Source organism: Cricetulus griseus, chromosome 7 (genome assembly GCF_003668045.3).
Source record: "Cricetulus griseus strain 17A/GY chromosome 7, alternate assembly CriGri-PICRH-1.0, whole genome shotgun sequence".
Lineage (NCBI taxonomy): Eukaryota > Metazoa > Chordata > Mammalia > Rodentia > Cricetidae > Cricetulus > Cricetulus griseus.
Genome location: NC_048600.1, coordinates 45,008,688 through 45,075,550, shown reverse-complemented (window position 1 = coordinate 45,075,550; position 66,863 = coordinate 45,008,688). Strand labels below are relative to the sequence as shown.

The 66,863-nt window shown below is 52.2% G+C and overlaps 2 protein-coding genes across 2 annotated transcripts in view; one reads left to right on the top strand and one right to left on the bottom strand.

The window, feature by feature from the left end:
- Positions 1–9,576: 9,576 nt before the first annotated feature.
- On the bottom strand, positions 9,577–14,305 carry Tekt4 (tektin 4). The gene is made up of 6 exons (XM_027424833.2): positions 13,772–14,305; positions 12,451–12,521; positions 12,010–12,153; positions 11,366–11,588; positions 10,505–10,659; positions 9,577–9,790 (listed from the first exon to the last, which is right to left on the bottom strand). The coding sequence occupies exons 1-6, from the start codon at positions 14,303–14,305 to the stop codon at positions 9,577–9,579; spliced, it is 1,341 nt and encodes a 446-aa protein (XP_027280634.1).
- Positions 14,306–56,124: 41,819 nt separating this feature from the next.
- Cacna1h (calcium voltage-gated channel subunit alpha1 H) overlaps positions 56,125–66,863 on the top strand; it is a 57,421-nt gene continuing 46,682 nt past the window's right edge. Inside the window, exon 1 of the mRNA XM_035447668.1 lies at positions 56,125–56,423. Coding sequence (XP_035303559.1) covers positions 56,125–56,423 — 299 coding nt within the window. The remainder of the gene's footprint in view (positions 56,424–66,863) is intronic.

The window sequence follows — 66,863 nt, the reverse complement described above, 5'->3', positions numbered from 1 at the left end:
TAGCAGTCTCGAAGTACCAGCTGTGTTCACACTGTAAGGCTGTCAAGAGGCAATGGAGATGTCTGGGTCTGCCTAGTTGTGGAGGCCCCAACTGGGGCTCCTTGTACCCTATTGTACATGTGAGATGAACAGAGTGCAGGCTTTCTACGGAGGCAGCCAGGCTAGACCTCTCACCTCAGAACAAGGCAGAGCAACCACTGTGTCTAGCACTGCAGTTCAGCAGTCCAGCCTGTGAACATCCACCGTTCACCCTACAGGCCTAAGAATGCTCAGGCAGGACCAGGCCTGGGGCTTCTCTGCTATCCACGCTGGACCTCAACATCTGGGGAGGAAGGGAGAGGACACTAGGACCTGAGAGGATTCCCCCTTGAGGCTTCCTTCCTGTTTGGACACGGTGTATGTGTGGGGTCCTCTACAGGGGACCCTTTCTGTTCTACATTTCCTACTAGCACTTGAAGGCGGTTCCTGTTTGTCCAGTATCCTGGATGTGTCCAGCTATTCTAGCTATAAGTAGATACAAACCAAGGGTCAAAGTTCAACCTGAGCTCCACTGACCTCAGCATCCTGAGTGGGGCTGGATCCCTGAGATGGGAACAGGCCTGGGTACCTGCCCCATCCACTGAGCCTGAGACCTTTCTGAACCATTATGCTTAGGTTTCTGCAGGCTGGCTGGGCCTCAATAGCCTCCTGAGGCAGGGTACCCTTTCTTTTCAGAAGCTGGCCAGGGCACCCCATGTCCACTTGGAGTGGGGTCTCTCAATAAGGAAGTGGAAGATTCCTAGGAGTTAGGCTGGGGCATTCCTGTCTAGGGAGACAGTCAAGAGAGACTGGTATTGTGTGGGGCCATGGGATGGAGCCATGTCCACTGGTGCCTGGCCCTTCCCTTTCTCTGATCCCTCAGCTGGCCAGCCCTGAGTTCTGTAGAGTCCAGAGACTAATCTACGATAGTCATACTTTCCATTTTGAATCAGTGAGTTTATTAAGTACATAGCAGGCTAACTAAGAAATAACTAGCAAAAGGCAGATAGAGACGACAGCAAAACATCATTGGCTTGGGCGCTCAAAACAGCCAGCATTGATTGACCTGGGAAACCACTTTTAGGCAGCCAGATGGAGTTCCCAACAGAGAATGTCCTGGGCAGAACAGAGTGTCTGTCCCCCTTAGATGAGACTTCTAAAGAAAATAACAAATAGCAAAAAATAGAGACAACACCACCAAATCAGAGTCATGCAAACATGTAGGAGAAACCAAGTGGGGAAGTTGAAGCAGTCAATTGAAGGTCTTGAGTTGAGCTTTGTCCCCTGGACGATCCTCCCCTGGCTGAACTTCTGACTTCCTGTTGTCATCACCCCACCATTGTGTCATAGGACAAACAATAACAAGACCACAAGGCCAGTGTTTTCACTCTTGGCCTGTGTTGTTCTGCTTTCCTCCCTGTCACAGTTCATCCCCCAACAAGGGGCCTTCAAGGACACTTTGAGATAAACATGGGTGGGTCTGAAATGAGAGGCAGGACTACCCTGTTCCCGCAGCCAGCTTCTTGGTGAACACAAGCAACAGGTGACAATTTACTATATATTGTCCACGATATCTTGCCTGTTGCCCATCATGGCACTGTCATTTAAGGTGGACAGATGAAAATATTTCTTGGCATGGCTTTCAACCTTGGCTCATGGTGGTAGTCCTAAGGTATCACCAGGGAGTCCATGCCTATTGGTCACCACAGTGACCCAGAGGATCACCATGTTCTCAAGGAAGAATATAAGAGATGTCTGCAGGTGCCACCTGTCCATACTGCCCACCAGCTGACCTCAGTCTTGAGAAATCCCTAGACCCAGCTCACCTTTCCAGTTGTGAACACTACTTTTCCTTTGGGATGTGGGAAGGAATAGGGCCAGGGCAGGCCCTGACCCTAGAAAATACAGGGCCCACGGGCCAAGGGCCTCCCAGGACAAAACCTGAAGGGCCTGTAGGCATCTGGATCCCCATGACTGTCCAACACAGGGAGAGAGGAACCCTTGGACCACCAGCTGACACCTTCTGCCATGCTCCCATGTTCCTGCCTACAGCTGTGTGGGCTTCCCTGGATCCTAGTCAACTTGGCAAGCCTTGAGGTGCCAAATGAAACTCTTGGGGATGCCCTGAGGAGGAGACTAGAGTGTGAGAAGAGCCAGGAAAAGGAGGGGAGCTCATCGGGGCCAGTTGGGGTTGGCTAGGGACAGGTGTAAGGGGTGGACAACCCCAGTCACTCCAACCTGAGGGCAGATGGAAGTTGGGACGCGTCTTGCCACAGCCACACACCTTTTACATAGAATAGAAAGAGGGATACAGCCAGGAAAGGTGACCCTAATCTTTCCCATGTCTAAGAACAAAATGACCCTTTGGGTCTAATCCTAGGTTCTGGGGCCTGCATCCAAACCTTCCTCCACACCCAGCCCTTTCCAGATGGAAGACCTCATGAGCCCCCAACTCCTTGGTACTCAGCTGTGTGTTCACCCCAAGAATGTGAGGTTCCAGCCACATCATGCCAAATCCCCCCACTGCTCTTGCCACCTTCTGTCTCCTCAATCTTCCAAGTCAGCCTCCTTTGACCCCTCTGACCTCCTCCTTACCCAGCTCAGTAGGTGCTTTGAAAAGGGATGTGGAATGCACAGAAGGCCTGGCACAGCCCTTTTTGGGCAGAGCCAAAGGCCCTCTCCTAGGTGGCACACTGCCTCTCCTCATCCCTATTATATGAAATTTTGCTGGGAGAGATGAAAAAAAGTTTGTTTGTGCCCCAAATAGGGCATCAACCACAGACTAAATAAACAATTCTATTCAAGTCTAGCTTGGTAAACCCAATGGGTTTAACTGGGGTTACTCAATGAAGCATGGGCAACTACATCAGCCAAGAAAATGCCTCTCTCTCTCAGCAATTGTCAACTGCCTATTTAACCCCAGGGAGAGGCGGGTCCTGTGAATACCACCACTAACAACTGTTAACTGTCTATGCAATCTAGGAGGAAGGGTGGAGCTTGGTAAGTCCTGACCCCCAGTACCTATCTGCAATCCTGAGGGAGGAGTAGGACCTTATTAGCCCCTCCTCCCAGAAGCAGTTAACTCTATACATCCACAGGGAGGGATAGAGCCTTGTGAGCCCCTCTCCCTTCCATGAAGAACCATGAATGGGCCAATTTGGGGCAGGAATTGTGTAGCTTCTGAGTGCTTAAGAGAGCAATAGCAGTGTCAGTCCCAAAGAATGGCCATCCACAATAGTGCTGAGAGGCATTTCAGTCACCAGCCCACATGCCCGGCACCACAGCTCTTTCTACTGCATACCTTCATCTGTGACTGCCCTTATAAGAACAGGCCAGACTTAACTACTACTGAGCATTGGCACTCAAACACTGACTGAGTTCTGGTATAGAATGGAAGCTATGGAGAGCCACAACTCAGGGGACTGCTGCAGGTGCTGGGGATGCCTCTGTCCAGTGTAGATGGTGACAAGTGCACTCTTGGAGCTCTGAATCCCTGATGTCCCTGTACCTGGTCCCACACAGCAGACATTCCAGGCAGAGGGAAGCCTGAACAGCCTTCCTAGGGTGGCATGAAGACATACCCCTCCCCACATCACCTACCACTTCCTGTTAGCAACTCATAGTGCTGCCTGCCTGGTCAGCTGTGGGCATGGCTCTTTCCCCAACACTCAGTCAAAGAAACCTTTCATGCTGCGTGGCGCCTGTGGCTTCCCCTGGTCCATCCAAGAACAATAGGCTAAGGCTGGCTCCATAGAGCTGGGCAGGATTCTGGAAGAGATGCTCCATCTACCACCCAGCCTGCCCTAGGCCATCTGCCTCTGGCTCTTCACAACCTGACTAGGGCTTCAGGGTCCTCCTGTGCACCCCGTAGAGTCCAGTGCTTCAGGCTAGTATCTCTCTGCTACAGGAAACTGAGCTTTCTTCTTCTTCTTCTTCTTCTTCTTCTTCTTCTTCTTCTTCTTCTTCTTCTTTCTTTCTTTCTTTCTTTCTTTCTTTCTTTCTTTTTTCCAAGACAGGGTTTCTCTGTGTAGCTTTGGAGCCTATCCTGGCACTCGCTCTGGAGACCAGGCTGGCCTCGAATTCACAGAGAACTGCATTCCTCTGCCTCCCAAGTTCTGGGATTAAAGGCATGCACCAACGCCCGGCTGAGCTTGCTTCTTGTCTGGGACCATGAGTCCCTCAATGAAGGGTTTGGTGAGGAATCTGGTATAGGGGACCCAATCTAGAGCCACCATGCTGCACCCAACAAGCTAAGCCACTGACTCACCAGGTCCCAGTGTCTAGCAATGGACAGATGGAGCTCTGCAGAGTAGCATTTGGTCATGCTCTGCTATGCCCCCTTCCCCACATGCTGATATCCCAATCCGCCTCAGGGCAGAAAGGTTTGAGCCCCTGAGCTACCCTAGTAAGAAAGGCTTATGGTGGTTTCCCAACAATCCCTGGTGATCCAAGACCAAACCCACATAGGACTCCCTCATCCCCACTAATCCCTGAACACACACTGCACCCAGGGACTGAGTGCCCCTGAGCCAAGCTGCTTGTTCGGGGAGGCATATAGCTAGTGTTCTGGGGTAAACTAGCCTTATCCTGTAGCTTGATATAGCTGGAGTCTAGCCCCATTCCCAGCTCTCCTTTAGACCATCCACTCTGATGGCCAGGAAAGGGGGCAGGGAGGTAAGGAGAAGGCCCAGAATGTGTATCTGTGAGGACTCTTGAGGGCTAGGCTGCAGGTGAGCATGGGCTGGTGAAAACTAAGGGCAGAAATGACCGCTAGCCATAGATGACAGTTCACACTAGCTCAGCACCTGCAGACACAGAGGCCCTTCTGGGGACAGTGGTTGTCACCCATTGTTGGCTGTGATGACTCAAATGGGGAAGTGTGAAGACAGAGACCTAGCGACTGAATCACCTCAGGCCATGCAGCCCGCCCTCCCCCCATCTCTGTTTGGTCTGGTTGATGGGGACAATAGGGATATCTCCCCGAAAGAACTAGGTGGCTAGAGCCAGGGCTGGGGTTTCTCTGTGGTCTCCTTGAGAAAGATGGCGCCCTAGGTCTGAGCATTAGTCTCTGAAATAAATGGGTTCTCGCAGCAGGATTGGGTGGGTCCTCTGTAGCAGAAAAGACAACGAAGTCATTGAGAAATACTATTGGCCACAGCAAGCTCTAACCCCAGAGTCCCTCTCCCTGTGACACCCTCAGTGTTCCCTAAAGAAGGTGTACCTTCTGATGGGGTGGCCAGGGACTCCCTCAGAGAGTAAGGTGTGCAGGGGAAGGGCCTTTTCATGAGTGAAGGCTAGGGAGAAGCCTGGGGTTTCCAAGTCTAGAACTACTGGGGGCTGGGGTGTCTTTCTGGCCAGGGGACTGTATGTGTCTATGGACTCTGAGCAGAGTGGTCAACATTCAGGGTGACTCAGTGGACAGGACAGCAAGTCTCAGGCCAGAAATAGCTCTGGCTGAGAGCAGCCACCAGCATCACCGTGACGACAGGGTGTCATGTAGATGTCCAGCAGTAGATGTCCTGCTGTGCCGTGGAGAAGCTATATACACCCTTTGCTGTCCCAGACTTAGAAGCCTGAAAAGTCATGTTCTATATGATGTGGAGGTGGGAAGCTAGCAGCTTGTGCCAGTGGAGGCAGTTGGGGTACGAGGTATGGGGGACTCCCTAACACCCTAGGATTAATCACCCTCCTAGCAGAGGTGGGTCAGTAGCCCATGAAGGTGTGTGTGTAACTTGGACAGCAGAGAGAATTTGGTGAATATTTGGAGTTTGGGGCTCTATTATCCAGGCCCCCAGTCCAGGGCATGGACTAAGTGTAGGGTGAATGACAAGGGAAGGGGTCTGAGGCCAAATATATGAAGATAGATCCCACAGCAGCCAGTCAAGGCCAGCCAGTCCAAGGAAGAATGGATGACAGTCAATTCTTGGTCTCCAAGAAAGTAACCACTTGGTCCAGGCAGGAGGCTCAATTTGCAGGGAAGCTGAGGGGCAACCCAGGTGAGCCAAGGCAGTCTGTATCCAGGCTCAGCTGGCTAGTGCTAAATAGATGGAGTGCAGGGCTGACTCTGAGATACTTGGGTCCCTTGTTGGTGACATGGGGCCAGGGATGGTTCTCCCTTTCTACTTCTGCTCCAATGAGGCCATTGCCCACCTGTGGTGGAATTCTCTCCTCCAAGCATAACAGTCCTTGCCATCTTCACCAGAGAAGCTGTGACCACATGCAGGTGACCTTTAAGATTGGATCTGTTGAATATTGACCTTCCCTCATTGAAGGAGAGGGTAAGAGGGCTCCACACTCCTCACCAGAGATCTCAGCCCTTCCGTCCTATCCCTCCAAGCCACCTGTCCCAGTTGCATGCAGTCTTTCTTGGTGGCTCGGGAGATGCTAGAGTATATCGAATGTCAGGGGTTACTTTGTGGGTGGGGTAGGCTGAGGGAGTTGTCGTCCACACTGGGCAAGATGGTTCAATGATGCAGCTGCTGGGATGGGGGTAAGTAACCCCTCACCCATGCTCTTTAAGTAAGCCAATAGACCCTTTGGTTCTCTAAGCTAGAACTAGGTAAAACCATTCTTTGGTCTGTTTGTTGTGGTGCCCTGTCTGGGGAAAAGGAAGTGTTTGTCCCCATATCCCCAGGAAAAGTTTAAGGAACACCACCACTGGAGTCCCATAGGTGCTCCTGGACAGCACAGCACCAGAGAGGGCATCTGTGTCCTCTTTCAACTTTAATCCATGGGCACAGAGTGGGCAGAGGGTATTAAGTGTCTGTCTCTGTAAGTTGACATGACCACCGCCATCTTGAATCTGAGCAGCTGTGATGACTCAGCCTGAGACTCTTGAGATCCAGTCTATGGACTCAACCTCTTGAAGGGGGTAGTATCAGGGAGCCTCACAAGGCACTTTCCTCCTTGTGAGGAGGTAGAGGTTGGCCAGAGTGGGAGTGGGGGGGGATCACCAGTTTTTCTGTGAGTCATCCATTCTGCCGGTGGGGCCCTTCAGTGGTAGTCATAAGCTTCCCAGGGCATCTCCAAGGTGGTATACCTGCCTTAGGGTCCCCACAAACATCTTTGTGTAAGTAACCTCATTGGCTCACCAACCAAGTGCACTTGGACAGATCCCTTTCTTTGGTCTGTCGGTGCCTGCACCTATCTGGAGTGACTGGAGAGTTCTTTACATCTCCCCATGAAAGGTCATGCATCAGAAGGTCCAGAGGACATCCCAGGGTGGATAGCACCCCTCTTGTGTGCTGTGGTAGAGGACATCCCAGGGTGGGCACCACCCAGCCTGTGTGTTGTGGTAGTTTGAATCCTTGCTATCTCATCTCACTCTGCCTGGGACATGGAGTCAGAGGGGTCCTCCTAGAGCAAGCTGTAGGGACCTCCAGGGACAAAACAGTTTTTGTGTCTGGATGATCTCAAGATGATGGCTGTACCATCCTCATTACCTTGTGGTCACTACCTTCACCTGAAGAAATTAGACCCTGGGGATAAGATTCACTGCCTCTATGTGGTCTGAGAACAGAGAGGGAGAGATTATCTCCTGTTTGGGGTGTGGGCATAAGGGGCCTGCTGTCTCCCTGGCTTTGCTTTCTCTGTTTGTAAAAAGATAGGACCCACTACGATGGGGCAACATTTAAACATGTGGCATGCTTAAAATAGTACCCAAAAGCCCCCACCCCAGTGCACCAGCCCACCTTAAAATACCACCCTTGGGAAGTCAGAGGAGCCCCACCCTTCTGGAGTGTATGGAATGACCTCAGTGAGAGGTGATGGTGGAGTCTGAGAAGCAGGGAGCTGCTAGCTTGATCCTCTCCCTGGATGATTCCCACCTCCCTGGGAGAAGCCTGGGGGTGAGTGGCTGTGGAGGATGGGGGAAGGGAAAGTTGTTATTGAGAGTGGGTGTGAGTGGGCACAGCAAGGAGGCCTTGCCAGCACCCACTGCACAGGGAATTGTCTAGCTAGTGTTCCCCAGGCTGTTAGGAGTAGCACTTCTACCCAGATCATGGAAACAGGACCTGGACAGAATCCACCATCCCACCCCAAAGCAAGGGGTGGGGGTTCCTGCGGCCTCCACCCACCACACCCCAGCTCAGGAGCCCCTGGGAGGGTGAGTACCCTGCAGCTTCTCCTCATATCCTCCCACCTATCATGTATCTGGGTGCAGGTCCCACAGGTGTCATGTGCCCGGAACCCATCGACTATCCTGCTGCTGGGCCCCATGGTGGCAGCAGGACACGTTCTTAATGGCACCCCAAAGAGCATGAGCTGCTTTCTGGCTGTCGCTGTGGTGACCAACAACTGTGACAAGTGGACTGGTTTCCGTGGGGACGGGAGGTGACGTGTCTTCTGAACAGTGCACGGGAGGGAGGACCCAATGCTGCTCCCACCCCCACCTGCAGGGACTGAAGAGAAAGGATAAAAGCTATGGTAACAAAGGCAGCCATGCAGAGCCTTAGGACTGCGGTGGTCTGGCAGGTAGGTGCCTGTGGCAGGGTTACAGGCTGAGCTTTCTGTCTGAACTGGGAAACAAGTGCCCCTCTCTCAGGGGTCATGGACCTTCTCAGAAAGCCCTTCCTGATAAGACCCCAATGCACACACACTTTCTCCTCCCAGAGGGCACCAAGGACAATGTGTTCAGGAAGTTGAGGAGCCTGCTCCAGTATAAACTCCAAAGATGAGAAACCATCAACTCAGTGTGGCTACACCCTGCCCTGGTCCAGGACTAGTGCCATGGTCTGTACTATAAAATCCAGGTCACCACCTCTAGGAAGCCCTGCCTGTCCTCAACTGCCCCCACATAGCTTTCCCATGTCCCCTTCCAGGCTTTGATTTCCAGGAATGCTCTTATGTCTCCAAAACTTCGTCTCCAGGTGTTTATGTGCAGCAGGCATGGGGACATGTGGCAATTTCTCCTAGAATAGTTATCACCAGATGTGGGGAGTGGACGCCAGAATGGGGTCCACGTGTGGGCAGCTCATGGTGGAGGCATGTACTCCACCACCCCCTTACAGTCCAGGACAAGAAACAAATACTCCCTACCCCCACCGTCACAGAGTATGAACATACCTCCCCTCCTGACTCCATTCTGGGAGCCTTGGGCAGTGAGAGATGCTGAGTTGTGGGGGATCAATTGGGTGTGGCTGGCGTGGTGTTCCCCCTGCGTAGTGCTAACGTCAGGAGGGACATCATGTGGAGCAAAGGGCCTAATCAAAGGGACACCCGCCAAAGCCTCAGGCCTGGGGGTTAGAAGGAAAGGATGCCATGCAATGTCCCCAACAGATACCCAAGTCCCTCAAACTGCTGGCGAAGACAGGAGAAACCAGGCTTGGAGGGGCCCTAAGCAGGGGTGTGAGGGAGTACCCGGCCTCATCTGGACAGATGATTTTCCCTGCGTTATGGAGGACGATGGGCTCACGGACAAAGCCTGGCTGTACAGAAGTTCTGAAAAGCCTGTCCAAATGGACAGCCACCTGCCTCTCCACGCAGCACTACACCCCAGGTGGAAAACTATGGCGCTCTTTATTTGGATGAGGCCATGTGGCCAGGTGCCAGCCCCAGTCACTAGTAGCCAGCCAGCTGGAGGGCACTGGGGTAGCGGTTGCGGTTGACCATACACTTCTGGCGGTCGATGAAGAGGCTGTTGGTCTTGACTGCGATGTCCTTCTCCAGGCTCATGCGTGAGTCCTCCAGGTTCCGTAGCGCCTGCTCTGAATCAAGAAGCTTCTCTTTCAGTGCACTCAGGGACATCATCAGCTCCTCCACCTCACTCATCAACCTGCAGGGGACAGAATGGTGAGTTAGGGGAGAGACCAGGGAAGGGGCAGTGATACTACAGAGGACCCCAAAAGGCTTACAGAAACCCCTCCAAAATGGCTACAGTGTTGCAAAATTACTGAGAACTTGGCATGAATGAATCAAGAAGAAGGGCCCTCATTTCCAGCCCCAGGGGCCTCCGGCTGCTGCACTAGAGCAGGGCGAGGCAGTCTTTAAACACTGCTCCCTTGTGGCGAAAATAAGCAATGGCAGCCTGAACAGGCGCTAACCCTTATGTTTCCAGGCAGTAACCACCCTTTGAGTCCTTGATTTCTAGAACAAAATTATAGTCAACGAAGTAGGAAGAAGACAGATACTTATGCTTGGAATGGCATCGTGGCACTGGCTAGATGAAGAAAATAAAGGCATAACCCACCATGCCTGTAGGAGGTACGTGGAACACAGGATGACATCAGAGGTACACCTCTCTGACCTATGGACCTCAGGAATCTGGGTTGTCAGACTCTAAGCTCCTTCCAGGAGGGGTGAGGCATCTCAGAGTGACACGGGACCCTGTGGTGTTCCTGACACTCAACCCTCTCCAAGGGTCCCCCACCCCCTCACAAGCCTCATGTCTGCTCATAGGGGGGAGTGATCTCATGGTAGTGCTAAGGCCTGAGGAAGATTCAAGGGGATGACCCTAGCCACCCAGAACTGCTCCAACAACCAATGATACCTGAATTGTGCAGCATCCCGGCACAACTCCACATTGGGCTTGTGTGACCGCTGGTACAGGCGAGTCTGGGCCACACGCAGAGGGGCCTCCTTGTCTTTGATGGCCTGCTTCAGGGCTGCCACCTGGTGCTCCTGGTCTGCGATCTCCCTCAGGGTCTGTACAGGGCAATGTGTGAGCCTGAGGCAGGCTCAAGCCTGGAGCAATCAGGGCACCTGTCTACCCCAACCCAGCATGTGGGGAGGGCCTGCCAGCTTGCTCCCTCATCTCCTGGCCCTGACTGGAGACAGTGAGTCCTGAGTAGCTGCCCTGTAGAAGACCCTCAGGGGCTCCTATGAGTCAGTTTGTTTGTCCTCCAGCCCTGATCAAGAAAGTCGGGGCTTGGAGGCAGGACAGGTCACAATAAAAGCCTAGAGCACGGCCCCACAAGGCACACTATGCCCTCATACCACTTCCCTCCTGCACCCCACAGCTGCCAGCTCCTGCAGGTCAACCTCCTGGAGTGGCTGTGCCAGCAGACCACTCCCAAATATAAACGTGCTTTTACAGCAGCTCGGGGAGCCTACTGAAGTGTATTGATGTCTGCTTCTGGGTCCCAGAGGGACCTGAAGCCAGGTCGTGACTGAGCATAGAGTATATATATAGCAACCCTGATCTCAGCCACCACCCTGGCCCCTGTGGTTAAGGGGATGAGCGAGGGAAGGACGTGGTTCGAGGGGGATAGGTGGGTGTTTCAGGAGGGGAGGTGGGGTGAGCCCAGAAGTGAGTGGATGCGCCCTAAGCATGGGATGGGCTTGCCAAGGCAGGCGTTTCCAGGTCAGACAGATGGGTGAGTCCAACGATGGGCGTGCCCTGCGGTCCCACCTTATGCAGATGGTAGTGCAGCTTGTGGAGTGCGTCGTCCAGATCTTTGCAGCGGGTTGAGAAAGCCAAGTTCACTGTATCACACTGCAGCCGCAGGTCCTCGGACGTGTCCCGCAGGATAGAGTCAATTAACTTCCGCAGGTTAACCGAGGCTAGCCGCTCACGTTCGGCTCGAATCAGGTTGTCCTGAGTGAACTTGGCCCACGTCTCAGGAGTGGAGGCACTGAGGGTGGAGGTGCGGCCTGGTCGGGGTGTAGCCATGCAGAGCCGAGCCTCCGGCTCTGCTGGCGATCCCTATTGTACCCCCGCAGCACACAGACATCCCGAGGTTCTCCCGGGCCTCTAGTGGCTGTTGCTTGCCCTCTGCTGGCCGTGAACAGAAAACACCAGGGATCCAGCCACCCACAGGGATCCAGGGGTTGGAGCAGGCACCAGCCCTGTGTGAATTATGGGTGCCAGGCACTTGGGCAAGGGGCTTCTCGTTTTCCCACCCCAACTGCAGACAGAGATTCCCCCAGAGAACGGGTTCAGGTCTGTGGAGGCAGGAGTCCTTCCTCAGATTTTGGAAGTAGAGCCAAGAGTCCTTCCTCAGATTTTAGAGTTAGAGCCAAGACAGGGGAAAACGGGAATGCCCAGGAACCTACCTCTCCTCGAACTTGCTGGAATGCGGGTAGAACTGCACCTGGGTGCACTGATTGTTGTAGCGGGTGCAGGTGTCGTCGATGTTGTAGGCCTCTACTTTGTCTGACCAGTCTATCTCACAGGTCTCCTTATGCTCCCTGTTCAGCCTAGTGAGGAGGGGAGGCACAGGGCTTACTATGTGCCAGGGAGCACCAGGAAGCATGCCTCATTCCAACTTGGGGGATTGCAGTTCCTGATATGGCATCCTTCAGTGGCCAGCAGTGCCCAGGTCCCAGAACAAAAATGGAGATTGTTGCATGTGCCCAGCCGAGCGGATCCAGCAGCCTGCTGAGCTCTCTGAGCCATAGAATCACTGTGCCTAGCTGTCCTGCCTCCCACCTCCCACCAGCCTTGGGGCAGGGCTCAGGGTTGTGCATCCCTCAGGACCCTCTGCTGTGACTCACCGTATCTGGCCCACAGCTTGCGAGATAGTCCTCTTCAGGAGTTCCTGGATGTTCCTGATGAGCTCAGTTTCCTGAAGAGGAGAGAGTCCTGAGTATTAGAGCCTGCCCCTCCTCCTGGGGAGGGACCAAGGGACCCAGCAGGAGCCAAGGCATGGGCCTTACCTCCATTGGCTTTTGTCTCAGTTCCCCCTCTCCCCGCCTCAGAAAAAGGTGTGTGAGCCCAGCCCTTTCATGCTAGGTTTATTCTGGGTGATTTTGACATGCTGTACATAAGTGCTTCCTCTAGGGGTTATCATTTGGCTGTTGGATCATCTGTAACAGTTGTCCAAGCTCTGGAGTCATCTCCAACACTCGCACAGTATACTGAGGGGCATCAGCCTTATCTCAGGCCCCAGGCCACCTCTGAGAACCCCAAGCCTATAGGAAATCAGATGCCCTCCGTCTGCTGCCCACTGCCCACCAAGAATAAGAAGGAAACTCTGGGATTCCTTTTGCCCCAACATTTTCTGGGTATCAGGAATTCTTTCATGTGTGAGTCCACTGTCCTGGGTCCTCAGTATGCCAGCCATCTCCACCACCGACAACGCTTCAGTTACACAGCAGTGGTCAAGGCCTGGGGCATGACAGGGCTTCCCTGAGGTTTATTTCCCCATCATTGCCCGCAGGACTAAGCCCACCACAGGCAGCTCCAGCTCTGGGGGATTCAAGGTCGTGCATCGTCCAGGCTGAGTGACCCCCTAATCTTAGTACATGGCTCCCCAAAGCAAGCTGTGCTGGGTTTGGAGGGAAAGGTGTCTAATGAGGGGAGGAAGTGGTTTGCTTTGTTTTGTTTTGTTTTTGAAGCATCTTGCCTGACCTGGAACTTGTGATCCTCCTTCCTTGGTCTCCCCGAACTGGGGTTCTAAGTGTATACTAGGAGGAGATCTTTGAACCTGAGGTTCTGGGACTCTGGGACTTTGGGCAGAAAAAGCAGATACCATGGTCCTCTACACCTCCTGTGGCCTGGCTCTCTACCTTGAGAGCAAATACCTCAGCAAGGGACATGCTGGTACTGGGGAGCCTATGACTTAGCAAAAAGCAAACAAATAAGAACCACTCAGGGTCAGAGTTAATGTCTTTGAAACCTTGGGGGCTGGAAGGGATCCCAAAAGAGAGAAAGTTACTTGGAAGCCATCCATGTAAAAAATCCTCCTGTGTCTGAAGGACCAGAGGTCCTCCATGGGCAGAGGGGCACAGCACTGTGTGAACCACAAGGCCCTGTGATGTCTGTCTGAGTGCCAGAGCCTGTTTTCCCACTCTGGGCCTGACCCACTGGCTGTACCTTTAGCAGTTCCACCTCCACATAGTCCCGCACAAGGTCTGGGTGCTGGCGGCGTTCTCGGCACTGTAGGTTGTCGGTGGCAATGGAGAAGAGCACAGCAGTGGCATCTAAGGCCCGCGCTAGCCGTAGTTTCTGGGCCATCATCAGGTCTGTCTCGGCAGTCAGCTCCTCTGCCTCTCGCTGCAGCTCTGACTTCCAGCAATGCATGTCCTCCAGGCGCTCTCCAACCTTTCGTGTGGAGTCCTGCTGTGTGCGCTGGGCCAGCGCCTCAGTCTCTGCTGCCAGCTGTTTGGCCTCATGTCGCTGCCGCTCAGAGTTGTCCCGGTCTGCAAAGGCCCGGTGGTATTGGGCATAAGAGTTCTGAAACCACTCATCCATCAGGTATCTGGCTGTGCGGAAGCCAGTGGTGGCCAGACCCGATGATGTGTAGGCACCAGTATTGCAGGCCACATCATACTTTTTGTGCGGCAGGTCACAGGCCTCTATTGTCTGTGGAGCTGGCTCCTTGGTCAGGAGCACCTCCGTTTGTGCCATGGTGCCCACTGCCTGGCTGAGCAGGAAGGGGGCAGAATGAAGAGAGGGTCACTGGGCAGTCGTCCAGGCACGATCAATGAGGCAGTACTGGTCACTCTGTCTCGAGTAAGGCTCCTGGTTGCCTCAGGAACATTGTATACTCCAACTGCCTCCTGTTGCTGGGCAACAGGTTCACTCAAGAGGAGGGGCAGAACTGCCCTCTTAAAGGGCCAAGGGCTAGGGAGATAGCTTAAATAGATAAAAGTATATTCGCCTGACAAGAACCTGAGTTTGTTTCCCAGAACACAGATGAGGAAAGGTGGGTGTTGTGACACCTGCTTGTAATTCCAGCACTGGGAAGGCAGAGACAGGTTAATCTGTGGAGTTCACTGCACAGCCAGCCCAACTAAATTGGATGAGTTCCAGGCCAGTGAAAGACCCTGTCTCAAAAATATAAGATTGACCAGTCATCATGGCAAACACATTTTTTTGAGGATTTATTTATTTATTATGCACAGTGCTCTGCCTGCATATATGCCTGCAGGCCAGAAGAGGGTACTAAATCTCATTGTAGATGGTTGTGAGCCACCTCATGGTTGCTGGGCATTGAACCCAGGACCTCTGAGCCATTTCTCCAGCCCATGACAAACACTTATAATTCCAGCACTCTGGAGGCAGAGGCAGGTGGATCTCTGGGAGTTTGAGGCTAGCCTGGCCTACATAGTGAGTTCCAGCCTGGCCAGGGCTACTAGTGAGACTCTGTCTCAAACAAAGCAAACCCCTCCAAAACAGCAACAATAACAAAACAAAAACCAGACAAACAACAAACCAAGGTGAATGGTGCTGGAGAAACATCACCTAAGGTTGTCCTCTGGACTCCACGTGCACAAGGGTACCCATACACATGCACTTACATGCACACACATACACACCACACACACCATACGCACACATCACACACACACACACACACACACACACACACACACACACACACACACACATACACACCACACACATACCACACACACCATACGCACACATCACACATACACACACACACACATGCACACACATACACACCACACACACCATACGCACACATCACACATACACACACACACACAGCACACACACCACACTTGTACACAGCCACACAGACTCCAATTCACCTCTCTTCACCCCACTGTGACCCAAACAGTAGAGGCTCAGGATTCATATTCACTGGAGGCTCCTGGGGCCAGCCTTTGACCAATGCTGGAGTAGTGAAGGGCCCTGAAACCCCTGGCATCCTGTTATCCCTGGCTCCTCAGTCCCTCCTTTCTGGGATTGCCCTCTGTGACCTGGTCCAGAGCTTGGCTTGGCTCTGCTGGATCAGGGTGGAGGAGGCTCTGCCTACTTAAAGGCCCCTTTAGGGTGAATAAGCTGAGAGGGGAGGCAGTGGAAACATAGACATATTCCTCAGCCATAGAAATGGCTCTCCTTCCTGTTCTATCTTCTTCAACTCCCCCAATACCCAAGCCACCCCATGACCCCACAATTTGGCCCCATTGTTCACGTGGTCTGAACTCCTCATGCAGGCCCAGGGGACCAAATACCCACCCCGTCTCAGCCTCCAGGGCTCACTGTAGAAGCTGAATCCCTGTAAATATCCACAGGGAGCCTGACCTCATGTGCTCCCAAGACCACCGTCTACGGGCCAGGCCCTCCTCTTCCTCCTGCTAGACTCACACCCAGGGCCTCCCGGGAATGTGGGTCAGTATTCTGAAGTGGGCTCATCCACTGGGTGTACCTAGAGCCAAATATCCTCATCTTCTCAAAAAGTAGACAATTCTGTCTAGGCAGTTATCCCCAGGGCACTAGTTGAACAGGAAACAACTCGGCCATCCAACCTGGGCATAAGAAATCCTAGTTTTAAGTCAATATCCAATGTGGCCAACAGAGGGCGACATTGACTGCAGAATGTGCTAGCTGCCTCTTTCCTGGTTGTTCTGGCCTGAGTGGCTTACCTCTCCTCTCACCTGACCTTCCCCAGAGACACCCACATACTGGGTCCTCTCTGAAAGAAATCCACACTCTTCGCCAACATAGGGTCTACAGCCAGAGCCTCTTCATTCTCTTCCCTCACCATTGCCTTGTCCCGTTTCCAACCTCAAGAACCTCAGGCTCTTTTTGCTTAACACACAAGTTTGTTTCCACACCCAGGCTGTGCATTCCTAGCACCCATCCCTGGTGCCCACCTCATAGAAATGGCCACTCACTCCATGTTGGCCTGACCATCTCCCAATAGTGTATCCTGGCATTTATACCAGAATGGATAGTAGATGTTTTACACATGTGTGTTTGGGGGTCGTGGGCAGAAGATCTGAGCATTCATAACCTGACCAAACCAGCATTGTTGTTGTCCCTCAAGAACTGGAGACCAAGAGCCTTGGAGGCCAACGTGGACCTCCCTCTATCTCCTCCACAACTCAGTTTTCCCAGATGGTAGCAGGCACAGGGCCATCCAGAGCACAATCATGGCTTCTCCTTAGGCTCATCCCTGATGTGTGGACCCAGGGACTGCCAAGGAGGGAACCGAGCCTGAGACCAGCGACTTCACTATCTTCAGCTTCAGTACTCAAATACTGGGGCACAGTAGGCCGGATGCACCCATGGGACCCCAGGCTAATGAGGAAGGCCAGGTCTCAATGTAGGCTCCCCTGTGTCGGGATAGTCTCCAAAGCAGAGCTTGGACCTTGGTCCCCAGGTTGAGGGGCCAGGACTTTCCACGTGCCTGCAGGGATGGGTTGAGTCTTTGTCCCCATCAACTACTAGCCTGACCCTCGGTCCAGAGTAAGAGGCATTTATGCTGTGAAGTTGTCAGTATGTAGCCCCTCCAAGCCTCTCCCCACCCCCATGGGGGAGGACAACCAGTAATTCCACAAGACTTCCATGGGACTGACAAGGCAGGCACAGCTATACTCAAAGCTAGGACTACGTGGGGAACAGGCAGGCAAAGCCACAGTGGAGCACAGACAAACAATGGAGGTGCAGACACAATGGTGGTGGGAGATGGAACTGTACTGAGTGGGGGCAGGGGTCCTCTTTTATGTTGGAATTCTTTCCACTTTGCACTTGCAATGGGAAGACTGAATCCAGGCAGGAGAAAGTTCCCACAGCACAGCTGCGGCATCATCGTTCTCAACAGAGCTAGGGACCTTGATGGGGCTGGCAGTGCCAATTCCATGGATACTCTGCCTGTGTCCCCAGAGACCAGGCCCCTCCACACAGGATGGCCTGGGATGCCTAAGAAATAGAGGAACAGTTCTGTGACATAGGACTGACCAAGAGTGCCGATGTCCTCTGTACAGATTGCTTTACAAGCTCTAGACACCATAAGTGGGATAGACTGGAGTAGTTGGGACCCCTTTGTTTTCCAGTCTGTCCAGCAGCCCCCATAGGCTGAGAGGACACTCCCTCAGCTCTATCCCCAGCCTGCAAGGTTCTAAATGTGAGAGAAGCCATACAGCCTCACAGCCTCTACCCACAACAAGCATATCCTGTGTGTCCCAGGCCTAGATGGGCCCAAGGTCACACTGACATGACAGGGCCAGCAAAGGACCGCCATATGGCCACCTCATGTACCCTGGCCAGCATCCCCACTTATTCCTGCCTGGAATGACAGCCCAAGGAGCCAACCCGACTGGAGCAGACCCAGCTGCCGGAGCTGTGGGTGGCACAGTCACATCTCCCAGGCCAATGGGACATTTTAATTACAGAAGGATCCAAAGATCCTTGGCATTCTTGAGCCAATGTCGCAGTGGGCAGATGTCTGCACTGCACAGACGACAAGCAAGCAGGGGGAGGCAGCCAAGGACTTCCGGGAAGAAGAGTCCTCAAGTCCAAGTCTGAATAATGGTAGAAAAGAGCTATGCAGGATATTAGGGGTGTACCCCTCCCCTGAAGACTCCCTGGATTGCCGTGAAAACCTGCTTCCCTTCAGAGGCATCAAAGCAGTGTTTCTCAATCTGTGGGTCACAACCCCTTTGGGGGGTCACATATCAGATATTCTGCATATCAGATATTTACATTAAAATTCATAACAGTAGCAAAATCACAGTTACGAAGTAACAATGAAAGTTTTATGGTTGGGGGGTCATACCATGAGGAACTGTATTAAAGGGTCACAGTAGCAAGAAAGCCAGGTGGTGGCAGCAAATGCCTTTAATTCCAGCACTTGGAAGGCAGAGGCAGGTGGATCTCTATGAGTTTGAGGCCAGCCTGGTCTACACAGCAATTTCCAGGGCAGTCATAGCTGTTACACAGAGAAACCCTGTCTCGGAAAAAAAAAAAAAAAAAAAAAGGTTGAGAACCACTGCTGTAGAGGATGAAACAAAGCAAAAGCAAGAAGATGTGGAATGGACAGCGTGCTGAGAGCAAAGTCCAGTGGTCTGGCCATCAGCTGAGGTAGTCACTAGGCTTGAGCCTCTCCACTTGGCAAGACAGGACCAGAAGGCCAATGGACGGATGTCTCACTTCTATTTGACTCTCACCTGTTTCCCCAGGCAGTGAGCATAGCAAGGAAGGCATATCTATGGACTCAGCCCTGCCTACCTGTTGCCTTGGGAGGCAAGACTCAGACCAGGAACTGTGAGATGAGGCATGTGTGGCTCAGGTCATCTGCCTGAAGGTAGCTGGCTGTGTGTGGCTGTCCAGACAGCTGTGTCCACCTCAAGGATCCAGAGTTACTCAGCCTGGCACTCAGAATGTCCCCACCACACGGATGCCCTTGTATGAGCAGCTTCCCAGACATAGTACCAAGGCTGTGTGAAAACAAATACTTCTTTAAAAATCTCAGCCTGGAGCGAGGTGTTGGTGGTGCATGCCTTTAATCCCAGCACTCGGGAGGCCGAGGCAGGTGGATCTCTGTGAGTTCGAGACCAGGCTGGTCTACAAGAGCTAGTTCCAGGACAGCCTCCAAAGCTACAGGGAAACCCTGTCGCGAAAAACCAAAAAAAGAAAAAAAAAAATCTCAGCCTGGGACTCTTTAATACAGTTCTTCACACTGTGACCCCCCCAACCACAAAATTATTCTCATTACTCATTACTCATTACTCATTACAAAAATATACCTCATTACTGTAATTTTGCCATTTGGCAAGACAAAAATGTAAATCGTAATGCAAATGGCTGATATGTGACCTCTTTCCCAAAGGGGTCACGACCCATATGTTGAAACCACTGCTTTAGGGACAAAGCTTGACCTGAGGAGATGGCTCAGTCAGTAAAGTACATGCCATATAAGCATGAGGACCAGAGTCTGGGTCCCCCAGCACTCTTGTAAGGAGCTGGGTATAGCAGCACATGCCTCTAATCCCAGAGTTGGGAAGACAAGAGGCAGGGGGATTCCTGGAGCTTCTGGATAGCTAGTTTAGCCATTCAGCAAGCTTCTGGTTCAGTGAGAAACCCTGTCTCAAAAAACAAAACAAAACAAAAACAAAAACTATGACACTTCAGTGAGGGGCTTTGAGTTACACCTTTCCATGCCTTAAAAATAATAACCTAGGCCAGGTGGTGTTGGTGCATGACTTTAATCCCAGCACTCAGGAGACAGAGACAGGTGAATCTAGTTCCAGGACAGCCAGGGCTACACAGAGAAATCATGGCTCAAAACAAACAAACAACAACAAAAACAACAAAAGCCAACCTAAACAACTACCACCACACTGGTCAAACAGAAGAAAACATCAAAGTGTGAAAGCCCTGTATGGACATGGCTGGGGAGGGCCCACAAGGCCTTTCATGGGCATCTCAGCAGTCCATCCAGCTCTACAGGCAAGATCCACAGATACCACCCAGCCGCTGAACAACACTAGGTTTTAAAACACAGTCATAGGAAATGACTCCAAATCAAGGAAGGAGGTTCAAAAAGGACAGAGAACAACCACTTGCAGCAAGCTTTGTCCCAGAGACACAGCACCAGAAAAGAAGCAGATAGGGACCTGCACCTAACAGAAGAACAAACAGAGCCACAATCAGGATTCTTCTCCAAGGACAAAGGGTATCTGGGGTCAGAGACACACATTAGCAACACAGAGACACACGGTGAAAGGTGGGCAGGGAGCAGGGTTCCCAGCTGAGCTTCCTGTAGAAAGTGAGCCTGCCATCACTGCAGGGACTCAGACAGCTGCTTGTCTGGGTGTGATTGAGGAACCAGCTAGGGACAGGAGGGACATAGTCAAAGATGACACCCAGGAGAGTCTAAAGTTTCAAATGCCAAGCCAACAGGAGGCCTGGACTGAAGTCAGCAGTGGGAGCTGGGCAGAGGTTGGACGGCTAGGGAAGATGCCATACTGAAAGGAGGAGGTGATTCCAGAGAGCACTGGCCCTGGTCTCCATCAAAAAGGGCCTTTTGGGTTCCCTGTAGGCCAGTGAGGACTCGTGGGGACAGAGCATCACTCTGGCTGGCCCCAACTTTCCATTCAGCCAGGAGGAGCCTATGGAACATGCAGAAGCCTAGATCTAATGACCACGGGGGTCCCCTCATGCGCCCTCACTAAGGGCTCTCTGTGCTGGGGAGCCAGGGGGAATATATCCCTACAGGTGTAGTCGCCTCATACCCGATGGGCCTATGAGACAGTGCCTAGGGCCTACTGCCTTTGAGAACAGCCAAATCCCTACTTTATCAGCTCAGCTTTATCTGCAAAACCTCCTACAATTCCCTGAGAAGAAAATTAAATAGAGGATTTAGCAGAGATTCTGCAACTGCCTGGGCAGGGCTGGGATGGGCTAGCTCACTAGAGGCTTCAGAGCAGAGTCCTAGAGGGTAGGCAGTCATCCCACCTGACCCTACCTGGCCCTGCAGGCTCAGAGGCCAGTGGAAAGGTCATTTTCAGTCAATATTACACAGAGACCACCAGGCCTTCCACTTTCCTTCCCCTCCCCACCCCAAATGCCTAGAGGGGAAACTGAGGCTCAGAGAGGTAGTACCATTAGCTTACATAAGACCTGTGTGATCATACTCCCAGGTACCCCGAAGTGTAGCTACAGTGCTCAAGTGGTTGCCCCGGGGACAAAGTGTGAGCATCCCAGAGAGATAGGCATCATAGCCCCCCAAAAGCTCCAAAGCCAGAGGCTGGGGTGTCTACCAGCCCCCAACAGAGCAGTCACAGTACCCTTTATTATGGGGTGGAAGACTAAAGTACATAGCAGCTGGCATTCAGCAAAGGGAAGACTCATCCTGTGAGCCCTGGGAACTTCCTGAGATGCCAGTACACTCTGACTCACTGTTATGTTCTTCATGCAGAGTCACCCAGCCTCAGCCTCTGTGACCCATTGGAACTGTTTTCTCAGCTGAGCAACAGATGAGGGGAGAGATGCACCAGGGGGACAGCCCAGAAGTTGGGCCTAATTATCATGGGTGTATGTTCACCTCTAGCCTCACCATCTCTCTCTGGAGCTATAAGTCAGAAGCTCACCCCTGCTCTCACATAGCATAGGAACCTGCAACACTTGGTCACTCCTGCTGGTGGGGTTACAGGTAGGCAGGGACCATGGGGACAATGGGAAGGGACTTTCTGCTGGTTTCTGCCCACCCATGATCCCCAAGGAAAGTCCTTGTGTAGGGGGGAAGCTGACTGTTGTCTCTTTAAGGCCCAGTTTCGTCTCCGGGGCTCTGCAGTGAAGGGGCCTGGACACCCTTGTAGCACTTTAGATACAGTTTCTAGGCTGTGTGGACTGTGAAACTGGATGTGAGGGCAGCTTTTCAGGTAGAGAGACATCTCATGACGTTAGAAAGTCCACAAGGGCTCCAGACAGGAGTCCATTCAGCAGAGTAAAGCCATGTGGGATGAGGGGCCTGGGTTCAGTGGCTAAGTAAAATGTTTACTGCAAGGACCATCATCCCAAGGGCTGGTCTAAGGCCAGCTCCCCCACCCCCCCCCACACACACACATGCATACAATAGCTCTGATCCAGAAGGAGCTGGCAGAGCCTTTGAAAGCCTCCCAGGAGACCTACCAGCCACAAAGGGTCAGCAGTACACAAAGCAAAGAATATATTGACCTGGTGACCAGAGTGGTCACATTCCTGCCTAGAGACCACGCAAGACCTGCTGGGCCTCGCTTAGTTCACAGGTCCTCAGGAACCTGGGTCATCCCAGGCCTTTGAGACACAGGGCTTGTCAGCACAACTGGCCATGGTTACCAGTGTGAGGGGCCAACCCAGCCTGGAAGGTTTTGGGGGGCTCAGAGCACCTTTTCAGGACCAAAGTGAAGACAGCCCAAGGCCAACACCTGGTGGTTAGCCCAGCCATATGGCCTCCAGGAAGGAGCCTCCAAAACCGCTGCCTGCATGGGCTCTGAGGGCACTGGATCAACCACCCACACGTCTATGCTGCCTCCCCACCAGGTGACCCTAGGGGCTTTTCCAATCCCAGAATCTCCCACTATACCCTCCTAGAGAGCCAGGCAAGGCAGCGACTGGGATCCTTGGAGAACAGTGAGAAAGTGGGACCCACTTCTGTCCCTGGACCTAGTAAAGAGAACAAGTGGGAACCCATGGCTTCTGGCCCCCTCCATTGTCATAGTATTAATTGTTAGGGACACCCTGGTTCAGGCCTCTGGTCAGCTAGACCAATGCTTCTACCTAGTAGGACCCAGTAGCCCCCCGAACTGGCTAGGCATGCCTCTGATTCCAACAGTGAAAGCAGCCCTGTGACCTTGATCATCTCACTGAGGGGGATGGGACAGCACTGGGAGCTTTCAGCCCCAGGGATGTTAAGAGGCCCCACATCTTCCAAAAGACGCTGTCACAGCAGAGCAGATTAGGACTGTGCTGTGAGAGATAAGGGCCTGAGGGTCGATTGGAGGGCAGGCACTGAGAACGAGCTGAGATGGCTGGGGTTCTCCCTCTGTCCTAGCCTTCCTTAACCCTCCTCTCTGGTTCTGTCCTATGAGGAGATGGCAGGTCTTGAAGGGCACAGTGCTGCCTTGAAGTCAGGACACACAGGGATCCCTGACAAGTGCATTTGGGAGTGGTCAGGCCCATGGATGGCATTGGTCCAGGAGCCTAGCCCAGCTCTTTCATGCCCACCACCCAGGGACAGAAATAGACAAGAGGGTCTGGGCTCCACCCATCACTTAGTCCAAAGAGCCCCTGAAAATAGACACAAAGAAAGTGAACTAGATTCACATGCTGTGCCCCCAAAGATCCTCTTGGGAGCCCTGGCTGAGGCCTAGAGCCACTTAGCTGATGGAACCACGAGCAATCAAAAGTTCAAGTCCCCACCAGAAGGGAGCAAACCACCTTAAGTGCAGGAGGAAACAGCAGGCCACGGAACCAATCTCTGTCCTCCGGGCCAAGCTGTCCATACCACCCAGCCCACACACTCATCCTCACCACCTTGTCTCCATGCTAGCTTTCAGACATCTCCTGGCCTTGACCTCCACACAGGAGCTGCTTCCCTGCACTCCTTCCTTCCCACAGAGCTAGCCCGAGCCCCCGATCTCCTCACAATCTCCTCCCTGCTCTATGGATGAAGCCACAGATTGAAGATGCTGTTCCCAGGGCTCTCCTGGGGGCTGGCTGCAAAGCCCACCCTGTCACCTCTTTAGCATAGGCCTGAAGGAAAGGAACAGAGCACAGGAAGGAACTCCATGCCCTCTGATAGGGTAGGGGAGACATCTCACAAGCAACTCCACTTTTTTCTCACTAGACCCCAAGCCAGAGCTGTCACAGAGTAGCCCAAGATGAGGTCTGGGTTGGAGAGGGCTTGAAGCAGGGTGTTAGTGACAGGACAGAATGAGCTATTTTCCTTCCACACATTCCTTGGCTGTTTTAAAGTAGAGAGTAGAGCACAATATTTTCATTTAGAAGCTGGCCAGGGGATTAGCGAGGCAAAGAAGGGAACCAGAAAGCCTTTCGCACTGCAGTACACAAACACATAGCAGTGTAGATAGCCCTGAATATATACACTGCCCTGGACACAACCTTGAACATGCTCACACAGACTTGTATATGGTTGTGCAAATGGTTGACAACTGTACATATTACACAATAAATGAGGGTAGCAAGGTTCCTGCTAAGAGAGGCCTAGGTACCCAAAGCTGCAGAGGAAAAATCCACTGGGGGTTTCAGGACCTGAGGGGCTGCAACTGAAGGAGAGACAGGCTGCAGGAGTGAGCTGCAGAGCTAGGCCCTGGCTACATGCTCCTACCAGCCACCCACCCAGTCCCCAGGAAATGACCAGAGAATATCAGGTGATCATCCCATCTTCCTGGGCTGGGGGAGGGAGTAAGGGTAGGGCCTGGCTTCCCTCTTCCCTACTGGCTCTGAGTTCATCCACATCTTCCCTCTGCAATCTTTCAGACTTCCTGTCTCCACTTGGTGGTCTCAAATGTCAGCTTAGCTCCAGCACGATGATGTCCCTTCCAGACAGCACAATCCTGTCAAGGCAGGGATAATCTTGGAAGAAGATGAGGAAGAGATGGGCTTCCAGATGTCCAAGGAGCAATTGCAAAAGACCACATCAGTTGTTGAGAGATGCAGTGAGGTCCCAGCCTGGGCTCTGAATTCTTTGGAGGCTGAAAAGAAGGAGGGTGGTGACAGAGGCAAGACCAGGGCCACTAAACTGTTGGATCTCCTATGTTCCACAAGGCCAGGGCACCCAGCTGGCACCTGTAGATGCCCATGGCCACATCCACTTGCTGTGGTTGAAGAGCTGCCCAAGAGACTCTTAAGGCCCAGGCCTCCCTAAGGCCCAGCCTATGGCCAGGAAGGGAGTAGACCTTCCTAAGTAGAGCCCTCAGCCCATGAGCCCTTAGTGATAGCATGGGATGGGGATAGCAGTCCCACCGTGCTCTATAACTACTACCTGTCACTTGCACCAGTCACTGGCTATAGCCAGTTCTCGGACAACATGGTATTCCCTACATGTACTAGGTATTCACTGGGCACCAGAATTAAAGGCAGCAGTGAACTGCCCAAAGCCCCAGATCCATGCAGGACCTCACTTTCTACTGGACACATCCTCAAGTCGTTGACTATGGACTAGGCTAACATCCACTCTCACAAAGGCAGGGAGGCTCCTGCACACAGTGGTGAAATGCAGATATGGCTTCATAAGTAGCAAATCAGGGCAGGGAGGGCCTCTTACCACCAGGGCAGGGCTAGGGTGGAGCTACCACAGAGGCATGGGGGTGTGGCCTTGGTTGCTCCCCATTAAAAAGGTCTCCCCCTGGAGGCCCCTGATCAGGCTTGAAATAGCCCAGCGGCAGCCGACACAAAGGGCCTGTAAAGACGCCAGGGCTGGCTGGCAGCAGACCCCTCCCTGGCGCTAATGCACTGTGCATTATTGTAAGTGGAGCTTTTCTGAACAACAGCAAGGGTGCTCAGAAGAGTCAGCCTTGGCCGGGAATAGATTCTGTGCCCTGGCTCCAGATACGCAGGGGCTGGTCCCATGGGGTACTACCTGCCTCAAGGTCACCCACATCTGCTCTTCCCAAGTCTCCCATGTCCCATGCTCCAGTCTACAATGTCCCTACTGGTCATTCTCACCCCATGACTGCATCCCTCTTGGAAGCCATCTCCTTCTGCTCTCTGTCTGCAGAGATCTGCCCAGAACCACTCTGGGAGATGGGTCTCACCCACTCTTCCACCTCCAGCCTTCCTGTACCATCCTGCCTGTCCCTGGGTCTCCCGCCCTACATTCTAGTTCACCATGTTAAAGACCAGAGTGACATTCATTAAGGTAGCACACCAGTTTCTAGGGACAGTCTAGGCCAGCCCCACAGATTTGGTGAGTTAAAACAACAGGAGTTGATTTTCCATGGTTCTGGAACCTGAAGTGTGAACTTGAAGTATGGCAGGGCCCTGCGGGGTGCATCCTCTTGTGGTAACCGGGAAGACTCCCTGCCCCTGTGGTTCCCGGGGGCTCCCTGCTGGCTCAGAGCTGGCATATGTCCTTCCTTGGATGGGCTGGGGCTTAGCAAGCCCATTGGCCAGCTGGTGGACTAGCAGTGTGGCATGGCAGAGAAAGGGGTGTGGGGGAATAGAATCCAGAGGCCTGGGTGCTCCAGTAGTGAGCCCTGCCTGCTGCATAGGTAAGGCAAGAGTGCAAACTGGAAACGGCCTTTTATGTTCAAACTAGAAGAGGCTTCCCTTCCCAAGCACTAACCAAAAAGGGGACACAAAAGGTCATGATGCATTCTGGAAACCTGGTTCTAAGACAAAAGACTGTCCACCTCTGTATCTCAGTGAGAAACTGCTCACCAGGCCTGAGGAGTCCCCCTTGCTAAAGGTTGAAACTTTGCCACTGAGATCCACCCCTGTCTGCCCAGACTACCCCAGAGCCCATGTGTTGGGGTACCTTCTCATGCATTCCACACATACCTGTGGGTCCTCCCTGCCTTGGAGTACCTCTCCATCAGTCCTGGAGGCCAGAGGTCTGTCAAGAACACAAGCACCTTCTCCAACACTGGAACCTTACTAATGTCACCCACACCTCAGCCTGCTTGGACTCAAATCCTTATCCCCAACTCCTACTCCTCGAATATAGCCGTGAGTAGCAAGAAGCTAAGACCCTGGGCATCCAATGGAGAAGTCCAATAGTCCAGGAAAGGGAGCAAGTACATCGAGTCAACCAAAGGATAGATGTGAAGGCTGTGAAGATGGCTCAGTCAATAAAGTATTCCCCACACAGACATGAGGATCTGAGATCCACCATTCATGTATAACCTGGGCATACATCTCTACACCCACAGGCCAAGCTCCACACCTATGGTTTGGAAGTCATCTTTTGTTTGGTCCAATTAAACAGCGCATCCACCAGCTCTGGTCATGCAGCCTCTGGCCCAATCTAAGGCAGGACAGATTCTCCCACCAGACACAACTAAGAAAAGAAGTCAGTATCCAGGTGAAAGCATAAAAACAGAAGCAGCGTGAGTGACCAAGACAGCATGTCTCCCATCACTACTCCTAAGGAGCATATGCTAATGAGAACTACATATGCATCCAGGACACGGAATTTAAAAGAACCACCATAAACTATCAGAATTTAAAGAAGACACAAATGCTTCACTGAACTTTGAGAATAACAAAACACCTCAGCAATGTTCAAGAAAATACAAATGCCCAGCTGGAGGAAATGACGAAGGTAATTCAGAATTTGAAAACTGAATTCAACAAAGAAATGAAAACACTGAAAAGAACACAGGAGAAATGAAGATGGAAATGAAAAACTCAATATCCCAATTAGAAAACTCAGGGGAAAACCTGACAAGTAGAATGAACGAAACAGAAGATAAAAAACAGGACTCAAATATAAAGCCAAGGATCTAAACCAAATAAACAAAGAATAAGAAAAAAATAGGAAAGGGACACCATTCAAAAGGTCAAACCTTTTAATTATAGGCATAGACGAGGGAGAAGAAAACCAGGACAATGGCACAGAGCATATCTTTAACAAAATAAGAGAAGAAACCCCCCCCCAAAAAAAGACACCCATACAGATACAAGAAGCACACAGGTTTCAGGTGGTGGTGCACACCTTTAATCCCAGCACCTTGGAGGCAGAGGCAGATGGATCTCTGAGTTAGAGGCCAGCCTGGTCTACAGAGCAAGTTCTGGGACAGCCCAGGGCTACACAGAGAAACAGTCTCAAAAAAAAAAAAAAAAAAGGAGAGGAGAGGAGAAAGAACCAGCAGCAGCACACTGAGCCCTCCAACTTACACAAGACCAGAAACAAAACTTCCCCTAGGCTTATTGGTGGTTAAAACACTAAATGTACACAACAAAGAAAAACACTTGAAGCTGCAAGAGAAAAAAAATATAAGACAGACATAAAGGAAAACCCATCAGGATAACAGCTGATGTAAATTCTGAAAGCCAGAAGAGCCTTGAGCAATGCATTCCAGTTCTAAAAGACACGACAGCCAGTCTAGACTATTGTACCGAGCTAAACTGTCTACCATAGAGAGAAGCTTTCGATGAACCAAACAGCCTTAAAAACCATATCCACCAACAGCAAAATGCTAAACAGAATACTAAACTAAGCAACACTTCAAACCAAAGATAAGAATAAGTACGTCCAGGAGACTTCTAGGGAAAAAAAAAAACAGAAAAATGAAGCTATAATTAATGAAATACAAAGCACAATTAAGAACACAAACAACAAAATGACTGCAGCCAACACACACCTTTCAATAATAACTTTAAATATTAATGTTCTCGACTCTCCAATCCTAAGGAGCATATGCTCCTTAGGAGTAGTGACGGGAGACATGCTGTCTTGGTCACTCACGCTAGCTGAATGGATTAAGAAACAAAATCCATATTTCTGGAAGGTTGTCTTAGGCACCACCTTAAAGTGAAAGGGTGGAGAAAGATACCCAAGCAAGTGGGATCCGGAAGCAAGCAGGAATTGCCATCCTCATATCTAACAAAATAGACTTCAAACGTGAAAACTGGGGCATGCTGGCGTGTGCCTGTAATCCCAGCTCTGGGAAAACAGAGACAGGAGGATCCCTGGGGCTTGCCCAGTCTAGCTTAATTGATGAATCCTATATCCAATGAGAAACTCTGCCACAACATAAGATTGAAAGTGACTAAAAGATACCAGATATTGATCTCTGGCCTTCACATATGTGTATATATGTGCACACATAACTGCATGCCCAGACACATAAACTCACAAATACATACACGAAAAGAATGGATGTGAAGGTAAGATAGTGAGCCTTGAGACCCTTCGACATGTCAGGAGTATACAAAGGGCTCTTCCTGTAGTCTCCCAGGCCCTAGAATGCACAGGAGTTTCCCAAGGCACCGAGAAAGGGAAGAGTCTGCCTGCCACTCTCTCTGGAAAGTCATTGTCCCCTCCTTGGACAACTCCCCATCCTTCATTCACTAAAGGTGAGCCATTCACATGACAGAAGGCTGGTTCTCAATTGAGTACATAGCACCTGCCTTGAACTTCAGCCAACAGGATCTGTGATGAACTATTTTTAAACTCTTCAGTAGTGTGTGAGAGATCTAATGGAGTTTGCCGTGGGATAACTGCCATAGGGAAAGTCAAAGTTCAGTCAGGCAGCTGCCAGGCCAGCTCCTTCCTCAGTCACCATTGTCTGAACCCACAGCCAGGCACAGAACACTCCAGGCTTGGTGGCCAGTAAAAGTGGTTCTGAAAGGTCACAGTTGCTGGGATTTGGAGCACACAGGCTCAGGAAGGGTCTCCATCAGGGTTGAGGCTGTGGGACCCCAGCACAGGAGCAAGCTGTGACCAGACATAACAGGAAAGAATAGGTGCCCAGCTTCTGCGACCACAGGACCTGAGGGGATGGCTAAAAAGCCCCAGATATTTGGAGGCACTCACTCTGGCTACAGAATTGGTAGGGTCCCAGACACAGGCCTAGGGCTCAGGGGCCAGCTGGGGCCACCACTCTGAGGATAGATACCAATCCAGTCTGGAGTTCTGCAGGGTCACAGGATAGGACAGCACAGAGAATCTTGCCTACACTGTATATATAGTAAAGAGGGCACACTAGCTCTCTGGGGACTGTGAATCTGTGCATCCATGCCTCTTTGTCTCCTGATAGCTTTTGAGAACACATGCATTAGGGCAACTGGATGAGACCCCAGTTCCCATCCTCACAATCCTTAGGGGGACTTGGCTGTTGATTCTGGGGTTCTCAGCCAGGAGAGGAGCTGTGACTCCAAGATCCTTAGCAGAAGAGATGAGATGACACCCCAAGCTTCACTAAGGAGCCATTGTCAACTATAGCCACATCCGAGACTCTTCCAACAGAAGAGGTAACTAATAAAACATCACATCCCCAAAAGTAATCCTGATCCCAGGGCATAGTAATGATAAGGTCCCCTTCAAGCCAGGCCCATGGCTTAGACTGTAACAGAATGGTGACTTCCTCCAGGGACATCCAAGCCATTTGCCCTTCTGAGACCCCTCCCTGCTGTGAGCTGGTTCTCCGGGAGGATCCTGCCCCTCCAGAACCCAGGTGTCTCAGCAGGGCCCCATCTGTGTATCTAGACAAAGCTTCTGACAATTCTGCAGATCCTACTAGGCAAGCACTGCGTTCAAATTTCTAGGGCAGGGGCTGTAGGGGTGGGGGTGGGGCCTGGCTCTAGACATTGCCCAAAGATAGAGTAGGTCCTGGAGTCATAGGATTTAAATGACACAGATGGGAATGAGAAAATGAGAAGGAAGGACAGTCAAGTGGAAAAAGAAATGACTGCAGGCCATGAAAAATTTCTGGTCATGGATGTTCACTGCTAGTGGCAAACAATCTTGCTGACCAAACCCAGTGCCAGGGGCCTGGAGATACCATATCCAATCAACATGGCTTGGACCTAAGAACCAAGGACAGCTAGGGGTTCTGGTGCACCGACCTCCTTCAAGACCAGCTTCGTCAGAAAGCTCCTCTTACCCATACCCAGGCCCTGCCATCTCCCACTGCTTCTGTCTCTCTGCAAAATGAGTCTGAGGCTGGCAGAGTTGGGACACGGCCCTGGTTGAGCTACTTTGGGCACACAGCAGAAGGGCCAGAGCTGTGATTGGTTCCAATCAATGTCATATGGTAGCCACAGCTGGGGGCAGGGCAACCTGCTGGACGTGAGAGTATGGTAGTAGACTGAATCACTATGGTATGAGGGCCAGGGTCACTTTGGGGAGGACATTAGGCCCCCAAATGGGTGGGGTGGGGGAAGGCCCAGCATTGCCTATACAGTGTGAGGTATGTTGGAGAGGGAGGTCATCCCAGTGAAGGCTACAGACACAGCCCTGAGCTCCACCCACACAAAGAGCTCAGCGTCTAGTTCTGGATGCGTCTCAGGGGGTCAACAAGATACAGGTGTGGGAATATTGTATTGAGTTGGAGAGTAGACAGATCATAGAAGGTACACAGACAGACTGTTTGCCCAGTCCCCAGGGATCCCCACTGAACAGTTCAGTTCAAGAGGTAGGGAGTCTGTTCCATGAGTTCACCATGCAATACCCACACTCCTTGACTTCTATACCAGCCAGCTGGATTCCCAACTGCCTTCCCTTAGATTTCAGATAATGCTCAGATCTCTTTCTAACCCCACATTTCTCTTGTAGCCCAGGGGTTCCAAGTCTGACTGCCTGCAACAGCTCTGGGCTTTAGGGTACATAGACTGGAGATACCAGGCTACCCTAGACGCCTGTGTACTTTGGAGAGACTTAAGCTTACAGAGGTTAGGAACTGCCACTCTAGTCTCTTCATGGCAGAATTCAACTCAAAACATGTTCAGGGAGGCTGCCTGCCGAGGCCTGATCTCTCCTCCAGGTAGCCCAGCATAGGCTGGACCCCATCTGGGTTTCTCTTCACTCTGATCCAGGCAGAGAGGCTTCAGCATCTGGTGTCATTCTGGGTCCAACAGAAGCCTCTGTGCTCCACCAAGGTCGGGGGTGGGAGACATGGAGTCAGGCCATCCTGTCTCAGCTCCCAACTCTGAGCTGCAGCATCTGCTGTGGGAACGTGGTCCTCTCTGCTGAGAGATGAACTTAAGGGAGCAGTGGGTATTTCAGGACCCAGACTATAGTCACTGTTCTTCAGGGTGCTCTCTCCGAGCACCGAAGAGAGTTGTCAGGAATCCCTCCTGACCCTGCTGCCCTGAGCAAAAGCAAGGCTCAGCCAGCAGCAGAGCTCCTACATTTGGTTGGAACCTGTGCTCATCCAGCCACTCAGTGCATGAGCCGGGCCGGATGCGCGTGGCTGTTGCCTGGCAACCCCCTGCCTGCACGCCTGAGCCCCTGCGCCCACGCAGCCATCTCTGTCTCCGCTCAACACTCCTGCCCGGGGGCCCAGATGGCCAGGCCAGGAGGGGACAGTGGAGAGAAGTTGCCCCAGTGTCTGCCCTGGTCAAGCCTATCTGTCTATCCCTCAGGGTGGATTCTAGGCTGCAGGTCTCAGTGGAAGAGGACAGGGGAAATCCAGTCATGTCTGGCTGGGTGGAAGGAGCATCTATGGTTCCAACCTCTTACACACAGCATCCATTTCTCCCAATGTCTGCCCTGCCCCACCTACAGCTCCTTGTTCTCACTTATGCCTCCAAAAGGAGCCCTGGGGTTGGGCAGTCTTTGCCATTCTAGGTGACGAAACTGACGCCCAGAGGTTGTGCCTGTCCAATCTGCGGCTATTGGCCCCAGTCAGAGATTGCACAACTCTGGGAAGTGAAAACCCAATTTTAGACCAGGGGTGGCATGCCCTCCATCCATGTGACAATCTGAGGATCACTGGATGGGTGTGAGACTCCAATTAAAGACATCACGACATCGACCAGTGGGGGTGCAGAATGCAATTGCCTGTGCACCAGGAGGTGACCCTATTGTCACTTGAGGTTACACTATTGGGCCCAATCCAGGATTGTGACCCAGCATGACTTATCCAAACCATTGTGAAGAGCTCTGGGAACAGAGGTGACTCTCTCCCTGAAGGATTCACTAGCTGGGACTCTCTGCCATGCTTCAGGCCTGTAGCACTCTATGACCTGTAAACTCCATGACCTGTAAACACTTTGCCTGACACCTGGGCTAAAGCAGCTCCACCTGCTTCCTGACCTTTTGACCCTAGGAATACCACTAGAGAGTCAAGAATACCTCAGGTGACAGGATATCTGTGATAATGACCGTGCCTCTGATCATAAGGAACCAGTGGATCCCTGAGGGTAGTGACAGGAAAGGTCACAGGGAATGGGAGGTAGAAGTCTCCACGGTGGGAAAAGGCAGAGATGCAAAGGCTCCAGGGCACTTCATGTGTGGGTGTATGAGAGAGATCACCATCAAGCGGAGGCCTGGGCCAACCTCTTGAACATCTCTGAGTTACAAGGGGCATGTGAGGCACAGTGGGGGTCTCAGCTGGGCTATTTTCCTGGGCAAAGGCTTCAGTTCAGGTTGGCCCCAGGAAAAGGCTGCTTAGCTATATTGTGGACTAACAAAGCTGATAAGGGAAAGAGAATCCCCCCAAGTGTACTGAAGCTGTTCGGTCTTTAGCCTCTGGGATGCCCTCTAAGCACCCTCAGTAGCAGGTCTGAGCATCCAGGATCAATCCCTTCCTTGTCTCCTCCAAATGCCACTTACTGAAGCTGGCCCAGAGCATCGTGACATCTGCACATCCTAGGAGAGCTTCCTGGGTGAGGGGCCACTGAGGGACTAGCCTGTGATGGGGTGGAGAAATAAAGGGTCTCGTTACTGGCTGTGCACACAGACTTAGGCTGCAGGAAGCAATCAGTGAGCACCTACTATGTACCACAATAAGTGCTGCTCTTTCTCTATTCCCTGTTCCCACAGGGTAGGGACAGACCATAGTACCCATGAGATAGTTCAAGATAATGGGAGTGGAAACTCTAAGTAGCCTCTGTACCCCAGACCCTGCTCCTGTCTCACCCTGTACCCCGAGTCACCACCCTCAGACTTGGGTAGAGAAGTAAGATGTGGAGGGGGCCAAGACCAGCTCATCTGAATAGTCAGAAGTTCTGTGGCCCTGTCTACCCCACAGTCTCTCATAGTCCTTGTTCACTGCCCTGGACCTAGTATCCAGGGAGGCCAGAGCCAAGACTAGGGTGTGCTATGGTCTGTCTGCTCCCTGTCAGGTGACCTAGGATGAAGAAAGCCTCATATTGTGTCCCAATCCTGTGAGAGGAAGCTGTGACCTTGAGGCCCCTTGGGCAGATCCTTAGAAGCCCAGGCTGACCTATCCAGATCCAGGCCTCATAGTGGTCTCCCAGGACCCTGGTGTGTGCCCAGATTCTCATCTATAAATCCTGCAGTGGGGCCACAGGTGACTCTGTGAGTGAAGAGGGGGGGGCACCCTGCCCTGCAGCTGACTCATATGTGGCTGTCTCACCAGGGCTTCTGGGCTCCTCCAGGCAGATTGAGGACTGGGACTGTTTGTTGGAAACGGAACCGACATTTGCATTACCAGGCCCGCAGCCCTGGAAACCAAACACTGTGTTCTGAGCTCAGTCTGCACCAGGCCAAGCAACGCCTCTGCCTGTCTAGGGGGAGCAGGGGACCTGCTGGCATTTACCCCATCCCAGGCTGAGCTGGCTGTGTAGTTCTCAAGCTACTGTAGTTTAAGGAGACATGACCTCTACCCCAGGGTGGAGGGACAGCTGGGGGCAAATTAGAACTTCAGCCCTGCTTCTCTGCCCCAGCCATCCTATATTTCCTATGGTGATGAAGAATCAGTAACCAGTATGTAGAGGGCTGTCTAGCTGGTCCTGGAGGCCTGGAGGTCTGTCACTGAGGAGCCTTTCTGCCTGAGCCTCAGGGGCCCAGATGGGGCCAGCTTGTCCATGTTACCACCTCCCAGCAGTCAGTACAGCCCTTGGCACACATGGGTACAGGTTACATGTTTATGAAATGAGTGAAAGGTTCCAGAAAGCCTTGTTCCAGGACACTGCTCTAAGAAGCCTTCCAGGCTGGGATGCCTCAGCATCACAGCACAGGCTGACATGGGGACACTCACCTGCTTGGCAAGACCTCTGGGTCTGGAGCCAAAGGGTGCATGTGGGAGGGGTCTGCTTGCTGTCTCCAGCCTCTGGGCTTAGTCTCCCTTTGTCTCAGCTGATGCCTAGCCTCTGGGTAGCGAGTCTTGGGTAGCCTTGCCCTAGCCAGCCTACTGCCTCTAGATGGTGTCATGAGGCCCTAGGCATAGCTGCCCACAAACTGGTCACCACTGCTGTTTCCGTGGAGACCTTCCCTGCCAGGCCACTCAGGCTCCACATGTCTACAAAGAACTGGGATGAACCTGTGAAGGATGAGATGATGGTGGAGGCAGGATGCCTTGTGGGTGAGAGACAGAGCCACAGCCCCTATGCAGCCCCTCTCCCCCAGCTCTTCAGACACATAGTCACGGGGTCCTCTTTACTCAGAGGCAGTGGGGCTGGCCATCCTAGTTCCAACCAAAGCCTGGTCCAGGACCCCTGTGAGCAGCAGCGGGAACAGTGAAGGAGAATCCCGCCTTGGCCCAGATGACTGTAGCCACATTAGCAGGTCAAATCAACCTTCAGTGTCACCACACAAGTTCCTCCTTGTTAGGCCCCACACTGTCCACTCCCCACTCAGCCTTCACCCAGGAGCAGAAGCCACGTTGTGCCCCAGTGTCTTCAGGAGTAACTACATTTGAGGGTATAGTCCTCATGGAAGTTTGAAGGTCGAGTAGGAATGTGTTTGGTGACACAAAAGGACCATACCTACTGGAAACACCACCTGCAGAGAGGCCATGCTGAGTGCAGTTCTCCTATAGTCACCAATTCATGGTTTGGGGTGTGGGGAGGTCTGAAAATGGGAGCACCCCAAGGGTTAAATGTGAGATGCTTCAGAAATAGTTCATCCTGTGTGCTGGAATAGAAACTGAAAGAACTCCATTTTTCCCAGAATCCACTTAACCACTGACCCTATTCGGCCTATGCCAGGTAATGGTGGTCACAGCACTCAGGGATGACCATATTTGGTCACTGTCCACTGGACATGGTGCAGGTCAGAAGCCAGAGGCCACCTCTGGCCAAGCTGGAGAGCCACATCTTACACTTTTACTTCCAATGAGCTTGTGAACAGTACTGGGAGAGCAAGAGGGCAGGAAGGTGGGACAGTGACCTCCAAAAGACACGTGTGAGGCTTGACCCTTGGGTCTGGGGAATGTGATCTTATGGAAAAGGGATCTCAGCAGATGTCATTATGCTTGAAGCTCCTAAGCCAGGATCATCCTGGATCATCGCATGGATTATCTGAGTGGCCCCAAGTCCAGTGACATTGTCCTCCTAAGAGGCAGGAGGATGCTGGCACAGGGAGGGTGGGGTATGACAACAGAGGGAAAGACAGAGTAACGTGGCCATAGGCAAGGCCGGAAGATTCTACTTCAGCATTATTGGAGCTGTGAGGACCTGCCACACCTGTGCTGGACCAATGGGTTCCAGGGTGGAACAGCAGGTGTCTGCTGTCCCTGGCCATTTGTCCTAGAGGCCTCAGAGGTCCTGCACATTGGCCTTCCTCTAATCCAGGGACAGAGACACCAGCTTCAGGCCTGGAGTTCCAGGATCACACTCTCCTGCCCACAGAAAGTGTTGACAACCCTGGAGAGGGCCAGAGGCTGATGAGTAAAGGAAGGGCCATCATAGCTACGCTACTCCTTGAGCTACCTAGGGCCCAATTGCAGTCCCCCACTTAGGGCTACTTGGTAGCTTGGAAAAATTCTACAACTATGTGATGGTTTAGGATTCAAACCCAGCACAGGGTGACCATGGGTAAGGCTCCTCTCTCATGGACCTGGCACCAGCATCTCCTGCCTGCCTCACAGCTTTCAGACCTCAGTACCTGAACTAACACAGTCAATTTCAAAGTGAATGCAGCAACCCTTGTGTGGGCAGGCAGCAGCGTCCATTCTCAGAACTCTAGTAGCCTCATCCCATCATATGATAATAAAACCTGAGCCCCATCAGGACTTGCGTTCCCACAGAGAAGAGCCCTCAGCCATGCCTGGCCTAGCTCTTCCCTTCCCACCTCTTCCCTGGCAGCGTATCTTGGCTTGATGCTTTATTGTAAAAGCACTTTCCTCATTGGATCAAACACTATGAATTATAATTCATTAGAAAGCTGGAGAGGCAACAACTGCAGACAGACCTTGAGACATGGCAAAGAAGCAGAGAGAGGGTTTGGTGCGGGGCTGCAACGTGGGACATGTACACACATGCAGGGTCACAACACCCACATGTTCACTGAGCATGGGGCCATACAAGATGAGCATGTTCTAAGCATATTCACTAATGCAAATGTACTGTGAAGACCTCATGGTTTCCTCCTTGCCCCTCTGGGGGCCAGTCGAGTACCACAGTCTCTGCTTATCAGCTTTGGTTGTGACAAGGGTCTCCCCAGAAACGTCCAGACTGCTGCCTACCCGGCAGGCATCACTATATCCAGGTGACCCATGATACCCTTCAGTATCATGGCTCAAAGCAGGCTACTAGAGTCACCTAAGCTAGTCACTGTATGCTGCTCATGGCCAAGTCAGGGCTTACTGTAGGGCTTAGTGGCCCAGCCAGTGGCTTGGGCTGACTTTCCAGGTCTATCTCACCTGGCTTTTGATTCCTGCTTTGAAAACCCAAGAGAGTCTGAACAGGCTCTGTGTGTTTACCTATCAGTCTACCTCCTTCACTAGGTGGAATGAGGCAGCATCAGCTCCTCAGCACCACACATCTCAGCTCATAGACCAGGCTGCCATTTGTCCCCTCTTTCCCAATAGACAGGCTTGATGGCTATATTCAGTTTATCTAAATGACGGCTGGGTATTCCCTGCGTTAGCCTATGGCCAGGGTGGTAAAAACCTATCCACTGCCCACCCACCGTCATCCATACACCAATCCACCCTCCTATTCTCCAAAACCATCCACACACCATATTTCCATCTACTTACCTTCCTTGGTATCCTGTACCTGCAGACCAGACAAGACAGAGTATATACAGCCTAGCCTTGTCCCTACAAAAGTTGAAGTCAAATCCCAGGGCACCTCCTTGCCATACGAGTCACAGTCCTGTCCATCATGTTGGCCCTACCTGAGGGACTCTGCTTTAGTCTTCCCTCCAACCACAGCAACTCTTCTATGTGAGCGTTAGCCTCCAGCTGCCTGGGCCTTGCCCCATTGTGATCACTGACTGGACAAGGTACCTTGGAGACTGAGTCCATGCTCAGGCCTGGCCAGATGGCTGCCCAGAGCTGATAGAAAAGAGCAGGTCAGGGCCTACAGAGCAACCCCATTAGGCCTGGAGCCTGTCCTCGCCTCCTCCCATCTGCTTGTGTGTGACTCCAGTCTTCTCTCTTTTTCTTGCCTGTAGTCTCTGAGAAGCCCTAGGGCAAGACCTTGGGGCCGGGATTTTGCTCAAAGGTCAGAGCCCAGAATGAGGACAGATATTCCATAAAAGGCACAGACCTCCAAGTGCAAAGGAGCCAGCTGCTGGGAGTGAGCTGCTGGAGCCGGCAGCATCGAGGAATGTGGGTCAGGCCCTTCTCCCAGATGTCCAGTGCCTTAAGGGAAACTGGGGTTGGGGAGGGGGGCACAGGTCACAGACACCACCCCCAACTGCCTGGCCTCCTTCTGCCATCCCTGACTTTGCCTAGCTTTCCTTTGTTTTTCCTGTATCAGGAAGCCCTGTGAAGATGACCAGGCATGAGCACTTGGCCAGTGTCCACCCTCTGTACAGGGGTGATTATTCAACCCACTTACAGGGGGAGAAAATTGAGACTGTGTGTGACCTGCTGAGGTCACACAGTCAGGAGGTCCAGCTGGCCTGTTACCTATGTCTGTATTCCAGGGGTCTGTTTTCCTAGGTCTGTATAATTGTGGGGATCTCTCCACTTCTCACTTCCTTCCCTTCCTGGTCATGCTCTGGGGTCTAAACCAGTACTCTCAAGCCCCTGGTGTACAGGCTTTGTCTTCCAGGCATTAAGATGGGTAACCACCTGCTCACTTCCTCCTCACAGAGCTGACAGTTCATAAGGGGTGTGAGGTGCAGAAGCAGCTGCCAGGGTGACCTGAACAAACACCACAGGGCCACACAGTCCAGTTACAATACCAGGCTGCAAGGCAAGCAAGGGTAAGTGTCCAGTAGTAGGCACTCCAGAAGCCACAGTGGCTTTCTAGTTCAAAGGGAGCTGACCTAGCATGTGATGGACAGTTTTCTCTACAGAGCAAGGATTGGACCTTGCAGAGTGGGGACATGTGGCCAGGATGCTGTAGGCCCCTGCCCAGCTCTGCTATCCCTTGGGAGACACAATTAAGGACAGGCTGTCCTTCTCACTCCAGGGGCTAAAGACAAAGCATTTTCCAGTTTGTAAAAAGGGTGGAAGGAGTTACAATGAGGTCTGGTTTTCACCTTTGTCCTAAGAGGGACACAGGCCCTGACTTGGAAGATATGATGAAGGTCTAGACTTCACCTAGAATAATACTCAAACCTCCCAGTGTTCTTGACCCCAGACTCGGGTTGCTTTCCTATCCTACGTCATCTGCCAGCTGAGTTGAGAACTGGTAGGTGGGGTCATAGACTGAGATGAAGAGGGTCCTGTTCAGCTGTGCTCAGTCAGCCACCCAAAGTAAGCTCCAGAGATTGCATGAATGGAGGCCTAATCACGGGCAAAGCAGCCTTTGAGAGCCTGCTGTTTACATAGAGGCAGGACCTGAGTATCCTTCCTAAAGGGGGTGCTCCAATCTCAGGACCTGTCCCCCACATCTTCCGGGCTGTCACACTGGCTGCCAGCTTCCTCCTGTTTAAATATTTAATCCAGTTAAATATTAAACCTCTTCCAAGTCCCAATTACAATTGGATCGATTCTCTGCAGCGGTTGGGACCAGGGCTGGTGCTCTGCTCCCCTACCCAAGCCCATCAGCTTGAGTGGGGATTGGGGGATGGGATGGAGGACAGAGCAGGGGAGGGGTCAGAGAGTGGTGAAGTAAGTAAGGGGCCTGTAAGCGGAGGAGGGGTCTGACACACAGGCAGGGTCAGGGAGGAGCCTGAGAGAGGGAGATATCTGGAGGTAGGGCTGTTCTTGTCTCTCACAGTGCTGACCTGGCTCTTGGGTGCTCTTCTACCTGGAAGTCCCCTCCCAGCACTGCTTCCCTGCCCAGACTGTGCAGGAAGGGAATGTCCCCTCTAGTCCCTAATGATCTGTCTGGTGGGAACAGAAAGAGAGAGATGGAAGATCTGTCGCTGCTCCAGGGACCTAGCCTGCCCCAAAGGATGGGCTGAGCCTAGGAGTTTCCATTCTATGGGCTCTGCCTAGAGTGATGAGGGCCAGAGGGGGTGGCTGTAGAGGACACAGGAGGGGACCTTGAGAGCTGGACCTATTTTTGTTTAAAACTAACTTCCAAACTATGATATATTTTACATATCCTAAATGCAGGGAAAGGGAACCTTGCCTTCACCACCCTTTGCAGTAACACAGCATCCCAAGGCTTTTTGTGTTTGCAAACTTCTGGAAATGTCCCACACTTGGCATAGTCTTTGTGAGTTGCCACTTCAGTCTAGGTGTGAACACCATCCAGTGATGCAGGCAAGCGTCTGCACGAACACTGTAGTTTAAAATGAGCACTGAGAGGAACCACATGTAGCCAACAATTGACAGTTTGGTATGCTCTTGGTTGTAAGTCCCTTCTGAGTCTCACAGAACACCTTGGCTTTTGCCAGCCTCCTGTATTGGAGGACTGGAGTGTGACCACAATCTGAGAACACTGTCTTACCTCACTGGAAGAGCTCTCTCCCCACCAGGTGTGTGCTCACCAACTCAAGATGTGATCCACTGTTCAACTGCTTCTCACCCTGCCACAAATGATGCTCATCAAACAGAAGCTTCTTTCAACTTCAGCACTAATTGTAAGTTTGCATAACGTAATTCTTACTGGTGGCTGTGTTTAACAAGCAGCTTACTAATTTCCTGAAGGTTTACCCACTGGCTCAGAGGAACCTGCTCCCACACAGGCTGTGTCACCTGCTTAAGCACCTGCTGGGTTGGTGGCACCTCCACTCCCCTGATCACAGCGTGACTTCTCTATTCAGGCCATGTGCCTGGCTTGTGTAGACTGCTCTTGCTGTTAACCCTGCCACTGCTCTCTGGTCCCTAGCTGTAGCTATCTAGCCTTGACCATGAGCCCTGAAACCTGATGCAAGGTCTCTTCCTTTACTACTCTTTCTAAAAGGCTTAGCTGCTCTTGGCTCTTTATTCATGTAGCTAAAATGTAGGGCCATCTTCTCAGAGCCCAAGAAACAGCTGCTGGGGATTTGATGGAAAGTGTGTTGAATGTGTAAATTAATGTGGGCCCAACTGCCGTCTGGTCTTGGCTTCTGTGATTGTCTCTGCTCACTGTGGCTCTTGGTCTTCCTTTACAACTTTGAAGAACATGTTTTGCTGTCTCCTCTGTCCTGTGCAGCTCCTATCTTCTTGGTTTGTGTGAAGCCACTGGGTTCCTCCTTGTAGTCGTGTGAGATTGGCACCAGACTCAGGTTCTCTCTGTATGCAGCATGTTTGCCATTTTATCCAGTGCTGGAGACTGAACCCGGGCTTCACACATGCTAGGCAAGTGCTCTACCAATGAGCTATATCCCTTTCCCTCTTCTGCTTTTTCTTTTTTCTTTTTTTTTCTTTCTTTTTTTTTTTTTTTTTTTTTTTTGAGACAGAGTTTCTCTGTAGCTTTGAAACCTGTCCTGGAACTCGCTCTGCCCTGGAACTCACAGAGATCCGCCTGCCTCTGCCTCCCGAGTTCTGGCATTAAAGGTGTGCACTCACCTTATTTTTGATTTTGAAGTGGGGACTCACAGAAGTGCTCAGGCAGGCCTTAAACTCATGATCCTCCATTTTTAGCCTGCTGAGTAGCTAAACTTACATGACTGCAACACCAGGCCAGGTCCACCGGCTGTTCAAGGCCACAGACTTTCCTCAATAATTGGCATTCAGTTCCTGGCTTCCCTGGGGGCCCTGCAGCTTCCCTTGGTGAGTCCCCATGTTTATGATGTTTGAGGCTCATTATGTTTCTCAAATCTGAGGACTCAGAGAAGTCATTGATTTTGGAAAATCCTCAGCCTTCACTTCAGCAACTGTCTCTACTTTTCTTCTTTCTAGAACTTCTTCTAGGGCAGTTTACTTCTCTGGAAAGAGCCAGACAGAAAACTTGGCAGACTTTATGGTCTAGATGGCCTGTTGCAACTTTTCAACTCCCTTGGTTCAGTATGAAAACTGTTTATCAAGTGAGTGGGACAGTGTGTGAGCAGCTGGATGAAGCTGTCCCAGCAAAGCACTACTACAAAAGCATGTGATGGGCCCTTTCTAGAGGCGTGTGGGACCTGGACCTCTTGCTCCAGGTCTCTCTGCTCCTTTTCATATGTTCTAGCTCTCCCATGCTCTATGGGGCATCCAATGGTTGCCCATCTTTATCTTCCAATTCACTAATTCTCTCACCAGTCATGCTCAATTAACTGACTAACCCAACTTTTCACTTTTTTTTACTTCAACGATTGTAGTTCAGTTATTGGTAAGGTCCATCCCTCTTCCCCTTTGGTGTTTTCATTTATGTCCTTAGGATTTTAATTTGTGTTTTTTTCCTAATTTTCAACTTGATGCTGGAATTTTCAGCCCAGCTGGCTCTTATTTCTGGTAGATACGAAGGAGAAGACACCAGTCCTAGCAACACAAGGAAGTCATCCATCACGTGCTGTGAGGTCAGGCCTGGCTGGAGGGTTGTCCCCGAGAAGCTATGACATCACAAGTGCCATGGCTTTGAGGAATCACTAACTGGGAATCAATTTCTCTGTGGATTTCTCAATTTTGTAGCTGGAAGAGTTCCAGCCCTAGGTGTGAGTCCATAAACCTTTGTCAAACACAAACTGACAATTTTCCAGAGACCACATTCTCCCCCGCCAAAGTTGGAGGAAAGCAGACAATGCCTGAGTGTGAACCTCTTCCAGGCTGCCCATGGCTGAGGAGCCCAATTTCAGCCCTTTACCCGTATCTTCTTCATCCATCAGAACAGACATCAGGCTGTCTGCCTGGCTCTGTGGAGATTTTCTCCCATCTCTAATAAACCTGGCTCCTGGGGTAATGTTTATCTGTTTATCCAACATGTCTGGCATTTTGGGTGTTACTGGTGTTTCACATCAGCCTTGGTTACATGGTCCTTGGGATTCCAAGATGCATCTGTGTGTATCCCCAAAGGCCCCAGGCTTGATTGGAGTCTCTACTGCAGACTCAGAAGTTCCAAGAACCCTCAGCTACTAACATAGCCAGTCCCCCAACCCTGGGCCAAGCACACGCCCTGGGGACACAGAGCAAGCTCGAAGCTTGTCTTGGCACAGACATTAAACATTGATGAGGCTGCTGTCCGTGTTCCAGCTAGGCAAAATAAAAAGAGGGAGAAGACGCCAGTCCTGGCAAGACAAGGAGGTCATCTGCCAGGTGGCTGCAGCAGCCGCTCGATACAGCTATAAGGAAGTGGCAACAAAGGCAATCCATATACATCAAGCAAGAGCATTTCCCCGGGGAAGCCTTTGCAGCTTCAGGCCCTTCCCGAGGCACAATCCAGGCTTGGTGCACCAAAGTCTGAATGGGGCCAGATCTCCGTGGACAACTTGAGCAAATCAGGAGCTGGTTAACTAGGAGGCTCTAGGCTGGACCCGGAGCAACTTCCTGATAGCTGGGGAGAGGAACCACCACAATGGCCTGGCAAGAGTCCAAGAACTCCTCTCAGTCTGAGGCTGCCTTAGGATGAATAGTGGTCCCTGAGAGGTGCACCCACATCCCAGACCTGTTAGCCTAAGGAGATCGAAGTCTTGGACAAAAGGATCTTGGCATGTGTGATTAAGCTGAAGGTAGGATCACCTGGGAACATTTGGGCAGGTCTTCAGAACAAGAGGCTAAGTACCAAGAAGGGAAAGTAGAGGCCGAGCCATGAAGCTTCAAGATGACAAATAGTGAGCCTGGTGGCCACAAGAGACAGAAAAGATCCCTCCTCTAGAGCCACTTCTGTTGTTCTAAGTGCCCCAGTTTGTGACACCGTGTTGCAGACACAGGACAGCAAATGTAAGGCGAAGCTTGGATTCAGTACCTCCAGATGGGGTCCTGAGGGAGGGAGTGTTGTTTGCATTCCATTGAAAGAAAAACCAAAGCTCATACTCCTGGCCACTGGGGTTAAATCTGGGCTTGAATTTGGCCTCTTGCCTCTCTTACCCCATAGGGCAGTCACATACCACAGCCAGGTAGGAGGAGAGTCACCTAACTTCAGGATGGAAAAGTGTTTTTTATTTTTTGGGTTTTTTTTTTTTAGTAGCATATGCTTGTTTTTTTATTAATTTATTTTTTATGTTTCAATCCCAATTTGCCCTCCCTTTTCTCCTCCTGCTCCCCCCACTTCCCCACCCCCACCTCCCATCTGCTACTCTGAGAGGGTAAGGCCTCCCCTAGGAAGTCTACTAAGTCTGTCCCCTCATCTCATTAAGGCAGGACCAAGGCACCTCTCCACCCCACACCCCTGTGTCTAGGCTGAGCAAGGTATCTCTCCATATAGAATGAAAGACCCGCTTGAAATGCCCCTGAGCCCCCTGCCCCGAAGCTGCCGGGGCCTCCCAAGCCTTCACCCCGGCAGGGCTCGCGCCCCCGGCCCGCCCCGCCTGGCACCGAGCCTCGGGGCTGGGGCCGAGCAACGAGCACCAGATGGGCAGGCCCGAGAACGAGCACCAGGTAGGCTGGGGCCGAGCAACGAGCACCAGGTGGGCCGGCACGAGAATGAGCACCAGGTGGGCCAGCCCGAGAACGAGCACCGGGTGGGCCGGCACGAGGGCGAGCACCAGGTGGGTCAGCACGAGAACAAACACCGAGTGAGCCGGCCTGGAGCCCTGCCCCTGAGCCCCCGCCCCGCCCGAAGAGAAACACTCCGTCCCAAGGTCTCCGCCCCCAAGGTCAGCCATCAGGAAAGGGGGGGGAATTGAGTCTGTTGTACCAGACACCAGACCTTGAGAATATGCTGATCTGGAATGGCTCTGTGTCTTATTTGAACCATCCAATAGAAATGATTCTGTATTTCGCCTCATTTGAAAGACTCTGTGTTTCACCTCATTTGAATAACTCTGTACTTTGCCTTATTTGAATAACCCTGTATAGCGCCTCATATACATTGACCAATGGGAATAGCTCTGTATAATGCCTCATTAGAATTATCCAATAGAATCCCTGCTCCTAGCTTGCGCCTTTTTCCCTATATAAGGACCCCTTTCCCTTGGCTCGGGGCGCTTAGCCACACAAAGGCTAAGTCGCCCCGGGTACCCGCGTCTCCAATAAAGCCTCTTGTTTTTACATCCAGTTCGTGGCCTCGCTGATTCCTGGGTGTGTGGGTCTCCCTCTACAAAAGTGCCTCTTCGGGGGTCTTTCAGAATGAGCTCCATTAAGTCAGTTTGTGCATTAGAGTTAGATCTTTGACCCACTGCCCGTAGCCTTATATATTGTTCCAGTCACACCATGGTCACCTATATTGAGGAAGTCTAGTTCGGTCAGTGATCTCTCACTAGCCCGGGTCAGCTGATTCTGTGGGTTTCCCCATCATGGTCTTGACTCCTTTGTTCATATTATCCCTCCTCCCTCACTTCAATTGTACTCCAGGAGCTTGACCCATTGGTTAGTTGTGGATTTCTGCATCTGCTTCCATCTGTTTCTGGAAAGGGGTTCTAGCTTGGAGAAGTGTTTTGCTTCAAAAGGCAAAGTCAGCCTGCTGAAATGAACATACAAGTGCTACTGGCCAGTGGCAGGAGAGAGGCCCTGCCCCCGAACTCAGGGAAGGATTAAGAAGCACGCCCCCCCCCCCAGGAAAGGGTTAGAGATCTCCCCATCTGCCCTCAGATGATACCACTCTGGGATCTCCCTGGCTGTGAGGGAAGGTCTCAGTACAGAGCAAGCACTGTCTGGGTGTCTCGGGCACGCTCACCTTGCATACTGCCCACATTCTCACTGGGATTAGAGGCCATGGGCAGACTGCGGACCTTCCCACCCAGAACATTGGTCCTCCCATCATCAGCTAACAGAATGGCCTTCTTCTCACTGGGCCTCAGTATCCCTTTAGAGGAATGAGGGGTTGGCTTATCACAGAAGGGTGGAGCAGGCCAGTGGGTGGCAGGAAGAGATGGGGATTTGGGGACAGAGAGTTCAGCTACTTCATTGGAGCTGCTGGCTCTTTCTGCAGCTGCGTCCTGGGGTGTAGTCTATGGGGACATAACTCCAGTGGCTCACACTGGAACTCTGTAAGATCTGCAGAAGCCCCGGACTTTGCACTAGGGACTGAAAGACCCACTTGGGCCAGAGGACTTGGAGCTTTCGGGCTAACAGTGATGACCCAGAGTTCTGGAATTCTGTATGGCACCATTCAGGCCCATTGTGGCCCAGCACAGGCTGCATCTCTGAACCTACCACCAGCAGAAGGATCCAATCCAGGAAGACAAACAACACTGTGCAATGAGGTTGTGTGTGGTTTATCACCAAAACATCTCCAAGAACTCCCTGTGCTGATCGGGAATCCACAGCTAGGGCTCAGGCCACCTAGGACCCCAGCAGGGCAGGCAGGATGGGGCCACAGGACAAAAGGCTGACAGCCAAGCAGGTCAGCTTGCACCCCTGCACCTGCGTGAAAGTCTTTTCTCCCATGTTAGAAACCTGGACAAATCTCTTCTTGGACACTCCTTAGCCTTGAAGAAAACATCACATACCCAGGAATGCATGCCTATAAGGCATCAATTCTTTGAATTTGGGAAACTATTTTATTTCTTTTGTGTGTGCGTACCCACAAAAGTGCTAGGCAACCTTCCTACCACTGAGCTGCAGCCACAGCCGTGTATCTATTTTTGATTTTGAGACAGAGTCTCACTAAATTGCCCCGGCTGGCCCAGAATTTTTTAGATCTTCCTGCCTCAGCCTCCCCAGCAGCTGTAAAGACAGGCCTATACGACCAGGCTTGGTGAGAGAGATTTTTTTTTTTTTGAGCACATGTATTTTTAAAGAGCTTTGCTAAGATGTAATCAAGTGTAATGTACACATTTGAAGTCTGACACATGTACATCTATAAAACCACCACTTCAATTAAGATGGCGGAAACATCTGTCACTCTGAAGCTCTGATGCCTTCCTCCTCTCTGACCCCTCCAGGTGGCTGCCCACCTGTTTTCTGTCACTGCAGGTCAGTTTGCATTTTCTATAATTACACAGAGAAATCAGTACACTGTACTCTTTCTTGTTTGGCTTTTTTCATTCAGCATGATTGCTTTTGGTGTCACCTGTGTTTCATGCCAACAGTTCACTCATTCCCTGTGTGCTGCATCCTATGCCACAGAACTGTGACTCGTTGGGGATGGACCAGCCATTGGACATCATCTCCCGAAGGGACTGCCTTGGACACGCAGACAGGTCTTCATGTGACAGTGTCTGTCTGGGCTCATGGGGTGAGGATGTGGTTCCCAACCTAAGAAACTGCCACACGGTTTTCCAAAGAGCCTGCAATGTGTTGCAAATCCTAGCAGGTAAGTCAGGGTTTTGTTGTTGCTGTTGTTTGTCCTTGTTATGAATACATAAGAGAAACAGATTAAAGGAGGAAAGATTATTTACTTGACTCATGGTTTCAGAGGTTTCGGTCTCATAACTGGCTGGCTCTGTTTCTGGGATTGAAGGGAGGCAGAGCATGGCGGTAGGAGGGTGTGGCAGAGCAGAGCTCTTGTCCTTAGGATGGCCAGGAAGGATGTGGGAGGGAGAGAAGGGAAAGATGGACGGGGACACAAGCATGTCTATCTACAGTAACGAACTTCCTCTAACCAAGCTCCTTCTAATTTTGGTCACCTCCCTATAATGCCAGCAGATTAGGAATACATCAAGAGATCAATGTATTGATGACATCTGAGCCCTCGGGATTTACTCACCTACTCTAGAGATCAAGCCTTTATCATCTGGCCCTTGGAAAACACTCAGATCCAACTCACAGACCCTCCCAGTGTGTGGACTTTCTCCCTTATCTCCCCTAACCCAGAGTCTCCTGCCTTTACACATTGCCTTTTGTGTTTCAACTTCCCTTAAGACCCCCAGCCACACCAAGCATCCTCATCTGCCTATTTGCCACTGTCGTCTCCGATAACTAGCCTTCCAACTCTTTGGTCATTTTCAAGGTTTTAACAAGGATGAGGTACTCTTTGCCCAACTTGAGTATCCTGGCAGACTGCCGTTGCCTCTGTTGGGGGTTCTAGATTCTGGATCTCCTATCAACCCCACTCAATCTACTGAGGAGGAAGGACATAATAGGGGTGCTGGCCACAGCAGGGTCACCATAGGCTCCCGACACAGCTGGAGATGGGTAGCCAACACATGATGTTTGTTCTACAAACCCAGCACACCATTGTTCTAGGGATGCCTATTGTGGCTGCCCTGGTTGCCCACATCCGATGTGCTGGGTGCAGCTCTTTTTCCCTGAACTACTGTCTGCATCTTTCCCAAGCAGGCCAGCTGAGGAAACCAGTATTAAGTAGCATCAACAGAACATTAAACAAAGAGTAAATGATTTACAATAAATTATGTAAATGGTGTCAGAGCCCTCAAACAAGGCCAAGCAGCAGTCCTCGGCAGTGGCTGGGCCAATGCATGCATCTGTTATCATCATCCACTGATGCTGCAGCTGGGTGGGTGTCCCAGGTGCTGACCTTTGTCACAGCTGGATGCGGGCATCCCTAGAGAGGCTGTTCAAATATTTGGCAGTTGATGACTTAACTCAGTTAACTGTAAAGATAGAAAACATCCCTGGGAGTGACTGTATGAAAGGGACAGGAATCAGAGAGTCTGCCTAGTCTCCCAGCTGGGCATAGTCTTTGCAGCCTAGGATCCTGCTGACCTCCAACTGCCCACCTGCCCTCTTTACCTGCCTGTGTGAGCTCTAAATTGGTTGTGCCTTCTATTCAGTCTCTACGACAAAAGCCAAGTGATAAAGTGTTACCCACACCTCATGCATGCACTTAGCAGGAGCCAAGCCTGACTCTCTAACCCTTAGTGACCTTCCAGGAGTCCCTAGGATGCTGTCACCATTTGATTGCCCCAGCTGTTCTTACAGTGTCACAGGCAGGGGTGGTGCTTCTCTGGCAAGATCTCTCCCCAACTCCCTTGGCCCAAGTGACCATCTTTAGCCTCGGGGTTTTAATCAGGCTGGATGAGCTAAGGATCTCAGGCAACACAGACAAACATTTCAGTGATGTCACCAGTGTGTGTGGTACCTTCTCTGGGTACTAAGCCAGTGTTTGGAGGATGTGGACTCTTCCCAGAGCACTGGTGTCTGAAGTTTTCAGGAAGTATGGCAGTCTGCCTGACTTGTGACTGAGTGATCTGCCATGTATACCTCTGGGCATCCTTCTGTGAAAAAGGTTATGCCCGGGCTGAAGGAGCTCTGTGAGTAATCTGCAAGGGCTCAGCCTTCCCTTTCCTCTGTAGAGGGCCTGGGTAAACCTGAGCCTGAGCAGGGCCAGTCATCAGCAGGGCCTGGCATCTGCCTGTGTTTCCCACAGCCCCTCCAGTGTCTGCAAACTCACAGCCTGAGCTGAATTCCCAAGGGTCCACTCCGTTTGGCTGGCCAGATGTTTCTGCAGCTCAGCTCCCGACTTTCAGAACTCCTGAGACCCCAAGGACCCACAGGACAGGCTGTAAGCCTGGATCCCTTGCCCAAGATAGCAGCTCTAGCCAGCTCCCAGAGAGGCTGCACCCCAGGGGCTCCAACTCCCCCATGAGTATTCAAGTCCAGCCTGCCCCTTTCCTGCTGCATCCAAAGTCTCACGGAGCCAAGACTCCATCCGAGATACAAGCTATGGTCTTCAGCATATTCGATCATCGCCATCCTCTCAGACTCTGTTATCACCCACAAAGGGTCCCCCACCCACTGCTGTTACCCTCCTCTTCTGGAAGCCCCAGCTGACTATGTCTGTGTCTTTACAGGTTTTGATAATTTCATATATGCAAAGCCATGGATGTTGTCTTCTGTGTTTGGCTGCTTTCCTGAAGTAGGGGCATCTTTCAGACTGTTCCACACATGCTGGGCCTCCACCTTCTGAACAATATTGGACTGTGTGGAGAGGCCACTTATCTCTATGTCTACTGAACATTTGGCAGTCTTCACCTCTGGGCTACTGCGAATTGTACTGCCATAGCTGTTCATGAACTCATTTCTGTGTGGACATTCTGTCACAGTTCCATGCTTAACTGTTCTCGGATCTGCCATTTTACCTTCACTTGTCATATAATAAGAAATGTTTTCCAGTAAAGGAAATTTAATTATCAGGTCAAAACATTTGTGCAAGGCCACACAGCCAAGACATGATAGAGCTGGGTCCAGCCAGAGATTAGCATGGTCTGCTGCTTGTTCTGAAGGCCCATTCCTGCCCAGGGGCCCAGGCTGGCCCCCCACACCTGGACACCAAGCAGAGGAATGTTGGATCTGGTTTCCAGATAGTACCAGATAGCTTGAACGGACCTTTGGTGACCGTGGTCTGAGGGAAGCATTTACTTGCTTACAGGGTTGCGGAAAGGATGCCACAAGGAGTCAGGAAGAAGAAAGGGCCTTGCTGGTCTGTGGGGGATGGGGCAGGTCTTTAGGCTAGAACAATGCTCTTGGTTCATCCTGCTCTATGTCCGGCTCACACAGACCAGCTATCGGGGAAACAGGGTGTCTGAGTTAGAGTTACTACTACTGTGATGAAACACCATGACCAAAAGCAACTTGGTGAGGCAAGGGTTTATTTTGCTCACAGTTCCATCTAACAGTTCATCATCAAAAGCAGTGATGGCAGGAACTCAAGCAGGGCAGGAACCTGGAGGCAGGAGCTGACACAGCGGCCATGGATGCTGCTGCTCACTGGCTTGCTCTTCATGGCTTGCTCAGCCTGCTTTATATAGAACCCAGTACCACCAGCCCAGAGATGGTACCACCCACCATGAGCTGGGCTCTCCCCCATTGATCACTAATTAAGAAAATGACCTACAGGCTTGCCTACAGCCCAATCTCATGGAAACATTTTCTCAGTTGAAGTTCCCTCCTCTGATGACTCTAGCTTGTATCAAGTTGACATAAAACTAGCCAGTACAACTATCCCATTGTCAACTTGATACACAAACACAAAACATTTCAATTAGAACCTTTCCTTTTTTTCATTTATCCCCAAGATAGATGTTAATACTAATATCACAACATAAAACATAATAAAAGTCCTACACTCTTTAAAAATTCAAACATATTAAATGTTAAGTCTCTTTAAAATATTCAATTTCTTTAAAAATCCAAAATCTGTCTTAAAAGTTCAAAGTCTTTCAGCTGTAGGCCACTGCAAAAATCAACATACAATCAAATATCTTCAAGAGGGAAGAACCACACTGAGCAGTGATGTCACACGCCTTCAATCCCAGCCAACCATGTAAATAACTCAATGCCCAATTATCTGGCGTTCACTCGTGATCTGGGCTCCTCCAAAGCCCTGGGTCACTTCTCTGGCTCTGCCCTCTGCAGCACTCACAGCTTGTCTTCTAGGCTCCGGCTGGCTCCACCCTGCTGCTGCTGCTGTTCTCCATGGTCATCCCATGATACTGGCATCTCCGAAACTCTGGGAGTCCCTTACTGCAACTGTGTTGCATTATCACCAATAGCTTCTCCTGTACTCTCTTCAGGGACTCCAGCCTTGCCACACAGTGCCAAGCCTCAGTTGTTCTCCATGACCCCTCATGCCTTCAAAACCAGTACCACCTGGGTGACTCTTACATTACCAAGTTTGGCTGCCAGCAGGAGGTACAACCTTGGCCTCCTCTGGAATGCAGCTTCTGTGTGCTGACCCTGAGGAAACATTTCCCAGAAGACTCCACTTCAATGATGTCTGTGGTCTGATGCAAACAGCTAAGACAGACTACTTGGTGCCTAGGTATGGGTACTGTAAAAGAACAGCATCGGCTCAGGACCCCCAAGACCAAGTTCTCAGCACAAAGGATATTGCCCCAGAGGGACAGAGGGCAGGGATAAGGGACAAAGACAGGAGATAGTGGAAAAGAGAGGGAAAGGAACAAGGGAAAGGAGGCAGGGATATTTGTCTAAGGGACAAAGGACTGCCTCTGTATAGAGAGGACAGATATGGCCCATTGGAAAATGGCAGTTTATAAAGGTACAAGGGGAAACTCCATGTTAGGGTGAAGTGTTTATTTTAATTGGACATGTTAATTGTCCAATTAATTGTTAATTAGGTGAGCCAAAGAGGGCTTTTGATTGCTGAACTTCAGTGCTTTGATAGCTAGACCTTGGTAGTCAGCCTCAGGAGGAGGAAGTGGCCAAATAAGGGAATAGACCTCGGTGGTTAGCTTCAGGAATGTAATCTAACAGTTTTTAGCAAAGTAGAGGGGATGGGGGAAGGGGCAAGGTTTGCCAGAGCCACACGCTTGGGTGGGCTAGTGTCCCTTCTGGTACCCACTCAATCATGAAGGATGCAGTCCAAGCTCCAAAGCTCAGACTTAACCCAAGCATCGTGTGAGCCACTGGGATTTTCAGGAGGAACATGGGTGTGTGCAGGGGAGAGGGAAGCCCCATGAAGCTAGAATAGAAAGTCTTGAGGGTCTATAGCTAGGTGGGGGTAGGTGCTAAGAGCACCTTCTGAGCTGGACAGGTGCCCACAGGCCGTGGTGAAGGCATCCCCATGTTGCACACTGCCCTGTGAGCCAGTCTGCCTTCCGTTGGCCATGAACTGTTAGGTGGAGGGGCCAATGATCCCCAGGATCATGGCTCTGAGGTTCCTACTAGCCAAATTCCCAGGTTATTTGTCTTGCTTCCAGCCCCCAGCTCTTTGTCAAGCAGCAGCTCTGCACGCACGCGTGCATGCGAGCACGTGCACGCACGCACGTATGCGCACACACACACAGGAAATAGCAAGAAGCAGAACCAAATTTTCCAGAGGCCTGGAGGATTTTAAAATGCATTCGAACACTCTGTACGGTTTAATTAAACAATTTTAACGCCAACTTCCAAGTTGTCCTATGCTTGTCTCTCTCATTCCTTGCTCGCCATGTGAATGTATTATGCCTTCATTGTTTTGAACCTGATTTTCTCATCTTGTATCTGAGCAGTGTCTGCTTCTCATTTCCTCTTCTGAAGGCAAATCTGTGTCACGTGGACATGCTCACCCTGCATGCAAAGTGGACATTAGCGTGGGTTAATGGATGCTCAGGTGTGGACGGCTACCTCAAATGACCACTGCTACAGGATGCTGAGCAGACAGAGTACCAGCCCAGGGACATGAGACCCTGTGAGGAAAGTACAGTAAGTCTTCAGAAGGCTTGACAGAGTGGGAAGGGGAGGAGACAAAGGGAGAAGTTCCCCATGGTTTAAATGGCACTGTAGGTACCCCTGCATCTGGTCCATAAATGGGCTCCGGGTCCTGCTGGCTGGTTTTTAAAGACAGGGTTTCTCTGTGTAGCCCTGACTGTCCTGGAACTCACTCTGTAGACCAGGCTGGCCTCAAACTCACAGAGATTTGCCTGCCTCTGCCTCCCAAGTGGGGGGATAAAGGGTGTATACTACCACCACCTGGTTCATAGCTTTCTTTTAACGGTTCAAAAGCCCACAGCCAGGGCTGGTGAAATGGCTCAATCATACATATACAACTCTGGGGCTCTTTTCCTTCTACAGGAATTTGAAAAGCACAGTATAACAGAGATGGGTGTGACAGCCCTCAATTCTAGAGTATATGAAGCTCCCTCCAGGCTCCATAGAGCCTTGTAGAAAATCAGGTCTGGCTTGCTCCTTCCATCTTACAGCTGGTCTCTGCAAGGATGCCTCCTGCTCTGCTTGTGTATGACCACTCCCCAGCCATCTGTTTCCAGAGGGCCTCTGTACAGGGGTCTTGATGCTGGAGAGTTCTCAGATTCTCAGCTCTTTATTCTCTAGAAAATCTATCTGAGGCACTTGCTCTGGCCAAGAGACTTGTCTCCTCCATCCATCCACTTGCCCATAGCCTGCCTCCCACTGGAGCAAGGGTAAGATTTATAGTGGTCACCTCAACTGGGCTTTCAGCTCCAATCAGGGTGAGGCACCTGACCTGCCTCCAGCTACTTTTCAAGCAAACCATCACCAAATCTTGCACTTGATCTTAACCTTTAACAAGGGGTTTAAGGAAAGTGGCAGGCTTACCAGCAACCTTGTCCAAGACCCTGCTTTGGCATGATCTGCCCCCACTTGTCCACACTTCTTTCAGCTGTGTTCAGGGCTCCAGGCTCTCCCTGGTCCCTCTCCTGGGTGGCTAGGTCCTTAATTGCTCTTTGAGGACCTTAATTATGAGCCGCAGCCACCCACTGGTAAGTAGGAGCATTAAAATAGTGTAAATGTTTTCCTTTTCTTGAAAAGTTCACATATACAAGTCGAGGTGCTGCTGGGCCCAAGGGACTGCCCCGCCTGGACCTACATACAGAGGACATAGCTCTTGCCTTCCTCCAGCTGGCCCAGGTGTGAGACCCTCCCAAAGTCCCAGAACCACACATGGGAAACTCCACTTCTCTGCAGCCCACCCTGCCAGGGGCCCATGCAGGTCTGGTGTTGCTATGTCGCTCTGGCCCTCCAAAGAGCCCAGCTGCCCCCAGGCAGAGAGAAGGAGACTGCTCTTTGTCTAGGACAGAAATGATCATTCCCAGTAACAGGGCCTGAAGTGAAGGTGAAAGAGCCCCTTGTTGGTTGAAATTTGAGTGGATACACACCTAGGAGCTGGAATTTTATGACCTAGAGTAGTAATTGTGAGAAAGCAAAAATCCTGCATACCTTCAGGGGAAAAGGGAGAGCAGCCCCTCTCCTCATGCTCGCTTGGGACAAGGGTCGTTCTACCTCAGGAGTAAGAAGGGAGATTCAGAGATATATGCTCAGGGTATACCCTCTGTGCGCCCGCGGGTGCTGGGAGGCCCCATTCGGCTTGCACTCCTTCACCAGGTCTTTCAGTGCGCCCCAGTCCCCACGAGATAAGAGGAGGGGGATGGGCACCGGCAAGTTTGCGGAAACTGGGAGGAGTGTGGGGGAGCTGCGTACCGGAGCACCCTGACTGCCCCAGGACAATCAGTGTCGCGTCGCACATCGCGCCCCTCGTCGCCCACGCGCGCCAGGACACTGGCGCCCCGGCACACCCAAGACACACGCGGTGGGGGAAGGGCACGCGCCTCGCTGACATGGTCACGGCGTGCCTCCCACGCCTGCTGAGCCCCGCCCCCTCGCCGACCCTAGCAGCGAAGGGAAGGGGCGGCGCGCGAGGAAAGGGGGGGGTCCCCGCCGGCTCCGCGCCCCCGCAGTGGGGGCAGGGAAGGACGTTGGCGCCGCTTCCCCCGCCCCTCACCCGAGCATCTCTGCGAGCGCCCCCTGCTGCTGTGCTCTCCCGCGAGACGGTATGGGGCGGGAGGAGAGGTCGGGGAGGGGGGCGCGGACCGGGTTCGCCCAGTCCCGGACTTGGGGCAGGCGCGGGATACCGACACCGGAGAAGAACGGAGCAAGGGGCGTCGTGGGATAGCGTGCGTCTGAGTGGGGGCGTGCCGGGCTGATGACCCCCGCCCACCCTCCGTCCCTATCCTGGTCCCTGCGGGTCGCCCCCGACCCGCCCTGGCCACGCTGGCCCCGCCCCATGGGCCGCCCCCGCCGCCCCGCCCCTCGCTGCTGCTCACTCCGAAGTTTCCTGCGCTGTGCGCGGACGGGCTCCAGGGCTCGCTCGCTCCCTCCCTCTACGGCTCGGCCGCGCCCCCGGCCCGTGCCCGCGGTCCGCGCCCGCCCCGCCGTGCATTTAGCGGTTTTCCGCATCGGGACGCCGTTGCTGCTGCTGGGAGAGCCGGAGCCAGAGCCTCCGCGAGAGCTGGTGCCGGGTGGGCCGGGGGCGCGGGCCGAGGCGGCGGTACTGGCCCAGCTCCGGGTTCCGGGCTGGGTCTCCAGTGACAGCGCCGCCCGGGCAATGCCCGCGGGGACGCCACTGGCCACCGGAGCGAGGTGAGACGCGGCGGGTACGCGCGCTTATTGCGCGCCTGGGACCCTTTGAACTTGAGCTCTGTGGGCACAGAGCCCCTCGGGCTCCCACAGCCCTTCGCTTGGGCCTTGGGGGTGGGGCTGCCAGCCTTTGCCGGCGGAGGGGGCGGGAGGGGGCGGGGGGCGCATTTGTCTCTAATAAGGAGAGACAAAGACATCCCGGCGGCCGCGGCTGTTCCCGCAGCTCCGCTCCGCCTGAGGCGGGGCGGGGGCGTCGTTCCTGGGCCAGGGTCACTGCCTGCCGTCTCTCCGCAGGTGCTGCCCTTTGCCACCATGACCGAGGGCACGCTGGCCGCGGACGAAGTCCGGGTGCCCCTCGGCGCTTCTCCTCCGGCTCCTGCAGCGCCGGTGAGGGCTTCCCCAGCGAGCCCTGGGGCGCCGGGGCGCGAGGAGCAGCGAGGATCCGGGTCCGGCGTGTTGACTCCCGAGAGCCCGGCGACCGAGTGTGGTGCGGACCTGGGTGCCGACGAAGAACAGCCCGTCCCATACCCGGCACTGGCGGCCACGGTCTTCTTCTGCCTTGGGCAAACCACGCGGCCGCGCAGCTGGTGCCTCCGACTGGTTTGTAACCCATATCCTTACAGGGTTGGCGAGGCGCTGGGGACTGGGGTGTGGGACTCACCCTGCGTACGCCCTGTGAACCCCGGCTTCTGGGATCCGGCACAGGCTGGGTAGAGGTTCGAGACAGTGTTCTTCTCAGAGATGGTGGGGGTACGCCTCGGAATTCGCCAGTGGGATCTGGGTTCAGAGGCATCTTGAGACGGGAGAGTATGGGCAGAGCAGCGAGGATGCCACCGGATCGGAAGGGAAAGAAAGGTAGTGAACTCCTGGCGTCCTACGGAGGTGGGGGAATCCCCGCCTGTATAGCTTTCCAAACGAACACCTAAGCCTGTGTGAAGACCCTCGCTGGAGGCTGGAAGGGGAGAAAGTTTTCCACCTGCTCTGTGGGTGCTGTGTGCTGGGCAGGGCTGGTCCCTAGTTCTTTTCTGCGGAGAGGCAGTGACGTTGGTTGAGAACTCACGCTTCCAGGCTGAAGTCCGTTCAGAGACTGATTTAAGTCATGCGCGAATGGGGGGGGGAGGCAGTTAGCTTTGAGCCTGACCCCCCTTTACACAGTTACCCAGCTAGAGACAACGGTATTGCATCTTTTTTTTCCCTTGGCCCCAAGGGCACAGACTTTCAGAGAAGCTTCCAGAACAGGGTTGAGTCAGTGTTGGAGGCATTTCTGGGGTGCAAAAATAGGCTTCTGGTCCCCAGAAGGTGGCCTTGTGGGGACTGCCCTTGTGGGCTCTGAGGAGGAGCTGAAATCATGCCTGGTATTGCTTTCACACACACACACACACCCCACCATCCCCAGCCAGCAACTCATCGGAGCTGGTCACCAGGGTAGGCTAGGCTGTAGGTGCTCCTGCTTCCTGGGCTGCTTGGGTGGAGGGCCAAGGGGAGTTGACATGGGCCCATAAACACTCTTCGGCAGAGTCGGAGACAGAGGCAAAATGAGCAATGTGTGTATATGTTTCTCTACCTTGTGTGTTTAACTGTATAAATATTAAATACAAAAGAGAAATCTGTACCAAAAAAAGTAATAAAGCCCGTGTTTCTTTTCACTCCAATCCAAACACTGGGTGAGTCAGATTTTTCTCTGCTTATAAAAGAGGATGGTGGTCCCAGGGCTATGGCCGTCTTGGGCTCCAGTGCCTGTCATCTTTGTCCTCTGCAGTTGACTGTGGTGACTGCCAGTGGTGGGCGTCCTCTGGGTTGGCTGGCCCTCTGTGCTGGGGGAAAAAAAAAAAAAAAGGTGACCTTGTGTGTCAGCTGTCATTTTGTCTCTTCTGCAGGACCTAGACTGGAGGTGACTGGGCCACTTGGCTTTGGTGGAGAGGTGGTGTAGCTGGGAGTGGTGGTAGGCCACTGGGCAGTGCTACTGTGGACCCTAAGAAGGGGACAAAGGCCAGCCTGTGTTAATGCCTGAGTTTGTTTCCAAGGCTGTACAAACTAGGGGAAGACTGGAGTGGGCCTAGACTTATTCTGCCAGCCAGGACCTGTCTTCACAGGAGTCTGTGGCCAACCCTGGTTCTCTAGGCTGCTGTGTCCCTGGGGACTTCCGACAAGGTTGTTTATGTTGCTGTGTGCACAGAAGGTGGGGATGGGATGGTTCGTGTAGGTCGAGTGAGTCCTCAAGGGCTGTGGAGCTAACATTGCCAGCTGGCCTGATCCAACTTTTGTGAACCTGAAGTGGAAGATGTCCTTGTTTTCTTAAGAGAGGCTCAGGTGTTACCAGCCCTGGAAGAGAGGGCAGGAAGATGAGGAGAGCTGGGGAAGAGAATGCTAGGCTATCCCTATAGATGAATCCACCAAGGGGAGAGAGATGGGTCTTACCCCTCCTGCCCTCAAGTTCATCCCTGTCTCGAAGCTGCTGGCTGTTTCCAGGAACCCTGCCACACACACACCCATCTTATTATCGGTGTATACCTCAAGACACTGTTCAGTTCTACTCCTGAAAACCAGGGATGGATTCTGAGTATCTCCAAGCTAGGGGAAAGCCTTACAAAAAGCTGGTTTCCCAGGTTATATGGCCCAGTCAGCCCTCTGTGTCTGTCATTTGAGTGGGTTCATTAGAGCCCTGGCCACATAGCAATAGGTCTGACCCCCAGCAGATGCCAGGCTCTGAAGTAGGGGTGTGAACCTGGGCCTCAGGGAGATCCTAAAATAAGCTGCATGCTTGGACAGGCGGGGGATCAGCTTACTGGGGAAGCCCATGTGGGCCGAGGCTTTCCAAGCTCTTCGAGGCTCTTTACATTCCTGGGAGTTGGGAGGGGTGGCTTTGTATGAGGCAGGGAAACCATGGGTGATTAGCGTAGCCAGGGTTTTACAAGGAACTGTGTAGTGCTCTGTGGCTAGAGGGTATTTCCTGGGCCTCAGTTCTCCCTTGCAGGTAGACAGTGTGTCTTTCCCAGAGGGTAAACTCCAAAGGGGGGATAGTCAGATTTGCTCAGGTGAGAAGCAGCTGCTGCCTCCCTGCAGATGCCTGCCAGCCATAGCTGGGTTTCTATTGGCTGTTAGAACATAAGGGAAGTACTTTCTCCCAGTCCCGGACCTTTCTGGAACTCTCACATGGCTAGCCAAGAGACTGATGTACACATGGTCCTGGGTCTGCCTGGATGGTATCTCCCATCCCTGTGGCAAAGGAGCCTCCAAGGACAGCCTTTGTCTTTATTGATTTAGTTTGCTCTTTAAAAATACAATCGGGCTGGAACTTTTGGGGAGAGCGCTGTTTCTCCTACACAGGCTTATTTATAGAGGAAGGTGGGTGGGACCCGTGTGTTGTAGCTGCTCCGCTGGGTTATGTTCTGCCCTGGCTCCCCCACCCCACCCCAGGCTCCTGACCCAGAACTGCCTGCAGTGCAGCTGCCTGTCCCAGCAAGGGAAGGTGGGGCCTCCCAGGGGTAGGAAGCTCAGGAGTGGGCACCCAGCTGTTCTGTGTCATCAAGGGAAGTAAGCTATGGATTTTTAGAATCTAGGAGGAACCTAGGTGTTCAGAAGTGAGAGTCTTTAGGACTCTTTAATCTTTCCTTCCCCACAACAGGCACCAAACCCTCAAGTCACCAACAAAGAATGAAGGACATACCAAGGTCACATAGGTGAAGAGGAGCAAGTTAGGCCCAGCCCAGCCAGCAAGCTCACATATTGGTTGTGCCCCTGGCTAGATAAGCTTAAGGCCTTATGACATTTTTTTTTTTTTAATGGATGTTTTGAGATGTCCAAGGACACAGTGCTGCAAGGTGTCTGCCAGTATGTGGCTCACCTTGGCATGCATGTCCCAGTGGGAACTTGCAGGGTGCTTGTCCTTTGTCCTTGCCTGGATCCTGTGCTTTGAGAACGGTCTATCTCTGCTGTTTCAGACCACCCAAGAGCTGGCTCTCCGGAAAACCAAACTGTCTTGATTTCTGGAGGTCACTGGGCCTCCAGGGACTCCTGGACCTGAATTCTGAGCCAGGATGTTAAGTAGCATAGGCTTCTGTAGCCTTGGCTGCCACTCTGCCCAAGGAACATTGTGGTTTCTTGGGATCCTTGAAGGGTTCTTGGATCCTAGGTGAGGGTCGTTGTTCCCTCCTTAGCCAATCTATCCATAATCTGGTACCTTGCCTGGTCCTTCTTCTAATAACTGTCTATGTCCACTCCTGTGGACTCTTGGAGATTCTGCTTGGCCTGGCAAAACAGCTGTTGTCTCCTTTAATGTTGACCACTCTCACCCAGTTAGGATTATGGGATGTGGATCAGAGTAATACTGGCTTCCTGTGTCTTAACAGGTACTTTTGTCTAGCTAGGGATGCTGGCTCAGCATTTCAGGAGTCAGCCTTCCCCAAGGTCCTAGAGCTTAGCATCCAGTGTGTGCTGGGAGAAGACTTGCAGGACATAACGCCTCACACCTTTGAAGCTACCAGTTAACATCTACCTAGTGGGAATCTGGAGCATGTGTCGTTCATGGCTGTGTTGGATGAAGGTGTACCATGGCTCTGGGACTCGTTGGGACAGGGGAGGCAGCATTGCTACTGAGAGCTATAGATGGAAGAGAGATTTGGAAAGGCCCTCATATGTCTCACAGACTTCTTTTGGAGAGTCATTCATACCCTCATCAAGGAGGTGGCGGGTCCATATACCCATGTGAGATCACCTTTCCCATCTCCTCCCTCTATGAAATGGGCATGATTGCCAGTGAGGCCAAGCATGTCCTGCTGAAGGCCTGCGGGGTACACATAGACTTCAGTACCTATGAGGAAGGAATAGGAGTAGGAGCCTTCCTTATTCTAGGACAGGTTCTGCTCTGGCAGGAACTGTGCCTCCCAGACCTGCTTCTGTGGCTCAGGAATGGCTTAGTGTTTTGGGGTTTGTTGGAGCTGTCAAGGCCACCATACAGTGTCCAGGCAAACTGACAGTCCTTCCCTTCTCATGGAGGCATCACCTTCCTAACAAACACATTTCCAGGGTTGGTGGCTCTGTTGCCAGTGTATGGTGGCCCCTTTTACCAGGCCTTATCCTGCTTGTTCCTAATCCTAATCACCTCTGGGGTTGACCAAACGCAGTAGTCCTTTCTGATAGTCTTAGCATCTCAAGTGGACTCAAGAGTTGGGCCACCAGTCACCTGGGTACCATGGCAGGCTCTTCTGCCCTTGTCCATGTGTACTTTCCCTGATGAATTCTTGAAACCCTATGTTGTAAGGAATTGTGAAGGGAGGGCCTCTTAATACCAGTGGCCTTGGCCTTTGCTTCATTCAGCAAAGGTCTCCCCAACAGAACCCATCCAGAATCCAGCTATTCTTATGCCTGTGGCAGGTGAGGCCCTTTGGAGGGCATGGAGTCTGGACTAGAGGCTGCTGGTACCAGGACCAGGGAAGCAGTAGCTACTTGGTGACCATTGAGTCTGTGTGAGAGGAGGCCAGTAGCAGGACCAGACTGGCCAGCAAGTGCCATAGTTCTGTTCCTGAGGTAAGTGAGAACTATAGCTGATCTGAAGTGGAGAGGGATATGGCGGAAAGGGTCTGGATCCCCAGAGCCTGCTCTTAGGAGTGTGGGGTGTGAGATGAAATGGAAAATTAGGATATCAAAGGGGTGAATAGGCCAGCCTGGGGACTGAGGAATCTAGCAGTGTTGGAACCCAGCCTGATGGGAAATTGAGGTAAGCCTGGAATGTAAGAGCACTGCAGGACAAAGAATGGGCCTCATGCTTTGGAGGCCTGGCCTGTATAGCAGGCTTAGACACCCCAGCTCCATGCTGGTTGAGTAAGTCGCTAACGCAGGCTGTGGGTGTCTCTGTGGCCTGCAGGAGCACACAGGGTGGTCTGGGAGCTCCCTTCGCTTCCTCATAAGCAGTGGGCCTGGCTCCCAGCTCTGCTGGCAGCCGCCCCATTCAGGGTCAGGATGTGGAAGAATGCGGGGGATGGGGCAGCCTGTCAAACAGGGATGAATCCAGAGCAGTGGCCTGTGGCCAAGTCCAATCCTCGGTCTCGAGCAGTCAAGGTCAGGCGTGCAAATCCGTTACCTTTGTTTATGCAGATGTCGGCCCTGGTGCTGAGCTGAGCCTGCTGGGGAAGGGGCAGGGGCTCTTGGGACCTGACTTGAAATGTTCCTTTCCCACCTTGAGGGCTGTTAACCTTCTCCCTTTTCCTGGGTGGTCACCAATCCTGACTTAACTTGGAGCACCCCTAAGAAATGTGGGCCCAGCCCACAGCCCTGGGCAGAAACAAGGTGTGATACAGGTCATACACTGTGTTGTGGTGTAGGTCTGGATCCTTGATCAGACATAGGGGACAAAGGCCCAGACAGGATGGAGTCCAGAGAACCAGGGACGAGGAGGAAAGGAACCTACTGGCTCTCAGTGCCATTCCCCAGTTCAAAAGAGTTGGCAGAAAGGTCTGGGCAACTTACCCAGAGCATTGTGCCTGCCTGTAGTGACAAGCTTGCTACTCAAGCCACTCACCATTTTCTCAGAAGGGGCCTTATGGAAAAGACTTGAGCTACTGCTGCCATGTAGTTGCCAGGACTGGTGTCTCTGGCTTCTCAGATCCCTTTAGGCACTGTGGCTGGCAGGAGGAGGGCATGAGCCACAGCCTGGCAGGCAGAGTGGGGTTCTGGAGGCAGGGGCAGATACAAGGAACAACTGAGGAGAATGCTGGATTGGGGACTGCCAGCCTCTGACTACTCGTAACTGCTTCCACCACTGGGATGTGTGAGCAGTGGGTAGAGATAAGAAGCCCCCGACAGCCAGGAGTCTGCCCCTCTTAGCCCACCACAGGCTGGTCTTGGCTACAGGAGGATTTCAGGGGTCCCAAAGGACTCCCTTTTCACACATAGACTACCCAAGCCTTTGCCAGAGTTGGAGACGGGACTTGGAAGCTTCCTTTATGCTCCAAAAGTTGGAGGCTGCCTTAGGATTAGAGCAGTTCCTCCAGCTGCCCAAGTTGTGGAGGGATCCTTCAGGCTTGATGAAGGCACATTTATTCCTGCACCCAAGGCCCCCCCCCTTCTGATAAGAGACCCATGGGCAACACCTCAGCCCTGCCTAGTCCAGCCACATTTCTTCGTCCTTCCCTGTTTGTGTCCCTTGGTACTTCTGTGTTTTTTCATGAGTGAAGTAACCATGGCACAAAAATATTCCTTGTATATGAGCATTAGGTAAAGAGTCAACATTTTATTAACATGGCACCAGCACAAATCCTCAGTCTCTTAGCTGGCCTGACCTGCATCAGATAGTAGAGAGAGGACCTGCTTAGGGCGGAGGAACAGGCCAGTCCTGGGGACCACAGTCCTGCTCAGCTCTGTGTAAATAGATGAGTGCCCGCCGTGGCCTGACCCTGGCAGCACACAGGATGTTCCTGGCAGGAACAATAGTTGGCTTGGTTGCCCTGTTTCTTCCCTCTGGGTTGTGCTAGTGCTGTCCCCTCCCCAGGCTAGGCTCCAGGTTGGTGCAGCTGGGACAGTGACCCAACAGGAAGGGGCTGGAAAGGTCTAAGGGATGATTGCTCTGGCCACCCCACTTTGTTCTGGCCCTTTTCTTCTTTACCAGTCTCAACCTGGCAGAGTCCTGGGGTATGGGGGAAGTTGCCTCTGGGCCTCTCACAGGCATGAAACTAAAGGAGGTTCCCTGACACTGTTGGGGTACAGTAGCCTCTACAATTGGGGGAGTGGAATCTCTTGAGTCCTAGGTCCCTGTAGCTGCAGCAAGGTTAGCAACCCAGCTGACTGATGCCTGTGTGTGCAGAGTAATTGGACAGGGTGCTGAATCGGCAGGTGCAATGGTTAGATGTGGTGCAGGGTAGGGGGCTGTTGGCCGGTCTGTCATACACAGGGCTAGTGCAGCAGGTATTTAGTAGGAACTCTGGCTGGTAGACATAGGCTCCAGCCCCAGTGTTGAGCAGCATCCAGGCTCCCTGGGCCTTGGCTTATTGCCTTGGCCAATACTGGTGTGTGCAGTATCAGACATGGTGATGGAAGGGATGGATCAGTGGGTTTTCTAGATAGTAGTGGGACCTTCAAAGTAAACAGACCTGGGGCCTCTGAAGGTGGAGTGATGGAGAGGGCACCAAAATTGCATTGTTTCTGTAGACAGATCACCTTTTGGACCTTGGTTTTGTTCCTGTGGCCCTATGGCATTCAGTTGCATGGGAAAGGAAGCTATATACATAATGCTTCGGTCGCTGTGCTGGGCTGAACATTGTCCCCATCAGAATCTGTGGCCAGCAGAATGTGAAGCTTCTCATATTTGGCAATGGGATATTTCCAGATGTAACTAGTTGAGCTGAAGACAGGTTAGACTAAGTGCCCCAGACCCAGTGATGGGAGTCTCTGGGAAGAGGACAGGCTGTTTGACAACTGTGAGAGACTGGAGCAGTGTGACCACAGCCATAGAATACAAGGACTGTCACTAACACCAGGAGGCATAAAAGTCCAGGCACAGCCCCCTCGAGCCTTGGAGATAAGCAGTCCCTGGACTGGGGACTTTTGGCCCAGAATGAGCAGGAGTAAGTTGCTATTGTTTGAGGTGGCTGGCCTTTGGTGTTTTTTACAGAGCCACAGAACTCCAGCCCAGCTGGTGGCACGCTTGCCCACGTGGCTGTGAGTGTGCCCTTCTATGCATGCACGCCTGAATGAGCCTTTCCCAGATAGCATGCCCCACCCCTGGAGGGAGATGAGCAGTTCTGCTTGGCTAGGGCAGGAGGCTGTGATGTGTTAACTGGAGGTGGCCACTTGGGATAAATCAAATGCCCAGGGTCAGGCTCTTAAGACAAGGGGTGGGCCACCTGGGGAGAGGAGAAAATCAGCCATGAAATCGGTCATTCTGTCGGCCTGATCTGCCAGGCGGGCCATGCATGGGACTCTCTGTTATGGTGAGAGGCCCCTCCCAGAGGCTACTGCAGGTGTCTGGTATGTTTATGCATGGATCTCCAGGCAGCTCTGAGCCGCTCCCATCCAGCCCAGGAGCTTTCTGGAAGGTGCCCTGCAGGTCAGCCCACAATGGGGGTCTTGGGCGAGCTTTTACAGAGCAGACCACTCTGCCCACTAGAGCAGGCCCCCCACCCCTAGGGGATTCCTCAACCCTCTCTCCATCCTGGTGGTCTCTGTCCTTCAGGAGTTTTTCTGCTGCTTCTAAGCAGAACAGTGGAAATAGGAAATGAACCTATTTGGCTGTGAAAGCTGGTGTTCAGGTTCCCAGAAATGTAGCCCCTAAGACTTTGGATGTTAGCTGCCTCTGGCTGTTGCAGCTGTCCCTGGAGGAACAGGACCATTTCCTTCTTGGTGTCCATGGAGAGGAGTATTGACCACAGATGGCCAGGGAGGAGACTGCTCTAGTCTGAAGCTGTACCCTGCCCCCAGCTTCCAGCCCCAGCTCAGTACTGGGAAGTACATTATGGAGCATTATGTTCCTCCCGGGGCCTCCAGGAGGCACTCAGGCCCTGTTCTGCTAGGGCAGACCCCTGGATAGGTCATTGATCAGGCTAGGAGGGGGCATGGGCTGAGTATGAACAGAGATGACTGAAGGAAGCAGCTGTGGCATGCGAGTGACACCCTTTGGAAACTTGTTCTTGTGGTTCTTCTGTGGAAGGATGGTCCTGTGGTCACCTTGAAGCTGTCCTGGGCACTTCTGGCTAGTGGCCACATGCTCCTGTCTTGAGGATAACTGATCCTCAAGACTTCCTGCGTCCTTGGGGTTCACATCTCTGTTCAGTGCTTCAAGCAGGAGAGGTAGCCTGCAAGTTAAGGGCCTACACCCCTGTTTAGAAAAAGCTGTAGCCCCATCTGCAATGTGGCAGGGCCCAGGTATGCATCTGACAGTGGTGGAGAACCTGGGGCTGGAGCAGTATACAGTGTCTGTTCTTGAGCAGAACTCTTCCTGCTGTCTTTCTAGGCTAAGGATTCTAGCCGTGGGATGCCTGGTGAATGTCCCGAGGAGCATCCTAATCTGACACAAGGACGATAACCCTGCCCAGGTGCCCAACCTCTGCTCTCATGAAGGTACAGAGGGACATGAGGACCATGGGGACCACACGGCAGTGTCCCTATCATGTCCCTTTGTCTTTGGCAGCAGACACCAGTCCAGCCTCTGGCCGACGGCTGGTGAGTCAGCCTGCATTAGTGCCTCATTAAAATGGACAGGCTCTTCCCCAGGCTGCTGAGGGAAGCCCAGTGTCTCCTGCCCTTGCCCTGGCTGTGCCTAAGGCTGGCTGAGGCCTCCACTCTGTCGGCGTGTGCTGCATCCACACACACATCCACCACAACATGGACTCAACAAGGCTCAGGGTGCCCGTAGAATGCTTCTCATAAGACATTTCCTTCAGTCCTTTCTGGGGTGGTGACAGCCTAGGCCTCTGCTGTGTCACTGCGGTGACTGGATGGATGGGACCTGTAAGTATCCTGAAACTGTCACCAGCTGTGCCAGGTCTTCAGATCCTCTGATGCCATCATTGTCACTCAGCGTCTTCTGCATTAATGTGGCTGTCAGGGGCCGAACTGGTTCCTTGCCCCACAAGGAATAGCTGTAGGTACTGAGGCCATGTGGCCATTTTCCAGGCCAGTTTCATAGTAGAGGTGGATGCAGGCATGCCTAGCTTCTCTGGTGCTGTCTGGGTGATAACAGGCTAGTTCTGGGGCTGGATCTTGCTGCTGGAGGAAACTCTGGGTCCCCTTTGAAATTAGTATTTCCACCAAAGGATGTAAATGAAACCACCTAGAATGAAACCGAAACATAAAGTAAAAGTGTTGTTGTTGTTTTTTTTTTATCTGAAACCCAAGTTTAAGGTTTGGGGATTTATTATATTTTGTGTATATGTGCCACTATGTGCGGAGAAGGTCAGAGGACAACTTGTGGGAGTTGTTTCTCTCCTGTGTCACGTGGGTCTTGGAGATCAAACTCGGTCATCAGGCTTAGTGGCATATGGTTACCTGCAGGGCCATCTCAGGCTTTTTGTTTTGAGACAGAATCTCATGTAGCCCAGGCTGGCCTTGACTTTATATGC

Coding starts and splice junctions, on each gene's coding strand:
- Tekt4 (XM_027424833.2), bottom strand. CDS start 14,305: ATGGCACAAACGGAGGTGCTCCTGACCAAGGAGCCAGCTCCACAGACA. Junction 12,154..12,450: donor CAAGCTGTGGGCCAGATACG/GTGAGTCACAGC, acceptor CCTCCTCACTAG/GCTGAACAGGGAGCATAAGG. Junction 9,791..10,504: donor CGGGATGCTGCACAATTCAG/GTATCATTGGTT, acceptor TGTCCCCTGCAG/GTTGATGAGTGAGGTGGAGG.